Source organism: Geotrypetes seraphini, chromosome 3 (assembly GCF_902459505.1).
Source record: "Geotrypetes seraphini chromosome 3, aGeoSer1.1, whole genome shotgun sequence".
Lineage (NCBI taxonomy): Eukaryota > Metazoa > Chordata > Amphibia > Gymnophiona > Dermophiidae > Geotrypetes > Geotrypetes seraphini.
The window spans coordinates 149,696,701-149,768,789 of NC_047086.1; positions in this window are offsets into that span (position 1 = coordinate 149,696,701).

The window sequence follows — 72,089 nt, forward strand, 5'->3', positions numbered from 1 at the left end:
ATATTTCTTTATTCGTTTTATAATTTTGACAATCAAAATCAAAACACAAGAAAAAAATATCGTGAAATTAAAAATTATCATTAATTCCAAATATTTCAAGGAAAATTCTTAAATACACAATATAGTTAGTCCACAATCACTGGAGACGGTACTGCATTTGCTGAAATTTAACAAACATATTATATAATCAGGAAAATCAAAAGGAGGCTCGACTGCCATAGATTGAGAATCAGAATTAATTGTTACTTACTATCCTGAGAAGCAATAAATTTAGATAGCTGCTGCGGTTAAAAAAAAAACACATATCTGTTCTCTTTAAAAATCATTACACATTTACAGGGGTACCTCAGAACAAAGGTCGCCCCCCAACTGAACCACCTTAGGTCTCAGTATGAGAAATTGTTTCTTTCTCCTCTGTGTCGAACGAGAAACATCTGGATACATTCTTATAATATTTGACAAAAAGGGAACATCTTTATATTTGAAGAATAATTTTAACATCCATTCCCTATCTGAATCGATAGCAAACTGTACTAATAATGTGGCTGGAACCTGAGTCTCAGTTTCCGACCTCTCTAGGAAATCAGTTAAATTCAAACTATCTGCAGATAAATTCTGCTGATTAGAACTTTGAGACCTAAGTCTCACAGGTAAATAATATATTTTAGAGAGAGGTGGATGTGAGTTATCAGGTACTTTCAATACTTCACTTAGGTAACGCTTAAACATATCTTTTGCCGGTATGGAAAATAATTTTGGAAAATTGATAATCCGCAAATTGCTTCTCCCAATGGAGTTTTCCACCATTTCTTGTTTGAAATGTAAACTTGCACTATCTTTTACCCAAGTTGGTGCTTGCGCTTCCATTGTTTGTACTCTAGTGTCACAAACATTTAACTTATTTTCCAATACCGGAATTCTATTCTTCAAATCCAAATTTTCTGAAAGTATCGCACAACAATTTTGAGAGAGTTGCTGAATCTGGTTTCCCAAAACCACCTGGAGGTTAGAAATAGCCTCCCAAATTGTTTCCATATTGAAAACTTTAGGTTTAGGTAAGGGCAAAAACTCAGTTCTGGTTGCCCCTGTTAAAACCCAAAGTACTTGCGTTTGCTGCAGATATTCCTGTGACAACTTTTATCCGATCCTCTTCTCTTCGCGGCTGCTCAGATGGAACTGCACTCTCTCCCTGCTTCCACTTGGCTCCAGGAACTTCGGCCTGCCGGGCAAGCAGGAAGGCGTCCTGATTACAGCTCGACGTCAGCTGCTCCTCTCCCGCTACCCCAGCTTCTGCTTTCGATGCATTAGGTCGAACCAGAGGGCTCCATTCTTCCGGAGAGAGACTAACACCCTCAAAGGAAGGGAGAAACTCCTCAGCCAGCGCTTCCCCTCCAGCCAAGGTATTACCCTCCGAATACTGCTGCTTTCCATGGCTGTTCTGCACAAATTCGTCCATCGGGCCGACTGTAGGTAATCGTTCACCTGGCAATCCCTGGCGCTTAGACATTCTTTTAACCATTTCTGGTTAAGTAAAAAGCACTCTGTTGGCTATGATGTCGGCGTGCTGCTTCGAGCCGCCATCTTGTCAAGCTCTGCCCCTGCACCCCCAAAATATATATATATATATATATATTTTTTTTTTTAATCATCTAATTATACATCCAGCTGTTTAATCATCCAGACCGCTAAGTTGCATATCTTTATACCCCATTCCCAGCCAAAAATTAGTCCAAGTCAAAAATGACTAGAACAAGACCTTTTGGATGTGGAAGGGACCAGCAAAGTGATGGACTGGTCATCCAGATATGGCAGCAGAGTAGTGGGGCACCTTACAGGGCACTGCTGTGAACTTCACAAAAAGGGTGCCACATAAACATCTCATCACAACTCCCTTATAGGTCATGGTGAGCCCCCCAAAACCTACTAGACCCACCTGTCTACCACCCCAATAGCCCTTATGGTTGCAGGTGCCACCTATATGGCAGTACAATAGGGTTTTGGGAGGTTTGGGGAGTACACGTTTCACCATGGTTCACTAGCCCACCCCCCAGACTACATAAGCCTCCTCTGTGCAGCTCTATTAGGCTTTCCTATGCCAGGTGCTGATGTTCTGGAGGCAGGTATGTACATTTATATTCCAATTTTTATGGCGGTGTGGGGGGGTCAGTGATCACTGGGAGAATATGTGGGGGTCTGTACTTTGTCCCTGCAGTGGTTGTCTGGTCACTTTTGATACCTTTTTGCCACTTAGACCTGTTTTTAGATGGCCTAAGTCACCACGTATAAGCTCCGTCTAGGCAGTCTCGTTAAACTTTTGGTTATACTTCCAGTACAACTAAGTCTAGATCGGCCCGTGTCCTACCCAAATCCCGCCCTCACCACTCCTCTTAACACACCCCTTTCAGCTCTGGGCTGGGTAAAACAGCAATGAAAAGGCACTTGGACAACCTGTCTTTTAGATCATCCCAGTGCCGATTTAGGCGGGATTTTAGACATATTTCCATTTCAATTATGAGCCCCATAGTGTTCTCTGTTTATTAAGAGTTTGTTAAAGGAGTTAAATGTTATTAGTTTTCTTAATAAATTTATTGCACTTGAACAGTTCTGGTATTTTGAGAATTTAGGTAGACTATTTTACCTGATTTGATAAATCCAGAACTAAGCTTTATTCCACCCGGTTCAGCAATATAGGGGAGGAGTTCATTTTTGTTAACAGTTTTCACTTCCTGGAGAGGCTTTCCACTGAAAATCTATGACTAACACGACTACAAAGTTTTGAATGTGGTGAGAACTTCTCACAGCGGTGGGCCAGGTCACTACAAGATCTACCTTGCACCTCTTTGCCTTGCTCTATGTCAGGGGTATCAAAGTTCCTCTTCGAGGGCCGCAATCCAAATGGGTTTTCAGGATTTCCTCAATGAATATGCATGAGATCTATTTGCATGCACTGCTTTCATTGTATGCTAATAGATCTCATGCATATTCATTGGGGAAATTGGGATATAGGATTGCAGAGATCTCAAAGTCCGACCTGGAATGGAATTGTCAAATAATGTAAATAGCTAGACTGAAAAGAATGAAATGCTTTATGAGTTAAAGCTAATATTAAAATCGGATATGAAATGTAACTTGTAACCAATGATAGTGAAAAAAAAACAAATTTATTACTTTTGTTGGTTTTAACACCTTGTATGTGTATGCCTTCAGGTTGACCAATGAGCTATGGCTGTATGCATGGTGCAGAATTCTGGCTGTGATATTTCAAGGCAAAGTACATGGTATGGTTATTAGCCTACAGCACCTGTTATTCCCCAGTGGTTCCCCATCCAGGTGCTAGCCAGGCCTAATACTGCTTAGCTTCCAACAGCATGAGTGGGCCTACCCAGGGCAGCCAGGCTATAAGTAACACCTTACATGAACTCCTTAATATTATCTTCTGAAAGTCAAAAGAGACAAAAAGCAGATAAAAAGGCAGACCTTTCTATTTCCCAGACTCTGTTATTCCTTGTTGAAATATTGAGTGCAGCACATTAAACTGAATACTTCCATTCAAGAAGTCTGTAGTTCTCTGGCAATCCTCTCATCAGGGTTTGCCTCATCACTGTTGGAGGATACACCACAGTGATAAATACCATTCCAGACAGTGCATCTGTACTTGACAGAACAGCATGCATCCTGGAATTGATTTAATGATTATATCTCTTTGGTGTGCTTTATAATATGGTATATCACAAAATCAAGTTTTACAGATAAGCTGAGGAACACATGAGGTTCCATGTAACTTTTATATCTGTCAATCTCCCAGTTGTTGTCCCTGGAATAATTTGGGTAAAGCCCTCCTCATATCTTTCACTGCACTATTAGTGCAAAAAAAGAAATTCCGATGTTCTGAAAAACTAGCAATAGAATAAACAGAACTCTTTACTTAGCTAACTGAAATCTACTAGATAACTATGCCTGAGAAGGTCAGTAAATAGGTAGGCATTAATATATGGTAGCATTGTGCACTGGAAAAAAAAAGTTTCAGTTCATTTTTGGATCAGTTTTCATTTCATTTAGTTCATTTGTGTTCAGGGCACTGGAACGCATTTCCTTAATTAGTTTCATTCATTTCCAATAAAGTGAATGGGAAAAGCAATTTTGGACTCTGAGAGCTGTTATTTTTTAATCTACAGTTTACGAAACTTGCTTGAAATTGCTGGTAGGCATCAGCAGCAGTGGCAACATCACCCCCAACACACCAAAAGTAAACATTAGCATTCCATGCTGGCAAAAGGGACAAAGGAAACCAACACTGGCATAGGCACTGGAACGCTTTTTTCATTAGGGTGGCCCCAATGGCTCCGCCCTAGCCCCAGCAGGATCCTGTGACACGACTTCTCTCTCCAGCTCCTGATTCCCCCACTTAACTTCCCCAGTCACTGTAATTTTAAATCTTCCAGCAGCCACCGCACAGCATCAACGAGCAGACCTGCCTTGGCAATCTTCATTCTGCAGCGATGCTGCTCAGCGGCTGCCCAAAGATTTAACCCTTTATTTGGTATTGTTGCTCAGAAGCAACACGTATCTTTTATGGCTGTTATAGGAGATCTGCATCTCCAAATGTCTATTACTTGTCACTGTTGCTCTCATTCAACATAAAGAATGGATGGAAATGTTTATAGAAGAGGGGTTGAGAAGAGAGGTAATCAAGTGGAGCAGTTTTAATTTATAGAAGCACTTCTGAACCACAGAACTGAATTGTATTATCACTGCCCATCAGCATAGATTCCACCCTGATTCAGATAGATACCAAGTTTATTTCATATTTGATATACCGTTTATCATGAAATAAATATTGAGTAAAAATTTATACAGTGAAATAAAACAATAACAATTAAAATTGAATGTTGCGAGGGTTGATTAGACTGATAGGACTTACTAGACTTGAGGGTAAAGACTAAAAGGGGTTAAAAATACATTGAGATAAAATTAAATATAAATGGGAAAGAGTGGGTAAAGGGGAATACAAGAGGGAGGGGTCTGTGCTGGGATCATTGCTTGTTAACATATTTATCAGTGATCTAGAGATGGGGATAACTAGTGAGATAATTAAATTTGCTGATGACACAAAATTGTTCAAAGTTGTTAATTCGCAAGAGGATTGTGAAACATTACAAGAGGACGTTGTGAGACTAGGAGACTGGGTATCAAAATGGCAGTTGACATTTAGTGTGAGCAAGTACAAAGTGGTGCATGTGGAGAAGAGGAACCAGAACTATAGCTATGTAACATAGTTGGTTTTTGTTTTGTTTTTTTCTTCTTCTTAGCTATTTCTGGGCAAGAATCCAAAGCACTGCCTGGTACTGTTCTTAGGTTCCAGCTACTGAAGTCTCCGTCAAAGTTCACTCCAGTCCATCTACACCCTCCCAGCCATTGAAACCCTCCCCAGCCCATCCTCCAGACACAGACCATGCATGTCTGCACAGTACTGGCCTTAATTCTTCAATATTTACTGTTATTTTCTGATTCTATATTCTCTGTGTTCATCCCACGCTTTTATGAACTCCATCACCGTTTTCATCTCCACCACCTCTCTGGGAGCGCATTCTAGACATCCGCCACCCTCTCCGTAAAGAAGAATTTCCTTACATTGTTCTTGAGTCTACCACCCCTCAACCTCAAATTATGCCCTCTGGTTTTACCATTTTCCTTTCTCTGTAAAATAATTTGTTCTACATTAATACCTTTCAAGTATTTGAACGTATAAATCATATCTTCCCTGTCCCTCCTTTCCTCTAAGGTATACCTATTCAGGGCTTCCAGTCTCTCCTCATATGTCTTTTGGTGCAAACCTCCTATCATTTTCGTCACCCTCCTCTGGACCACTTCAAGCCCTTTTGTGTCCTTCGCCAGATACGGACTCGAAAACTGAACACAATACTCCAAGTGGGGTCTCACCGATGACCTGTACAAGGGCATCAACACCTTCGTTCTTCTACTGGTTATGCCTCTCTTTATATAGCCCAGCATCCTTCTGGCAGCAGCCATCGCCTTGTCACACTGGTTTTTTTCACCTTTAGATCTTCGGACACTATCACCCCCAAGGTCCCTCTCCCCATCCGTGCATATCAGCCTCTCACCTCCCAGCATATACGTCTCCTTCTGATTATTAGTCCCTAAATGCATTACTCTGAATTTCTTTGCATTGAATTTTAGTTGCCAGATATTAGACCATTTCTCTAACTTTTGTAGATGCTTTTTCATGTTTTCCACTCCCTCCTCGGCATCTACTCTGTTACAAATCTTGGTATCATCAGCAAAAAGGAAAACCTTTCCTTCTAACTCTTCAGCAATATCACTCACACACATATTGAACAGAATCGGCCCCAGCACTGAACCCTGAGGGACTCCACTACTCACCTTTCCTTCCTCCGAGCGACTTCCATTAACCACCACCCTCTGGCATCTGTCCGTCAACCAGTTTCTAATCTAGTTCTCCACCTTGGGTGCTAACTTCAGCCCTTCAAGTTTGTTCAAGAGCCTCCTATGAGAAACCGTGTCAAAGGCTTTGCTGAAATCTAAGTAAATTACATCTAGCATATGTCCTCGATCCAGCTCTCTGGTCACCCAATCAAAAACTTCAATCAGGTTCACGTGACAAGATTTACCTTTAGTAAAGCCATGTTGCCTAGGATCCTGTAACCCATTAGATTCTAAGAAATTCACTATCCTTTCTTTCAGCAACACTTCCATTATTTTTCCAACAACCGAAGTGAGGCTTACCAGCCTTTAGTTTCCCGCTTCATCTCTTGTGACTACTTTTGTGAATAGGGACCACATCTGCTCTTCTCCAATCCCCAGGAACCACTCCCATCTCCAGAGATTTGTTGAACAAGTCTTTAATAGGACCCGCCAGAACCTCTCTGAGCTCCCTCAGTATCCTGGGATGGATCCCTTCTGGGTCTATGTGATGCAGAGCTCCACATTAGGAGTCATTGCCCAGGAAAAGGATCTAGGTGTCATCATTGAGGATACATTGAAACCCTCAGCTCAATGTATAGCAGCAGCTAAGCAAATAGAATGTTAGGAATTATAAGGAAAGGAATAGAAAACAAAGATGAAAGTGTTATAATGCCCTTGTATTGCTCTATGGTACAGCTGTACCTTGAACACTGTGCAATTCTGGTCGCTGTATCTAAAAAAAGATGTAGCAGAATTAAAAAAAGGTACAGAGAAGGGTGACGAATATGATAAAAGGAATGTGATGACTTCCTAATGAGGAAAGGTTAAAGTGGCTAGGTTTCTTTATCTTGGAGAAGAGACAGCTCATAGGTGATATGAGTGGAGTTGAAAGTGTAGATATGAATTGCTTGTTTAGTCTCCAAAAATACTAGGACTAGGGGTCATACGATGAAGCTCCTAAGTAATAGATTTAAAACAAACTGGAGAAAATATTTCTTCACACAACGTGTAATCAAACTCTGCCAGATAATGTGGTAATATCAGTTAGCTTAGCAGGGTTTAAAAAAGGTTTCAATAATTTCCTAAAAGAGAAGTCCATGGCATAGACCAGGGGTGTCAAAGTCCCTCATCAAGGGCCGCAATCCAGTCGGGTTTTCAGGATTTCCCCAATGAATATGCATGAGATCTATTAGCATACCATGAAAGCTGTGCATGCAAATAGATCTCATGCATATTCATTGGGGAAATCCAACTGGATTGCGGCCCTCGAGGAGGGACTCTGACGTCCCTGGCATAGACCATTATTGAGATAGCTTGAGGAAATCCACTGCTCATTCCTAGGATAAGCAGCATAAAATCTGTTTTAGGATTTAGCTAGGGACCTGGGTTGGCTACTGTTGGAAACAGGATACTGGGCTTGATGGACCTTCGGCCTGTCCTAGTATGGCAATTCTTATGTTCTTATTCAGCTGAAAATCACATTATGTAGGTTTAGATTAGGATATACAATTGGAAAAACTGAGGCTGTCTGACAGAGATTAAAGACTAAATGACTCAATAAATTGCAGAGAGAGCAGGGGCTGCCTGATTCCAGCTCCCGTCCCCCCTCTCATTGCTGCCAAGCTCCTCCCTCCCTCCCTCCCTCCCTAAAAGCCTCGAGGCAGGGAGGGCCTGTGCAATGATGTAAGGAGTTGAACATCTACCAGCCTTCCAGCTTTCAAGTATGTTCACATCACTGAGCACATATTAATTTAATTTAATTTGTGATTTTGTTTATTTAAATTCTCTTGGATTGGGATATATTTTTTGTGAGAATTTAGTTATTCATATATTTTTTTTCTCTCATATTTACTTTTTGGATCTCTAGAATTGACACATATGTAAACTACTGTGGTTGTAATTTACAGAAAGGCAGTAACCTTTTCCCTAATTAGAATAGTAAAAACAAGTCGATTTTTAGTTCCTATACTTGACTTCTGTGCTTTCTGTACAAAACACATATGTTTGGACTTAGTTCTCGTGAATCGGTTCTTGATTTTTATTCTGCTTTAATCCTGCCTCTCCAGGCTTTTAATTGCATCTATCTTTTTCCTGATCTGCTTCTTTTCCTAATCCAGTATTCTTGACTCAGAGTTGCCAGATTACCCAATTTCAGGAGGGAGATTTTGAGCCAGTCCTGGATTTCTGACAACCCTACCATGATGTATGATCAGGCCCGAAACACTGATTGTAGTAGATAGAAACAGACTACAAAATACCACATTGCCTTAGGATGTAAATTTAAAACCAGGACAGGCCAGAAAGTCTCCCCAGTGGAACCAGGATAACTTGCCAGCCCTGTGCCCTTGGCTCAGCTTTGACTTGATGTTGTTCACAGACTGCTTTGGATCCACTGATTTCTGAGGATATCACCCATGGCTATCGTAAAGCTACAGCTGCTATCTGCTGCCTTTATCTCATTAGGATATTGCAGTCCTCAACTAATTCCTCATCTCATTTTTTACAACTTGAATTTCATTAACATTTTCCACATCTACTGCAAGGAATTATGTTGCAAAAGAGTAAAGACATTTTTAATCAACCTGTAACTATGAAAACAAAAGTAATGTGTAAACAATCAAACCAACAGAATAAAATTCTGCAGTTAATATTTATCCTGCCGACATGACATATATTGAATTTACAATAAATATTTCTAGGCTGAGCTTTTCTCCTAGGCCTTGCTTGAAGATCTTTTTCACTTCGTACCGACTGGTTTCACTTTTGTTATTATGTTGGAAACCGGTTTGGAACAAGTTCACCGAGAAGATGCAGTTCAAAACAGAGCCAGGAAGATTTCTGAGAGGATCGTAGTATTCATATACAGTGTTGCTGTTGATAGGAGAGCATGTTGTTTATAGTATTTAATTAACCCTTGTTTTTTGTCTACTGTAATCATTTGAATGTTCACAGTGCTATACTAGATTGTTGGGGTGGGGGAAAGAGAGAGGTTTCCCCCTTGAATAAATTTGGGATGCATTTAAAAAAACAAATTTTAAAAAAACCCACATTTCTCCAGAAAATGAACTAGTGCAGTCAAATAAAGAATGCTGTTAATTACTGAAGACACAGGAGACAAATGTTAAAAGTATTTCTATAATGTGAATGCAAACTGAACAGCTGAACAAATCATTCCATTCTTCCAATTTTAAGGTGTCCATGAGATTTATTATGAGTGAATTTACCCACATCTCATGGCCAGCAATTTCTCCTGTTATCTCCTGGGTGTACAGACTCTAGGTGAACTGAGACCTGAAATGTTTAATAAGAATAAAATTAGTATTTCTAAGTAATAAATATCCTGTCTCTGACAGTGGCCAGTCTAATCTGTTAGCAACACAGGGCAGTTCTAAATATGAATGTCCTATCCAGAGCTATGCAATAAAGACACCTCCATCAAGACTGATTATTGATGGATTTGTTCTTCAGAAATTCTGCATCCTTGTATCTGCAAAGGGTAGGAGGAAACCAGGAATATTAATCAGATTGATGCAAAATTTGCCCTAATTCCCAATCTCTACATGATTTCCCAAGATAAAAGGTTAGGGATAACTTCCCTATGAGGAAACACTAAAGCAGCTAGGGTTCTTCAGCTTAGAGACGGCTCAAGGGTGATATGCAAGGCAGGATTAATTCGTTGAGAGCCTCTAGGCACACAAGTACACTGGGCCCCCTGCCCCGCCCCACCCCACCATGCGCCCAGGAGGAAACAGGAAGCTGTGTCAGAGGAAAGCTTTGGGCAAGCAGCACCGCTTGCAAAATTACAGTTCCCGTTGTCTTTCTTACCCGCGTTGCTCGCTTGTCTTACTTTCTGTCGATTGGGGGGGGGCCACGTTGCCGATCGTGGGGGGGGGGCATGTTGCCAATCGATGCTGGAGGGGCCCATCGCTGTTTGGAAAAGACAACGTTGATGCCCTCCTTCATCGGGCCCCCCTGACCATTTCAGGCCCTAGGCATGTGCCTACTTGGCCTATTGGTTAATCCTGCCCTGGTGATATGATAGAGGTCTATAAAATAATGAGTGGAGTGGAGAGGGTATATGTGAATTGCTTGTTCACTCTTTCCAAAAATACTAGGACTAGGGGCATGCAATGAAGCTACTAAATAGTAGATTTAAAACTAACTGGAGAAAAATTCCTTCACACAATTTGTAATTAAATTCTGAAATTCATTTCCGGAGAATGTGGTGAAATTAGTTAGCTTAGCAGGGTTTGAAAAAGGCATTGATGATTTCCTAAAAGAGAAGTCCATAGGCCAATTCAAATTCTACTGCATATTATTTAAAACCCTACACGGAGACAGCCCATCATACTTGAACAATCGCCTCATCCAAGCACCCACTACAAGACACAGAAAAACGCACTCCCCATTCATACCCCCCCCAATCAAGGAAGTAAAAAGAACAAAACTACACGACGGCCTCCTAGCCACCCAAGCCGCAAGGCTGGACAACCAGATCTCCAACCTCTTGATGACCACCCCAGACTATAGGACGTTCAGAAAAGAAATAAAAACCACACTCTTCAAGAAATTCCTGAAGCAGCAATAACATCACGACCGTTTAGTAACTCTAAAACTGACATTTGATCTACCCATTACTGCACTAATAATAACAAAAGAACTTCCACTATGACCACCTATTAACTCTTTTACAAACCACCTCACAATCAACAACCCGCTAAATGTTTATAAGATCTACAACTTACCTCTCTTGCTAATCATTGTAACTCTGTTTTTTTTAAATTAACCTTTTGTAATCCGCCTTGAACCGCAAGGTAATGGCGGAATAGAAATCCCTAATGTAATGTAATGTAATTATTGAGATGGCTTGGGGAAATCCACTGCTTATTCCTAGGACAAGCAGCATAAAATCTGTTTTACTACTTGGGATCTAGCTAGGTACTTGGAACCTGGGTTGGCCTCAGTTGGAAACAGGATACTGGGCTTGATTAACCTTCAGTCTGACCTAGTTTGGCAATTCTTATGTTCTTATTTAAGACTAGTCTAGGGGTTCCCTCAAGTCACACTTAGGGCTTCTTTTACTAAGGTGCATTAGCGTTTTTAGCGCGTGCTAAAGATTATTGCACGCTAACCATGCACTAAATGAAAAATACTAACGCAAGCTCTATGGAGGCATTAGCGTTTAGCGCTTGCAGTATTGTAGCGCGCAGTAAAACCGCTAGTGCACCTGAGTAAAAGGAGCCCTTAACAAGTTAGATTTTCAGGATACCCATAATAAATATGCTACTACTACTCATCATTTCTATAGCACTGCTATACATACACAGCGCTGTACATTAAAAGATAATGTATGCATAAGATACATTTGCTTGCACTATCTTCAATATTCTCAATGGAGAAGGGTAAATAGTGGGGTTCACTATCAAAAAGCACCTATATAGCTAGAATTATTCTATATCTCCATCCAAAAGCTGTGACCCTATAAAAAGAAATAGAGCCGTGCAGTGCAGAGTAAAAAGTTCCAACTGCTTGAGAGTCTTGCTTTAGTTTTTGCTTATACCTCAACAGCGTGTGACAGCCACCTAACCTGTAGGCTGTCGACGCTGCCAGGCGGGATACCTGATCTGAATCAATGATTTTCGATTATCTGTGACGTCAGCACACAGCTGAGCACTCGATATTTATGCAGGAGAAAATGTCGATCACCTAGTGGAGGAACGCCCTAGTGGAGTGGTGGGCATTCCTCCACTAGGTGATCGACATTTTCTCCTGCATAAATATCGAGTGCTCAGCTGTGTGCTGACGTCACAGACAATCGAAAATCATTGATTCAGATCAGGTATCCCGCCTGGCAGCGTCGACAGCTTTGTAGTTAACCTTCATCGTTTACTTCAATATTTTAACATCAAACACATTTATGCATCATGTTGTTTTGTTTTGTATCTAGGACTGGCGTTGAAGTTTTGTTCATCTTCAGCTTGGCGGGTTCTCTGATGAAGCCAGGGCGGCGAAATGCGTCAGAACCCAGCTGAACCAACGCGGGTTGAACATTAGAACCCAGCTGAACCAACGCGGGTTGACCATTCAAGCTAAGTTTATTTATGAAGCCGTGAAGTTATTTTTTCTTGAAGTTACTTTAAGTTGCATCTATGGACTTAACATAAGCTATGAATATTCTTTACAAGTACTTTATAGTACCTTTATAACTGTACACTGGTGCAATGATAGATATCGTAAGAAGCTCTCTAGGGGTTTTTCCCCAGTTTTGAGTTCTTATATTCCACCTGGATTTCTGAGCACCACTCTAGGTTAATAAGGTATTTGCAGCAGTATTTTTGTTCCTCTATTTGTTGCATTTAGTATTTTGGACTTTTAGGAACATTTCTTTTTTGACCTATATCCCCAGTCGTTTATTTTGAATTAAAATATACATTTACATATAATTAATTTCAAAATTGCATTTACATCAGTCATAGAAATACTTTGAAAACTATTCCCCTCCCTCCCACCCCAATACAAGAACAAAAATCAAATGCATTATTTCATACATATAGTGAAAATCATATTGAACTTATTGATCAATGAAAACATCAAAATATAATACCCATCCACCCTCGCTGGATGTGTAAATCAAATAAGAAATCAGGAGAATAAACCAGCTAATCATCATTAACAAAATTTGTCAATGGACTCCATGTTAATTTAAATAACTTATTATTACACAACATTTCTGAATTCATTTTCTCATATTTGTAACATAAACATAAAGAGTCCCACCAAAAGGAGAAATTAAGTTGATCCCAATTTTTCCAGTTTTTGGTAACCATTTGCATGGTTCCTTAATCAACATATGGATTATATGTCTTAAAGAGGAATTCAGAATGAAGCTACAGTATATTTCATAAATGTTTTCCTTTCACTGAGTTAAGGGATTTGTTTATAAATCTTTCCAAGTAAGATGAATAGAGTTTAATTTTATCATTTGTTTTAGTTTAGTAATTGACATTGAATGTATGGTATTGGGAATCATGGGAGGGTTTCTCATGAGCCAGTGGAAGTGAGAGTATTAGAAGAGAGGCGGGACTTTCAGTTTTCTCTGTTTCTATTCATTTTAATCATAACGTGGTAGAGTCAATGGAAATAAGGTTAGAAACTTCAATTTAGGCATAATACTGTTGACTAAAAAAAACAAACAAACAGAAAACAGGCCAAATGGTTTGTTGTTCCAATTGGCAGAGGGGTTAAGTGCCGGTTGATGCTGTTGGAATATGAGTTTGGAACTTTTGAATTGAACGGCAGTGCGGCCTTTGAATCAGCAAGTGAGAGAGCGAGCACGTATGAGAGTTTATGTGTGGAGGATCAGGGCCAAGTTAGTGGGCAAACTTGCAGCATGGAGGCGATTTGACTGCTGCTCCTCTGCCCCTCGTCTTGCGGAGATTAACTCATTGGTGTGTGTGGGAGTAAAGCGCAGAGCTGGAAGCCACGCACTACTTTAAAAAAAAAAAAAAAACCTTACTTGTTTGATAAATTTATATCTTAATTGTTTTAACATTGTATTTATATGAATCGCTAAAGAATGACACGGGATGGATTCTTGTGCGGACGGAAACGGTGACAAATTCTGTCACCATGTCATTCTTTAGGAGAGAAAAACAGAGCTTGGCCACACCAAGCCGCCCAGTCAAAAGACATTACTGTAATGCCAGTACAGTAAAACCTTGGATTGCTAGTAACTTGGTTTGCAAGTGTTTTGCAAGACAAGCAAAACATTTTATTAAATTTTAACTTGATATACAAGCAATGTCTTGCAATACAAGTACTTACAGTATACACACATCACAACTGAGCCGATGATTCTTCTCCCTCTGACGCTGCAAGAGTATAGTGACTGTTCTAAATGAGCAAAGTCTTGCAATACAAGTACATAAAGTATACACGTGTCACATCATCACAACTGAGCCGATGGTTTTTCTCTCTCCAACGCTGCAGGAGTATAGTGACTGTTCTAAACGAGTAAAGTCTTGCAATACGAGTACATACAATATACACACGTCACATCATCACAACTGAGCCGATGGTTCTTCTCTCTCTGACGCTGCAGGAGAGTAGTGACTGTTCTATATGAGCGAGGTCTTGCAATACAAGTACGTATAGTATTTTGTATTAAAGTTTTTGGGTTGTGGAACGAATCATCTGAGTTTCCATTATTTCCTATGGGGAAATTCGCTTTGATATACAAGTGCTTTGGATTACAAGCATGCTTCTGGAACGAATTATGCTCACAAACCAAGGTTTTATTGTATTTGGTTCTCAGTCCTGAGATCCAAAAGCCAGTCTAAAATCGCAGGTCTTCTTATATGACAATAAATCCATATGAACCGGTATTGCAGAAATTTCATCCAGACAAGAGTGTTTCCAAAACACACCTGCAAACAGGGTAAATTCTGTCCTACCACACAAACCACTTATTACTAAGAAAGAAAGAAAGAAAGAAAGATTGCTGTGGATTTTGTTGAAGAAATGCTGCAGTCTTGAAGTACGCCTGACTCTAATTTGAGGTTCTGCTTAAAAGAACAATAGATAAATACAGTAATCAAATGTCCATTGTAACTACATTTATGACTGAAATAGGGATGATGACCCAAAGAGACACTAACTACAGGTTCAAAGTGGCAGACGTGTTATTAACTGGAAAGATTGTAAGTCAGCAGAACAACTAGTGGTAAAACCCATGCTGTTTTTACTTTTTTATGTGGAGGAGGCATTTTTTCCATGCGTTTGGAGAGAAGGCCAAGGACACAGCCTTTGCCAGTGGTAAAATTCTAGCACATTGGATGGATCATTATGCTAGTAGCTTGCTCCTTGCCCTTCTGAAAGAAGCTAAATTCCAAGCATTAAAAAAGTACTTTAAATTTTAGCTTCTGCTCGGGGGCCTTTATACGTAGTGCCCTAATGACTAATGAAGTCATTAGCATGTTATGTGCTTCTTTAGCAGATGCAACATTTAATATGTTGACATTAAACACTTTTCCTAAGTTGGGGTCCCTTTTACTTAGTATATAAATTAACGCTCATGCATATTTAGTACATTGATGTCGTAAATATCCAAACATTTCCCTTAAGGTTGGAAAGCCCATTATCTTGAAACAGTTTAGCACCACTGTACTCAGTAAACAAATTAATATTTTTGCTCATAACAATCCTCAGTTTGACAGGGAATACAATTTATATATCTGTTTTAATCAGAGCAAAATTTGTTGGCAGGGAAGCAAACTTCCCGTGACTATTTTGTGTGGCGCATGATATATCAGGGAAGTGATACACTCGGTTGCCTTCTGATAATAAAATACATTTTGTAGTCAATTTCAAGTCAAGTTCAAGCAAATCATTATCCAGTGCTGTTAAAAAGGTGATTATCAGTGCCCTCAGGATTCCAATTATTTTTTTACATCAGTAATATCTTTCTTAGCACTGTCAATTTCCTCAGGCTGGTAGAGCTCTGAAGTAGAGAATGACACGGTGACAAAATTCATCATCGTTCCCGTCCCCGCGGATAACCGCGGGAAACCATCTTCATGTCATTCTTTAAGGAGAGAGGGAAGAATCAGAGTATGAACGGCCACAACCACTGACCCGCAAGCTTTGCTTTGAAGAATGCTGGTGTAGAAGGACTGAGGTTGAAACAGACACTACAGAATGACAGTCTCTGGTATCCAGAGCAGATATTGTGATGTCATAATGCCACCAGTGCCTAAGAGCCAATCACATCAATAATGTCACAATGGCTTCATTATCCTTGGCTCACATAAGCACAGCCACTGACCCGCAAGCTTTGCTTTGAAGAATGCTGGTGTAGAAGGACTGAGGTTAAAATAGACACTAGAAAATGACATGGGATTATTTCCCGCGGTTATCCGCAGGGGCGGGGACAGTGATGAATTTTGTCACCGTGTCATTCTCTACTCTGAAGCCGTCACCCTGAAAGAAAGTCAGTTTTGTCAGAATAATACAAATCAATTTTCTGCAAACGAGCAGACCAATCCAAATTATGAGAAAGCAGTAATGGCATTATCTGAAGCACCTGGTTCTTTCCATTTCTGAAAGTCCAGTGATGAGAAGAGAAGACTGCGAGGGGATGTGATAGAGACTTTCAAAATACTAAAAGGACTCGACAAAATAGAGCAAGAAGCATCGTTATTCACATTGTCAAATGAGACTCGGACAAGAGGGCATGGGCTGAAATTGAGGGGCGACAGGCCCAGGACTAATATCAGGAAGTTCTGTTTCACACAGCGAGTGGTGGACGTTTGGAATGCTCTCCCGGAGGAGGTTGTGATGGAAACCTCCATTATGGGATTCAAGTGCAAATCACATTGAGGGATATGGCTAAATATGGTCATCATAAGGGAACACCTAGGTCTCCATCAAGGAACACCTAGATTGGCCTCCGCGTGTGCGGGTCACTGGACTGGATGGACCAAAGGTCTGATTCGGTGAGGGCATTTCTTATGTTCTTATTCCTGATTTTATTTATACAAGTGTCTTTTATCTAGCCAGTATTAACTGCCTTAGTTGGATCCAGTTGTTCATTAGTAGCTGCTAGTTCCAGCTTCAGTTCTACATCTTAACTTGCTTATCAAAACTTACCCTGCAGAGGGATATATTGATTTTTTATTTTTTTTTTTAGTTCAAACTTTATTAAGCTTTTAATACCATACACTAATGGTGCAGAGTAAGAAATGAAACACAATAACAATCCAACAACAAGCACCAACAACACAATAAGCAAACAATACAGTGTAAAAATCCCCCCGCCCCAAATCCAGAATCCCATCCCATCCCTACCCACCACAAGAAGGAAAAGAGAAACCCTATTTGTCAGGCAAGGTAGTTACTCACTGTAGCGCAACTCCAGTCAATATAAGAAACAATTTATCTTTGTTACCAGTCAACAAAGTCACAGAAGAAATACGTGTCCCAAATATCACCATGTCATACAAGAAGGGTATACAAACTTCCAATATACATTGTATTTTACTCCAAATTTCTTGCCAGAATGCTCAAACCAGCGGGCAATGAAACAAAAGATGATTCAAAGTTCCCACATCTGCCACACTATTTCAACAGGTATTGGACAAAGTGGCATCCAATTTTTGTAATCTCACCAGAATTCACAAAACTCTGTGTAGCACAAAATAGAGGGATTAGCACAGATTTGTAGAGGCTGTACATTTTAGTTTCTGAATCCACACCCTCTTCCAACTCTCAGGAGACAGAACATTGCAGCTCTCTAGACCAAACATAACTCCTTATCATTACCCTAATCACCAAAATAAAACAATTACTAAGCACTGGCCATCAAACAATACTACTCCAGTTTGATATTTCCGCTGCCTTTGACATCTACTCATAACCAAACTATCTGAAATCAGAATTACAGGGACTATGTTAGACTGGTTCACAGACTTTCTACAAAATAGAGAATACATGGTTAAAAAGGAAGGAGAGTTCCGCAATGCTTCCCCTAACTTTTCAACCTTTTCATGAGCTCACTTGGAAACATTAAATTAGAAGATGAAACCTTACTATCCTACGCAGACAACATTCTTTTCCTCATACCTATTACAAACAAACAACCAAACATAGATGAGAAAATTTCAAACAACATTGAAAAAATCCACATCTGGGCAACCACAAACAAACTTAAACAAAATGCCACCAAAGCCAAAGCCATCTGCTTCCACACTGCTCAGCAGAATGCCCCAACAAGCATTAATCTTCAATCCGGTACCACCCTCGCAGTGGAGAAATCCTCAAAAGTACTTGGCATCATTCTGGATGACATACTCACAATGGATCCTCAAATCTCCAGCCTCCGGAAAAAGACCATCTTCACTATGCGCTAACTACGACTTATTAAGCCATACTTCCATCAACATCATTTTGCTCTGATTGTACAGCTGATGGTACTACCCCAGCTGGACTACTGTAACTCAGCATACTTGGGGATCAACTCCAGTCTAGTTTACAAACTGCAGCTCATTCAGAACACAACTGTCAGACTTATCTTCAACCTAAAGAAATATGATTCGATCTCAGCCTTCCTCAAACAATTACACTGGCTACCAATTTCATCACGAATACTCTTCAAAATATCATGCATCATATGCCACATAATCCATGGAAACTCATCCACTTCTCTCACCCAACTATTCTCAACGATCTGGTCTACATCCAGGAGACTCATAAACAGAATACAGTTAAATCTACCTTCCACAAAAAAACTCCACGACAGGCGTTTGTTCCACTCCATACTTACATTCATAGGAGTAAAAACCTGGAATAACCTGCCAGAAATGATCAGAAAAGAAACTAAACATACAACATTCCGGAAAAAAATGAAAACCTTCCTCTTTGACAGCTGAACCTACTTGACTTCTCAGAAATAAATCTTTCCACCTCTTTCGCTAGAAGAGCTCCTAGACAACTTTGATTTGTAGCCCCCCCTCTTACCCTCCCCTCTTCAAGGACCCTTTTAGTCCCCCTCCTGATCCCCTTTCAACCCCTCTCTAAATGTCACCTAAAGCCTGAATAGGTATGTGCGACACACAAATAGAAGATTAGATTAGATTAGGTTTCTTGAGTAAATAAAGCATGAGCATAAAAGCTTATACCAGCCAGAAGCTTCATGTCCATGAGATCCCACAGTAAAACATACAATAGGTAAACTTGGCTGATCTTCCAAATCCCAGAGATGAAAAACTGGTTTTAAGAATGTGTTGGAGTTGCAACTATTTAAAACACTGCGAGAATGGCAATCCAAATTTCTGTTGCAAAGCTTGAAAAGATAAGAAGTACCCCTGAGACAACCCATCCTGCAAGGTTCTAATGCCTGCTTGTAGCCAGGTTTTCTAGAGCAGTGGTTCCCAACCCTCTCCTGGAGGACCACCAGGCCAGTCGGGTTTTCAGGATATCCCTATTGAATATGCATGAGAGAGATCTGCATATAATAGAGGTGCCAGGCATGCAAATCTTCTCCATGCATATTCATTAGGGCAATCCTGAAAACCCGACTGACCTGGTGGTCCTCCAGGAGAGGGTTGGGAACCACTGTTCTAGAGCACTTTAGAGCCACCAATGATAATTAAGGAATTCAACCATAGAGATAACTGTGTAGAACCTTTAATTGGAATAGGTAGCAGGGCATCCATAAAATATTCTGTTATAACTGTATAGACATGGAAGTCATATACCCATCAACTGAAGTAGGCACAACTGAAGTAGGTTGGAATGCGAACAGGAGAAACTGCCTTCACAACCGTGAATAGCAAAAAACAACAACAAAGGTGACCAATGGTGTCCAGTCTCTTTTTATTGTGATTGACTCAACATGATCGTGTTTCGGCCCACGAATTTCATTTCGGCACGGACAGTAGCACACATTGGTTCTTCAAGCTAGCAGTTCAGCTGCATATGCAGGTTTTACTTTCCATGTAATACTTTCCATGGTGAGTAGTATTTTCCATGATGAGTAAAAGAGCATTGTGATTTTGCCTATCACGACTTAACTACAAGACTCCTAAGGCAGGCCCGTCATGGGCCGAAACATGATTGTGTTGAGTCAATCACAATAAAAAGAGACTGAACACCATTGGTCACCTTTGTTGTTGTTTTTTGCTACAACTGAAGTAGTCCCAGTATGGAGTAGGATAGACCACATCAACCTTGTGGCAGACAATCTTTATTTTGTATTTATAAACTTAAAACTATAATACATATAACACCATATGAAAAAGTCCTATGTGTAAAATGTCCTATGTTGGAGAGATCCAATGGATGACCTGACACGGTCCATCTTTCGGCCTCCGGGTAGAGGCCTGCCTCAGGGGTGTGGTTACGGGTCCACTAGGTGTCACTCCAATGCTGGAAATACAAACTTTAAAAATGATACATCTGCACAATGCTAAAAGAAACTACAAACATCTACAAGATTTGTAGAGAGGTCAAAACCTGGGTACACAAAAGTTTCACTTTTGGATGAAATGAGATGCGAGTTTGAGAAGGGGGAGGAATATCTGCTAGGTTTTCTGGATATATCAGCTGCCTTTGATACCCTCGATCATGTGATGTTATTGGAACAACTCTGTGACATCGGACTGGGGAGAAAAGTTCATGCATGGTTCAGTTCATTTTTGCATGTTAGGAAACAGGAAGTTTTTATCAAAGGCAAATTGTTAGGTAAAAGATGAATTAAAACTAGTGTTCCCCAGGGGTCAGCTCTTTCGGTGACACTATTTAATATTTACATTCATCCATTGAGTGAATTACTACAACATTTGGATGTCTCATACAGGTTGTATGTAGACGACATACAATTGTTTTTCCCAATTGGAGGTTGGAAACTGTGCTCCTTGAAGTAAAAAGAAGGATGGAAAATAACAAGCTTATGTTAAATGTCTCCAAGACAAAAGTGATGTTTTTGTCAAAAGCCGTGAATATAAATACCCCCGAGTCTGTACAAATGTTAGGGACAACTATCAACCTTTCCGATAAGGTTAAATACCTGGGAGTCATTTTAGCAAGTCAGGAATTCTATGAGCATTGGAGCTGTTACTGCGGCGGCCGATGCTAAAAACACTAGCACAGCTTTGTAAAGGAAGGGGTTAATTTGAGCAAGTGCAAAGTGATACATGTAGGGAAGAGAAAGCCAAACTATAGCTACATGATACAAGGTTCCACATTAGGATTCACCACCCAGGAAAGGGATCCAGGAGTCATCATCAATGATATTTTGATACCTTCTGTTCAGTGTGCAGCAAGTGTCAGGAATTGTTAGGAAAGGAATGGAGAATGAAACTGTGATTATTAAAGTACCTTTGTAATAGAGAATGACACGGTGACGGTTTACCCGCGGCCACCGCATTTAAGCCGCGGGTCACCGCCGAAAACGGGGAAGAAAACTAGCAGTCGCTGCGGTGACGGGGACAAGGCCATTCACCGACCGCGGAAACGGTGAACAGGTTTGTCCCCGCGGGCCAATGTACCCCCTTCTAGGAACCGCTACTACGGCTGCAAGTCTCCCCTCCCCCCAGCGATCACGGCAGGAGGGCACCCAACCCCTCCTGTAGACCCCCCCCAACGGCCCTCCCGACAATCGCAGCAGAAGGGTACCCAACCCCTCCTGCCGGTCCTCCCAATGGCCTCCCCTAAGATCGCCGGCAGGAGGGTACCCAACCCCTCCTGCTGGACCCCCCCCCAACGAACCCTCCCACCCCGGAACCCCCTTAGTCTTACTTTCCAAGTTGGACCGGACAGCTCCTCGCTCGTCTGACCAGCAGGCCTGCCTCCGTCCAAATGAGGCGGGCCCGCCCCTCCCCTCCCCTGACTAACCCACAGGATCCTAGGGCCTGATTGGCCCAAGCACCTAAGGCCCCTCCTATAGCGGGAGTGGCTTTAGGTGCCTAGACCAATCAGGCCCTAGGATCCTGTGGGTTGGGCAGGGTAGGGGCGGGCCCGCCTCATTTGGACGGAGGCAGGCCTGCTGGTCAGATGAGCGAGGAGCTGTCCGGTCCAACTTGGAAAGTAAGACTAAGGGGGTTCCGGGGTGGGAGGGTTCGTTGGGGGGGGGGGTCCAGCAGGAGGGGTGGGGGACCCTCCTGCCGGCGATCTTAGGGGAGGCCATTGGGAGGACCGGCAGGAGGGGTTGGGTACCCTGCTGCTGCGATTGTCGGGAGGGCCGTTGGGGGGGTCTACAGGAGGGGTTGGGTGCCCTCCTGCCGTGATCGCTGGGGGGAGGGGAGACTTGCAGCCGTAGCCGCGGTCACTATGCTAATCACGGCAGGGAGATCTTTGCCGCGATTAGGTACAGCGGCCGCGTCTACTTACTATATAGGCTAACATTGTAAGCATTTAAAGTACATGTCGTGTTTGTTTTTGCATTGCTAGCCCCAGGGGTGGTGGAAGATTAGTGATTGAAAAACTGTATGAAAAATAACTATTTTAAATTTAGTGATCAAAATGTGTCAGTTTTGAGAATTTATATTAATTAATTTTTTCTCTGCGTGTTTTGTTTTTGTATAGTTATTAACTAATATTTAACTAAGTTTTAAAGTTTTAAAGTTTTAAAGAATGTTTCCTTTATACGTAAATAAAGAAAAGTTAATGGGATTGCAGTGGCGGTGACGGGGCGGTGAATGGGGTGGCAGTGGCGGTGACGGGGCGGTGAAGAGGATGGTGAGACGGGGACGGGGCGGTGACGGGGATGGTGAGACGGGGACGGGGCGGTGACGGGGATGGTGAGACGGGGACGGGGCGGTGACGGGGACCAATTTTTTCACCATGTCATTCTCTACTTTGTAACACTCTGTGGTACAACCAAACCTAGAATATTGTGTGCTATTCACAGAGGTCTATAAAATACTGAATGGAATGGAAAAAAATAGACATGAATCACTTGTTTATTCTTCCCAAATATTCAAGGACTAGAAGGCATTCAATAAAGCTACTAAGTAGTAAAATTAAATAGAAAATATTTAATTATGTTGAAAGATGTGTAATTAAACTCTGGAATTTGTTATCTGAGAATGTGATAAAAGCAGTTAGCTTTGGAGGGATTAAAATAGGTTTGAACAAGTTCCTAAAAAAAAAAAAAAAAAAGAAATCCATAAACTATTATTATGATGAACTTAGGGAAATGCTATGGCTATTCCTGAAATAAAATCTATTTTGCTCTTTTAGAATTTTGTCAGGTGCTTGTGACCTGAATTGGCTACTTGAGGCATGATGGACCTTTGTTCTGTTCCAGTATGGAGATGCTTAGGTACTGTGTACTTATAAGTCACTATACTGTATGTATAGTTGAAAATTATATGGTTAAAACGAGGCCAGATTTGGAGTTGGGTAGATCAGAAGCAAGGCTAAGCATTTATAAGGGTAATTCTATAACCTATCCCCCTCCTACACACACACTTATGTGCCCCTTGCACATGTCAATGCATTGACTATTAGCACTTACATGTGAAAGTTGTGGCGCTGCCGGTACCGGGCTTTGGATTTGGCTACTGGTCAGTGCACAAAATAATAGTCTCTAGCGTGCCTTCAAATGTTAAATGCCCTGCTGGCTACTATAATGAAGGTGACACAATAAAGCCAAAAAAACAAGTGTTTACAACGCCGAACAAAACTTTAATTTCACAACATAGCTTTGATTAGCAATGCTGGCAGAGTTCAAAATTTCAACTCAAACAAAATTGTGAACAGAAAAATAGATCTTGCAAAAGACAGACCCACACCTTTCTTCCAGGTAGGTATAAAACAGTCCTGTACTGACTTTTCTTTATAGTTCAAAACACAAAACTAAAGGCTGCAAAAACTGCAGTCTTTATATCAGTCTTTCAATAGAGTTCATCTGTTCCAGCCCAACACACTGGATTCGCCTGGCTTTTAACAGGCTTCCCACACCGGCCTTAGGAGCGGGTGGGGGAGGGGAGTAGCTGAGTCCACAATATAACAATTTGCCAAACTTGCCCCACGATCCCAACCCGAAAGATCTTCTGTGGACTCACCCCTACTACCCCTCTATCACCCTCAATGGCAGAGTCTCATACAAGCAGGAAAAATACCAAAACAATCACAATTCAAAATTCCCAAAACAAGGCGCTATTTCCTAGCAGTGAGCCAAGCAATGCTCACAAGGCCAGCACAAGTCCCATTCTTCCAGACATCAAAAAGATTCAAGGAAAAAAAAACAGTAGGGAAAACAACTTAGCTTTCTTCCATGTATATATCAGCAGGTTCCATAGAAGTGTCCATGGCCTCCACTGCTTGTGGGCTAGCTGGCTGGCTCACCTCAGGGAAAGCTTCCACCTCCACCATTTCAACCTTATCCTGCTTGCATTCAGGAGCCCTGGCTCCTGTGTCTCCTTCCTCTTGTAGCCCAGGATTGACTGACCTAGGCTTCCTGGGCTCTGTTTCCTTAGTGCTGAGCAGGCCACACCCTAACTTGTGTGGGGGAAGGGCAAACTGTTGTTTCTGCTGAGCTTTTTCCTGAGCTTTAATTAGCCTCAGCAGCTGAGCACTCCCAGAGCTGGGAGCTTGTCTTCTGGGCAGATCCTTTCTAAAGATTACCTCAGGTCCTCAAGGCTGTTCTCACAGTGTTCCCCCTCCTCTCAGAGTTCCTGCTCTTGTGCAGACATTCTAGGCTCAGAGTCTGAGTGCTTGTGGGTAACAGAGCTGTTGCATTGGTCTGATCTTTTCAGCTTTATGCCTGAGCTCTGCACCCTTCTATCTGGAGCAAGCCTAGCTCTAGGGCTGGGGTTGTGACAAAGTTTACTAAGAGTTGCACATAACTCATATAGCACTTAACTGCCTGGGCAGGGCTTCCACTTACAGGCTACTGCAAATTGTGTGCAGTCTTGGTGCATTTATGCCAGGTCAATGGCTGGTGTAACTGCGGATTCATAAATGCCAATTCCAGGTTGTACTAGTTTTCTATAATTGAATCTGGGCACTGAGATGCCATTATGGAATGGGATCCCACTGTGAATCCTTGGGGTACCTAGCTGGAGGCTCCCAGTTGTATAATTGTCCCTTATATAGAGAGTTGTCAAATTTGACCATGCAAGTCAAAATACAGATATAGCAAGAAAAATTTTCAACATATAAATAATGCATTTAAATTTAAGAATAGCCAAATAAGATAGAAGTACTAAGGCAAGGGTGGGCAACTCCGGTCCTAGAGGTCCAGAATCCAGTCGGGTTTTCAGGATTTCCCCAAAGGATATGCATGAGATTTATTTGCTTTCAGTGCATATTCATTGGGGCAAACCTGAAAACATGACAGAATTCTGGCCCTCGAGGACTGGAGTTGCCCACCCCTGTACTAAGGGTCAAAACATCTAGATATGTCATTTTAAAAAAAAGATAGATGTCTTGTAGTTTTGAAAATGAACATTTTCTCTACTGAATCTCTGGACATCTTTCTTAAAATATCTAAACTCAGACTGCGTCGAGGGCAGGAGGGCCTGGGATCCCTCCTGCCCGTATTTTAGTGGGGGGTGGGGGTTAGGGGGTGTCGCCGGGCCAGAAGGGCTTGGGCTTCCTCCTGGCCGGATCATGAGGGGGGGAGGGGGGTTGGAAATCACAAGCCAGGAGGGCTTGGGCTCCCTCCTGGCCCATCGGACTCGGCGGGGGGGGGGGGGGGGGGGGTTGGGGATTGCGGAGCAAGAGGGCTTTGGCTCCGTCTTACCCCGATCTTCATCGGGGGTTCGGGGGTGCTGCAGGGCAGTTGGGCTTGGGCTCCCTCCTGCCTCGATCTTCATCGGGGGTTCGGGGGTGCCGCAGGGCCGGAGGGCTTGGGCTCCCTCCTTCCCTGAACGTAATCGGGGGTTCGGGAGTGCCGCGAGGCAGGAGGGCCTGGGCTCCCTCCTGCCCCAATAGTGTCGGAGCGGTCGGGGGTGCCGCGGTGCAGGAGGGCTTGGGCTCCCTCGTGCCCTGATGTCGTCAGGGGAGGGAGGTGGATTCTGTAACTGGTGTTGTTTTTGACAGACCCCGTTTACAGAATCCAGCTTTTAGGCGAAGGACTGGCTCCTCCTTCGCCTAAAGGCCTTAGGCCAACAGGGGACTTAGACTTTTTTTTGATTATGCCCCTCCATGTTTTCAAAGACCATTCACACTAGAAAATAACCATAGCTAACAAAACTGAAATTTAAAAAAATCTATCACCAGCTCCAAAAGTGCTGCATTGTTTCCAAGATGCAAAGTAGCATATTAAACAGCTGGAATTCAAGCGTGAGCCATTGGGAGAATCCCAAACAGACTCAAAGGATTATCCTAAAGGGCTGATTTTCTTCTTTTCAACTTGAAAATTTTCTATTCAAAAATATGTTTATAAACATGATAATAATGAAAATGGCTGCAGGGTTTGCGGTCCTGCCGATATGTACTTCCTATGAAACCACAAGTTAATTTTAAAGAGAAGCTTCACAAGATAATCTCATAGAAAATCTGGTCTGCAGACACATTGTGGGGACAAAATATTCACATACATTAACTCTACACTGAAGCAAGCACCTTGTAAGTGACAGATACTGTCACTTATAAGGATGTGTTTACTAAAGCTATGGCAACTTGCTTTATGCTTGTTTAAGTAAATGTAATTTGAGAAGGCTACAACTTATCCAGAACACGGCAGCTAAAGTGATATACAGTAAACATAAATATGATCATGTCACACCTTTACTGAGATCCCTTCACTGGCTTCCTGTTTACTGGATGATCCAATTTAAATGTGCAACTGTAATTTTCAAAATCCTATATGGTATTTTTTTCTCCTTTGGTTCCTGTCTCATTTAATTCACAAGAAATCTCTAATTCTAGAAGCTTTCAGAAATATAAACTTGGCTTTCCCACTGCTAAAGGAATAAAAACTATGACCAATTTTTGTCGATCATTTTCTTTTTTATTCGTAAAAGTTTAGAATGACCTTCCTTCTATAATTAGAGTTCTCTCTCATCTCCCCACTTTTCGTAAAGTACTGAAGACATATTTATTTCAGAAATTTACTAATGATCCTTCTTTTTCAAATAATCAATCATAAAAGTTCTATGAGAGAACTCTAATTCTTAGAGAACTCTAATTCTTAGAGAACTCTAATTATAGAAGGAAGGTCATTCTAAACTTTTACGAATAAAAAAGAAAATGATCGACAAAAATTGGCCATAGTTTTTGAAGGTGCGGCCTCCAGAATTGTACAAAATATTCTAAATGAGGTCTCACCAAAGTCTAATATAGGGGCATCAATACCTCCTTTTTCCTACTGGCCATACCTCTCCCTATACAACCTAGCATCCTAGCTTTCACTGTCACCTTTTCAACCTGTTTGGCCACCTTAAGATCATCACATACAATCACACCCAAGTCCCGCTCTTTCATCATGCACATAAGTTCTTCACCCCCTAAACTGTACCGTTCCCTCTGTTTTTTGCAACCCAAATGCATGACCTTGCATTTCTTAACATTAAATTTTAACTGCCAAATTTCAGACATTCTTCAAGCTTTGCCAGGTCTTCACAGCATCTGCCGTGTCTACTCTATTGCAGATTTTGGTATCATCCGCAAAGAGGTAAAGAAGCAAATCTTACCCGACAACCCTTCAGTTTTCTCAGTGATGCCACTGGTCCTGTGCTCTGTTCCATGCTAATAATAACACCTGCCCCTCTTTGCTGTTCTTCCAATTATGATATCCCACAAAAAAAACCAACAGATATGTGTAAAATGTAGACAAAAGAAGAAGTCAACCAACAGTGAGAACAATCAATTTATTTAAAGTACAACATATGAGCGTGGGGAGCAGCGCGCAGCATTCAAGATGGCTCTCTATGCTAATAACCGCTATCGCGGTTTAGTAAAAGGGGGAGATAGTAAATAATATACGTCATGTGTTATTCACTTCCTGGTTATTAGAGGTAATAAACTGGAAAGTGAAAAACAAATACTATTCATCTCTTGGAAACTAGAGGTCACCAGTACCTACTATTCTCAAGCTGGAGGAAGCAAAACTGTTCACTTGGAGAAGAGCAAGAACTTCAAGGTCTCGAGTGATGGTCTCAAGCTTTTGATGATCTCCAATTCAGAGTTTCATGCTTCCCCTTGCTCAGTGGTATGATGGCCAGGGATGCAGGAGCCAAATGCACAACTTCAAACAGGGTTGCTTTTTAATACCCACTGTTTCCTTCCAAAAGAGGTCTTCTCCTACCATTTTTTCACTAGTCAACAGAGCCCTCCCTTTCGTCAGGAAAATGTAAGGTTATTTATAAGTTAAAGTCCAATATTTTAGGAGAGCAATTTGAGGTCTCTGCTATCCACTTTGAGCTGAGTTTCTATATAAGGAAGATTTAACATTTTCTCATAAGGTTATGAAACCTAGACATAGTGGCAGATATATCATCTTTTGTATTTGTTGGTTTGTTTTTCAAAATGTATTTACAAGATCTTAATATAAATATGTGAAATGTACATGCAACCCCACTTTCCAGGACAAATCATTAGATGATGCAGTACCAAGTTCTGGATTGAATTATTTTAGTGTAAGATTAGGGACTAAAATTGATTTTACCTCTTATAGCTCAGATTGAATTATCTAGTCAGCACATTTTATAGATCAGCTGGCACTAATGTACATTACGATCAATAGCAGAAGCTTTAGCTACTGAAAGAAGGCTAGTTTTGGGACATTGCCAGTGCATTTTTTTCTAGCAAAATTGGTACCGATGTTCAAATACCAGACCTTTCTTCAGAAGTGGGGTGATCGCTGAGGGACCCACCCCACAGTAGCAAGGCCCTCGGCATCCTGCCATCGAATCCATGAAAAGGCAGCACTGACTGTGCCTAACCTGAGTTCTTTTTTTTTTTTAATATAATTTTTATTAACTTTTATAAATAATACATCTTATACCTAAATTCCACATATCAATCAAAAACAAAGGAAATCGAATAACTTAATACAAATTTATACACAAAATAGAACATATACTAATAAACTAAAGTAAACATAAAATAAAACAAAAATACAAAACCTGAGTTCTTTTATTAATACAGTACTTGGGAATCATGGGTCATTTTTATCAAATAATGGAAAAGGTACTCAGTACCCCCTCAAAAATAGCCCTGGGTATTCTAAAAATGAGGTTGTTTGGATTCATGCAGGATTAAGGTTCTTAAACATGGCAGGCATTTTGAGTGGAAGAGGTGCAATGGCCAATCTGAATAAGTATATGGATCATGCTCATTGCATAAGTCAGTAGAGATTTCAGCTAAATAAGATTGTGTGCAAGCAATTAGCAAGGACAAATGATCAACTGAGACAATTATTTAAATAGTTTAGGACTTTTCAAATAATTCCTCATCTACCTTTTCTTATAAGTTAGCCTGATCTACCTTTTCTTATAAATTATTTAGAGACCCTTCTACTAATAAGACATCGAAGCATTTGATGGATAGCATTCTCAAACCCAGCATGCACCCAAAAAGAGGGAGAAAAAGCCTCAGACTACTGCAGCAGTATAGAACCAAAAGGTACAAATCAAAACTGCTTTTGATACTTGCACTGGCAAAAAAAACTCCCTCACATAACAGCTCAGGTTTAGAAAAGGGCAAAGTCCCCCGGAGGCATGTTCAAGGACTTAGCTGACAAAAGACGACTTGAGCTCCAATGTTGTCACATCTTCTCCAATCTTCATGCTGGGTTTGAAGAGAAGGGTACCTTGGTGCCACGATCACACAACATTTTGACTCATTATATGAACATATTATATGTTGTGCATCCTCATATAATTTGTTAACACATGGATAACATGTGTTAACAAATGAACCACAGCGCATGTTGCGCATGGTGACTCATGATGACCTACATATTCCGATAGTGAAACAGCTGCGGCTAGCTGTGTCTAGAGCTAGCATGTTTTCGTGTGTGGGTCCTCGGGAGTGGAATAAGCTTCTGGGATATTTATGACAGCAAACAAGTTTGAGTAGTTTTAAGAAAATGTTGACGAAACCCCTCTTCTGTAAGATGAAATATGGGACTTGATCTATAGTTTTTTAATGCAAGGCGCTGGTAGCCTCTTTATAATTTTAAGAGGCTTTACATTATCATTATTATGTTTATTGATGTTCTATCTGTTGCAATATGTGTGATTCTGTTTATGTATGTACTTTATTGTGACCCGCCTTGGGAAAGGCGGGATATAAATAAATACAAATAAGCTGCAGTACTAGCATGTGTCCACTACAGGTTAAAAAGTGCTACCATGTGGCATGTAGATTTGGGATTGGTGCACACGTTCCACTTGCTATAAAATAGAATTTATTTTTTAGCGCTGGGGTGTTTCTGGGGGCAGAAAGTAGGCATGTTCTGTGCTAATCAGTTAGCACAGCTTCATCACCGTGCACTTACCGATCAGGGCATGAGCCCTTATCACCTAGAAAACAGGTGTCAGTTAGTGCTAATGGGAAAATTAGTGTATGGCCATTAATGTAAATAATGGAAACTAGAGTCATTTTACTGCCATGCTTAAAGTGGCCTCAGCATGCAAGAAAGTCCTGATCTGGAGATAGCGCTGGCCACTGTTTAGCGCAGCTTAGTAATAGGGCTCCTTAGGCCCTCTTTTACTAAGGTGCGTTAATCGATTTAGCACATGCTTAACGCTAATGCGTGCATGTTAGTCTATGGACATGTTAGCGTTTAGCGCGCGCTAATTGGTTAGCACACCTTAGTAAAAGAAGGGGTTAGTAAATTTTTAAAAGACAAACCCCCTCTTTTACTAAGGTGCACTAACTGATTAGTGCAGGCTAATCAATTTAGCGCACGCTTAATGTTAACGAGTGCACATTAGTCTATGGATGAGTTAGCGTTTAGCGTGCACTAATTCGATTAGTGCGTGCAAATCGGTTAGTGCACCTTTTAAAAGAGGAGGAAGTGAAGACCGTAAAGGAAGACCGTAAAGGAAGCCTGGACACTGCTTAAAGGCATAGTGCTCGAGGCACAAGACCTGTGCGTCCCAAGGTTTAGGAAAGGGTGAAAAAAAAATCGAACTAGAAACCCAGCATGGATAACATCTGCGGTTAAAAAGGCGATAAGCGACAAGAAATCATCCTTCAAGAAATGGAAAAAGGATCCAACAAAGGAAAACCAGGAAGAGCACAAAAGACACCAGAAAGAATGTCATAGAGAGGTCAGGAAGGCAAAGAGAGAATATGAGGAAAGACTGGCAGGAGAAGCAAGAAACTTCAAACCCTTCTTCAGGTATGTGAAAGGGAAACAACCAGCCAGAGAGGAAGTGGGACCACTGGACGACTGAGACAGGAAAGGAGCGATAAAGGAGGAAAAAGAGATAGCTGATAGGTTAAACAAATTCTTCTCGTCGGTCTTCACCAGAGAGGACACATCCAATATCCCAGAACCCGAGGTGATTATAAACGGAGAACACGACGAAAGGCTGGTACAACTAGAGGTAAGCAAAGAGGATGTCCTCAGACAGATAGACAGACTAAAGAGCGACAAATCACCAGGCCCGGACGGCATCCACCCAAGGGTACTAAAAGAACTGAGAAACGAAATAGCAGAGACACTTCGCCAAATATGTAACCTCTCCCTAAAAACTGGGGAGATCCCAGAGGACTGGAAAATAGCAAATGTCACGCCCATCTTTAAGAAGGGATCAAGGGGTGACCCGGGAAACTACAGGCCTGTGAGCTTGACCTCGGTTCCTGGAAAGATGATGGAAGCAATGGTAAAGGACACAATCTGCGAACACATAGAAAACAATGGACAACTGAAGGCGAGCCAGCATGGCTTCTGCAAGGGAAGGTCGTGCCTCACGAACTTGCTGTACTTCTTTGAGGGAATAAACAGTCAGATGGATAAGGGTGAATCCATAGACATCATTTACCTTGACTTCCAAAAAGCCTTCGACAAGGTACCTCACGAACGGCTACTTAAAAAACTGTGGAACCACGGGGTGCAAGGGGATATCTACCGATGGATCAAACACTGGCTAGCGGGCAGGAAACAGAGGGTTGGAGTCAAAGGCCAATACTCAGATTGGCAATGGGTCACGAGCGGAGTTCCGCAGGGGTCGGTGCTGGGACCTCTACTATTCAACATATTTATTAACGATCTGGAGACGAGGACAAAATGTGAGGTTATCAAATTTGCTGATGACACCAAACTCTGCAGCAGGGTTAGAAACACGGAAGACTGCGAAGACCTACAAAGGGACCTAATGAGACTGGAAGACTGGGCAAAAAAGTGGCAAATGAGTTTTAACGTAGAGAAATGCAAGGTCATGCATGTAGGGAAAAAGAACCCGATGTTCAACTACAAAATGGGGGGAACACTGCTAGGGGTGAGTAACCTGGAAAGAGACCTGGGGGTGATGGTCGACTCATCACTGAAACCATCGGCGCAATGTGCGACAGCCTCAAAGAAAGCAAACAGAATGCTGGGCATCATCAAAAAGGGTATCACAACCCGGACGAAGGAAGTCATCATGCCGCTGTATCGCGCAATGGTGCGCCCGCACCTGGAATACTGTGTTCAATACTGGTCGCCGTACCTCAAGAAGGACATGGCGGTACTCGAGGGAGTGCAGAGGAGGGCGACTAAGCTGATAAAAGGTATGGAAAATTTTCCATACGCTGACAGGTTAAAAATGCTGGGGCTGTTCTCCCTGGAGAAGAGGAGACTTAGAGGGGACATGATAGAAACCTTCAAAATCCTTAAGGGCATAGAGAGAGTAAATAAGGACAGATTCTTCAAACTGAGAGGAGCCACAAGCACTAGGGGTCACTCGGAGAAATTGAAAGGGGACAGGTTTAGAACAAATGCTAGAAAATTATTTTTTACGCAGAGGGTGGTAGACACATGGAACGCGCTTCTGGAGGAAGTGATAGGCCAGAACTCTGTACAGGGATTCAAGAAGGGTTTGGATAGGTTCCTGGAGGATAAAGGGATAGAGGGGTACAGATAGAACTTGAGGTAGGTTATAGAAGTGGTCAGAAACCACTTCACAGGTCGCGGACCTGATGGGCCGCCGCGGGAGCGGACCGCTGGGTGAGATGGACCTCGGTCTGACCCAGTGGAGGCAACTTCTTATTTTCTTATGTTCTTATAAGTTTTAATTCAGGCTGAAATCCCACGAAATTCAGTAAGTTTTCTGCAGTGGATATAAATAGAGTGGCCTAGTTTACCGCTTTTTGCATTATTTTTTCTCTGCTATTCAAATTGTTTGTGAACTGATGTAATTTTGAAAATTAAATAAATAAATACCCCCTCCCACTTTTTACAAAAGCATGAAAAAGGTTTTTAGCACAGGCCATCACGCTGAATGCTCTGCGCTGCTCTGACGGTCATAGAGTTCCTATTAGAAAATGACACAGTGACAAAATTCATCACCATTCCCATCCCCGTGAATAACTCCAGGAAACAATCCCATGTCATTCTTTAGTGTCAATCTCAACCTCAGTCCTTCTACACCAGCATTCTTCAAAGCAAGGCATGGGGGTCAGTGGTTGTGCCTATTCATACGCTGATTCTTATGTGAACCAAGTATAGAACAATGAAGCCATTGTGACATCACTGATGAGATTGGCTCTTAGACATTGGTGGAATGAGCAGGGCACGATTAACCAATAGGCCAAGTAGGCCTAGGGCCCAAAATGGTCAGGGGGGCCCTATAAAGGAGTGCATCAACATTGTTTTTTCCAAACGGCAATGGGCCCCTCCAGCATCGATCAGCAACGCGCCCCCCCCATCAGCAACGTGGGCCCCACCCGATTGGCAATGCGGCCCCCCCCCCATCGACGGAAAGTAAGACAAGCAAGCAACGCGGGTAAGAAAGGCAATGGGAACTGTAATTGTGCAAGCGGTGCTGCTTGCCCAAAGCTTCCCTCTGACGCAGCTTCCTATTTACACCTGGGCGCATGGTGGGGTGGAGCAGGGCAGGGGGCCCCAGTGTACTTGTGTGCCTAGGGGCCCTTGATGAATTATTCCTGCCCTGGGAATGAGGCATTATGATATCACAATATCTGCTCTGAATATCAGAGACTCATTCTTTAGTGTCTATGTCAACCTCAGTCCTTGTACACTTCAATGCAAGGCATGAGGGTCAGTGGCTGTGCCTATTCATACTCTGATTCTTCTCTCTCTCCTTAAAGAATGACATGGAGATGGTTTCCCTTTGTTATCCGCAGGAACGGAAACAGTGATAAATTTTGTGACCGTGTCATTCTCTAGTTCTATAAGCATCGGAGAAGCGCAGAGCATTCAGCGCACTGACCGGCACTAAAAACCTCTTCTGCACTTTTGTAAAACAGGGGGGGGGGGGTTAAAATAGGAATTTATTGAATAAACATCAGAAAAATATGACTTTCTGAGTTTTTGTCCCTCCCCCACTTTTATGTATCTTCTTTTTTGTGTCTTTTCTGTATTGATGCTGCTCCAAAAAAGGTAGCCAGCAAAGACCCTCTAATAACCTAGAATATAAACACCCTGAATTCCTTAATTTATACCTGAATGGTATAAAAAACAAAACTTAAATGGTTGCATGTGAGTTTGATGTGTTACTTAGATGGCAACTCTAGCTGTGAAGAACTAAGACCAGTACCGGGCAGACTTGCATGGTCTGTGTCCCATATATGGCAACTCGATTTAGGATGAGCTGGAGAGAGCTTTGATGGAAACTCCAATAAATTGGAACATGAAGAGAGTGCCGGGCAGACTTTTATGGTCGGTGTTCCAACTCCAGTGGTTGAAACCTAAGGACAGTGCAGGGAAGACTTTTATGGCATGTGTCCCGCAAATTTATTTATTTAAAAAATTTCTTCCACACCTAAGCAGGTTACAGTAAAAAACATACATATTAGGACATAATCAAACATATAATATATGCATCCTATCCTATTCTTCACTAGCATAATGCTTCCACATATAATCACTAAAACAAGATGGTTTGGATGGGCTGGAGTGGGCTTCAACGGCAACTCCAGTAATGCTGATAATTTTCCAATGTTTTCCATTGCAAATGCAAGCAGTGTCTCACTTCCGGTTCACCACACAATTGTTTCCCACATACACACCTTTATAGGACCCCCAAGGACCCCTGAAGAAGACTTTTTGTCGAAATGCGGACTGTGTTGGGTCCTGTATCCCTAGCAGACTAGGTCCTTTAAGGCTCTTATGTGGATGATTTACTTTTATGTGGATGGAATTATTTTATGTGGATGATTTTAGTGTACCTTTGGAACTTTGATACTTTCAAATAAAGTCCATTTGGGAACATCGTCACTCCACAGAGTTTTTTTGGTTTTCATGCTGATAATTTGAACCTAAGTACGGTCCCAGGCAGATTTCTAGGGTCTATTTCCCAGAATTGTCAAAGATAATTTAGCCATGAATTGATAATGAGTATAACTATTGGACAGACTGAATGGACCTTTCGGGTCTTTATCTGCTATAATTTACTATGTTACTGTGTTACAATTTATAATCACATATACTGTATGTCCTATATACGACTTCAAACAAATAAGGTATTTATTTGAGAGTACTTTTTGAAACACGGCATTTAGGTGGGTTAATACTGGGTATTGTTATCGATTCTTCACTTACATTTAAGGACCAACTAAACAAGCTTATTAAAAAATTTTTTTTCAATCTCCGTGCTCTGAGAAGAGTGAGAACACTTTTTCACCAACAATACTTCTCAGTATTGGTTCAATCATTTTGTCAAGGCTGGATTACTGCAATTCAGTGTATTTGGGTCTTTCAAAGGTCAGACTGCAGAGACTTCAATTAATACAGAACACTGCAGCTAAATTTATCTTCGATAAGAGTAAATTTGATCATGTAACCCCTCTGCTCAAGGAATTACATTGGCTTCCATTGTATCTCAGAATTCAATTTAAGTGCATTTGTATTGCATTTAAGATTCTATTTGGCATTTTTGCCACTTTGATTCCTTTAGACTGGAATGTTCATAGATCTCATCTTGACAGAAGTTCTCAAAAATTAAAACTTACATTTCCCTCTCTCAGTGGTAAAAACAGAACCTTTAAGAGGTTTAGTTATTCTTTTGCTTTTAAATTAATCAAATTCTGGAATGCTTTTTGTTTGCTAACCATTTGGAAATTAACTATTTCAGTCTATTTTTTCTTGTCAAGTTTATGTATTATGCATTATGTTTTACATTATTGTAAATCGAGTCGAGCTCCTCTTGGTTGATGACTCGGTTTATAAAACTTTTAGTTTGTTTAGTTTAGGTGAAAAGTCTAAAGGGAGTTGTAGCAGGTTTCTGGGTCTTGCCGCGTCTGTGTAGTTAAAGTATCGACGTTTCAGCCATCATGCTGTGGCTTTCTTCAGGATATGCTGCAGTGTGTCTTTATATATAGTGTGTTCACGGATCTGCTTGAGATCAGGCCAGTCTGTAGGTCAAGAAATTTGACTTTTTGATGGAAAAGTTTATTGGGTTGACCTGATTAAGAACAGGGAAGGCTGTTGGTCATGAATCTGAATTTTGGCAGGAAAGTTCTTTGGAGGTCCAAGTTTGAATTTGAATTTTGACAGGAAAGGCTCAGGAAAAGGATCTAGGTGTCGTCATTGAGGATACATGGAAACCCTCAGCTCAGTGTGCTGCAGCGGCTAAAAAAAGCAAATAAAATGTTAGGAATTATCAGGAAAGGAATGGAAAACAAAGATGTCTCAATATGGCAACTCTTATGGTCTTACGACCAGCTTGCTTGCTGCTTTGTTCAAAATGGTCATAATGCCTGTTGCTAACACAGAGCCTGGTTTTCCTTCCCAGTTTCACTTTCATTGGAGAGGGAGTAGGGCAGCAACTATGGGGGGATTAAGAAGGGAGTTATGCCTTAACCCTCCAGTGGTCAGTTGCTCAATTCGAGCAACTTTTTGTAACTTGAATGTGATTTAAAAAGGACTAGATGAAACATCTTTCTTTTTAGACATGGGAAATTAGAAAAGGTTCAAAGAAGAGCAACCAAAATTATAAAGGAACTCCTCTCAAATGAGGAAAGACTAAAGAGGTTGGAGCTCTTCAGCTTGGAAAAGAAACAGTTAAGATGGGGATATGATTGAAGTCTACAAAATCCTGAGTGGTGTAGAACTGATAGGAGTGAATCAATTTTTCACCCTTTCCAAAAGTACAAAAACCAGGGGACACTCAATGAAATCTCGTACTTTTAAAACAAATAGGAGAAAATGCTTTGGTTTGTTTTTATTCAAAGAATAATTAAGCTCTGGAACTTGTGGCCAGAGGATGCAGTTACAGTGGTTAACATAGCTGAGTTTAAGAAAGGTTTGGACAAGTTCCTGGAGGAAAAGTCGATAATGTACTATAGAGACAGACATGGGATAGCCACTGCTTGCCCTGAATCAGTAGCATGGAATCTTGCTACTATTTGGGTTTCTGCCTGACAATGTGACATGGATTGGCCACTGTTGGAAATAGGAAACCAGGCTATGGCTGTTCTGAAGTTCTTTTGTTCTTAGATGTATAAAATGAAATGGGAAAGAAGCCCAAAGCTTGGATTTGCCCACTTCATTATAATTCTGTGTCTCATCTCACAATTTGAGCACTGCAATAAAAAAAAGAAACTTATATTACTGGAAAGTCAAAAGGGTTTAAGGCTCTCAGAGACTTGTGACTCTCTTTCTATCTCTATCTGACCTCAAAGTGCAGGCAAATTTGAAATCGTTGTCCTCTCTACGTAGCTCTAATTGGCTAAATCCTCCTCTGCTTTCCAATTAGAGTCATGAGATTGCACTTTGCCCAATTCCATGAGGAAATACACTGTGGGAATACACTTAGAGAGAAGGGCTGGGGGTGTCCAGAAATCATAGATCAGCAGATTAACACACAAAGGTTTGGAGGAACTGCATAAACAACAAGGCAGGCGGTTAGTACATAGTGCATTTAGAAATGTAGCTCCACTCATTAATAAAATAAAATAAGCTTTTCTGTCATTGTAATAAATTGCAAGACTGTAAAGGCAATGCTTCTATGAACCATATAGACTTTTGCTGTACAAATTAGCCTTCTATTAAGTTCACACAGTAGAGAATAGCAAGCATATAGTTAAGAGTATATCCTCACTATTTTGCTTTATCTTTATTAAAACTTTCTATACTGCCTTTTTTAGGAAATATAGCAAAGCAGTTTACAATATTAAAAGAAAGGAATCCCTAAAATTTTCACAGGATACAAACCATAAACATTCTGGATTATTCATACTAATTATTACATAGAATTCTATTTTTCTAAGAAAGACATAGTAGAGAAGTGGTTCTCAAACTGGTGTGTCTAGACACACTGCTGTGGCCCAAGAGATCTGAGGTATGTCACCCAAAATTTGGGGGTCCTTTTACTAAGGTGCACTAACCGATTTAGCGTGTGCTAACTGATTTAGCACGCGCTAGTCGATTTAGCGTGCACTAATGATTAACGCACGCTAAATGCTTAGGCGCCCATAGAATATAATGAGTGCCTTAGCATTTAACGCATGCTATTCATTAGCGCACGCTAAATCGGTTAGCGCACCTTAATAAAAGGACCCCTTGGTGTAGACAGCAATCCTGTGTTTCCTTTATAATCATCACTACCTGCAAGCTGGGAAGAGTCACATTTTTGAAATCCCCCCTAACTGATCCCTATTTCTATTCCCCAATCATAACTGCTGCCTCCAGCCCCAACTGAACATTTTGCGGGTCTGCTGTTTGCTAGATAGTTTCTGAGTTGCATATTTGTAGGTTTTTGTGTTGCTTCACAGTATCTGGCAGTAGAGGGGTTTTGTGTTGCTGTTACTGAGATGACACCAGAATTTGAATATACGTATATTTGTTTTGTGGTATGATAACTGAGAAACCTGGGATTGACATGTTGCATACAGCTTTTTGATATGGGATAGGCAAATTCATTCTCAACTTATAATTAAACAATGAAATATTTAGGCATGTTTTGTTCAGCTGTGAATTTTGGTGTCACATACATGAACATTATCTGTCAGGTATGTCACAACAGAGCAAAGTTGAAAACCACTGTAGTAGAGATACATATACCTCACTAGTGCCAACCCCTTTTCCTTTCATTAACTGTTGCTCTATTTAAATACCAGAAAAAAGTAACCTCAAAAAAATATGTCTTTAAAACAACTTTAAATTTGTTCTGAGAAGGTTCATTATGCAAAGTTCATAGCCAAGGATTTCACAATGTAAAGAAAAAAAGCCGATGAAAGAGCAGTGGCGTACCTAGCATATGTGATACCCAAGACCCATCATTTTTTGACACCCCCCCCCCACAATCTGTATGAAAAACATGATTTTTAGTAACAATCCACACGTCACACAAGAGTGTACCTAGGAAAATGCAGCATCTTACATACTGCAGTGAGCAGGCATCAATACACCCATTGTAAAACTAAACAAGCCAGACTAGTACAGATCAATCTTGCACAGTCAATCCTAACAGAAAACCATGTCTTTTCAAACACACAGAACACAGAAAAACACCTTCGCTTTGAATGTAATCACAAACTAACCCCTCCCCCTTTTACAAAACTGTAATGTGGTTTTTAGCCACGGTGGTAACAGCTCAGATGCCAACGCTAAAAAACGCTCTACAGTCTGCGGTGTGGTTTAACCGCAGAGAACCAGCATTTTGATTTGAACTGCGAGGGAGATGCCCCTGAGGTTACCCCTAATGAAAATCACGAAATGGGGCTCTGTAGGGCGATCAGCTGGCAACCCATAGAGAATGACAGCGGTTTGCTGAATGAGATAAGTTCCTTGTTTCCCAGTAGCTTCATTAGTTGTTGATAAATTGATATGACTAGGTATTGCAGGAACTTCAAATGATGCAATATTACATTATTAATTTTGAATTCTTGACATAAATTATTCAAGCACCAGGGTATTCGGGCTAACTAGTAAGCTCTTTCTAAAAAAAACAAGTAAAAGAATAAACTTTTCTAACAGGGCATGAAATCAATAAGCTTATTGATTTCATGCCCTGTTATCAATTCCTGTTTTTGTTATATATTAAAATCAATAAAATATTTGAACTAAAAAAAAGAATAAACTTTTCTAGATTTATAAATTAAAATCACATATTTGATTGGCTTAAGGTGATGGCTGTGGGTAATGTCTGCTTGGCACGCATGAGTGCTGCTGGCGGTATCGAACCCTGGTGAACTCAAGATAAATTTTTATGCGAGTTCCCATGAACTGATTTAACACCCTGAACACAACATTCAAAAACTTTATTCACTTAAATTGGTCTAGATAGCCCTCAGCCCTAAAGGTGTTTCGAGAATAAGAGAGCAGGTCTTATTTACACATTCAAAAAAGTTGTAACACATTTTATTTTAAAATGAGACAAACACCTTATGAATATGGATGGAGTATATTTCCATGCATTGCCTTATATGCAAATATAGGGTTACCATATGGCTCCAGAAAAAGGAGAACGGATTGAGACATCTGGGTTTTTCTTCCATTTGTGTCAATAGAAGTAAAGCCCAGATGTCTCTATCTGTCCTCCTTACTGTCATTGCTTTCAGTAGAAGTAAAACCCGGATGTCTTAGTCCGTCCTCCTTTTTCTGGAGCCATATGGTAACCCTATCAGATAAAACTTCTGTATAATCATTAGGTATATCTTAAAAATTAGACTGATTTGAAGCCTTTGGGACCTGAAGCTGGATATGCTTATTTTAGCTGGGCTGTGAGGAGATGCTCCCAGAAACATGTTTTGGTTTGGAAAAAATTAGCACGCATGCAATATTTTCACAAGGATGTGCACTGATGCCCTAGAATTGGTAATGAGAGACAGATATTAAGGGGCCCTTTACTAAGCTGTGGTAAACACTAATGTGTGCATACCACGGGTTAAAAAGGCACTACTGTGGGACACGGTCAAGCGTCAAAAGCACAAAATTGGAGGTGGGGGGCTCAGCCAGGTTTCCCTGCTCTTGCCTCTCCCCCCCCCTTTATCCTCCTGATAAACTGCATTCTGAGTCCATGGTAAAATTCCGCCAAGAGAAGTTTATTGTGAGGCCGCAGCATGGTTACATAACGACAAGCAATAAAGTACAGTGATTATCATAAACATGCAACTTAATTCCTACTTAGGTATACCAATGCCTAGTAGTAACAATAATTACTCATCTGTCACTAATTTCCACCCTGGCTAGTAACTGTCCTAATCTAGACCCAGGGGCTACACTATCACACAAAGTGGGGGAAACTGGGGCCGCTTCCATTTACTTTAGTCATTCTCTGAATGTTTAGCTGATTGCATAATAAAAATTATTTTTAAAAAAAGAGGAGGCATTGCCATTCAAGCCGTGCTCTACTCCCAGTTGGCCTGAGCCACCATCCAAGCTTCTCGGGCTCCACTGATTGCCCCTATCCCTAGGGTTACCATATGGCTTCAGAAAAAGGAGGACGGATTGAGACATCTGGGTTTTACTTCTGTTGCTTTCAATGGAAGTAAAGCCCAGATGCCTCTGTGTGTCCTCCTTACTTCCATTGCTTTCAGCAGAAGTAAAGCCCGGATGCCTCAATCCGGGCTCCTTTTTTTGGAGTCATATGGTAACCCTACCTGTCCTCCTTTTGCCTTTCAAGTGAGTGGTTACCGCTGGCCACTTGGGCATTTCTCATTAGCATTTCTCATTAGCCATTGAGAGGCAGGAGCCCTCACTTTAGAGTGGCACAAATCCTGCTGCGATGAGCTCGGCCGCTGCTCTGGTGGTTATGCCAGCAGTGGGCTAACTTTTAAGACAGTGGGTGGGAGGGCGGGTGTTCTTGTCCTCCCGGCGCCACTGAAAAGATGACTGCACTGGGTGAAGACCACTTTAAAGAGTCCTGCCGTTCACCTTGTCCCACCCCTTTCATCTCCCTATTGGCTCCTCTGCTCCCTTCTTCTTTCCCCTCCGTTCCTCCTCCCCTCCCGACTCAGGAGCCTCACCCCCTTTATGGCAGGCATCGCTAATCGCTCCAGCCTGTCTCTGTTCCAGGCCCAGTGCACACTACCCACACACTGAGAAATAGATTTTATTTTTTAACATGGGGGCATGTTTGCAAGTGGAGAGAAGGCATGCCCTGTGCTAATTGGTCAATGTGTGGCCATTGCCAAGTGGTAACTGATTAGCATGTGAGCCCCTGCTGCCTACCAAATAGGTGGCAATAAGAGCTAATTAGCACTTGACCATTAGTGGGAAAACAGAAATTGCAGCCATTTTGCAACTATGTTAAAAGTGGCTTCAGCATGTGAGAAACCCATACGTTAAAAATTGCACAGGCCACTTTCTAGCACAGCTTACTAAAAGGGGCCCTAAGCATGCCAGTATTTAATCATGAAGAAGTGAAACCTGTACAGAGTGCCAGATACAACTGGCCATCTTGTCGGGCAGCCTGGATAGCCATTCAGGTCTTTATCTGCTGATATGCAGGGCCGGATTAACAAATAGGCCCAGTAGGCATGTGCCTAGGGCCCGAAGTTGTCAAGGGGGCCCACTGAAGAAAGAGTACTCAAGTGTTTGTTGTTTTTTTTTTCCTTTGGCAACGTGGACCCCCCCCCAGGAAAGATTGGCAGCACTGCCCCCCCCAGGAAAGATCGGAAGCGCTGCCCCCCCCACCCGGGAGATCAACAACACCACCCTCCCCCAGCATCAAGAGCAACAAACCGAAATGTGACGTCGGAGGGAGTGGACCGGCAGATGCAAGGAGTTGCTGTAAGGTCCCGCGATGACTGCATCTGCCGGCTCTGCTCAGGGAAGAAGTAAGTGATGTTGGAGGGGTTGGACCAGCAGATGCAGTCATCGCGGGACCATGCAGCAACTCCTTGCGTCTGCCGGTCCACTCCCTCCGAGATCACATTCCAGTTTGTTGCTGTTGATGCTGGGGGGAGGGTGGTGTTGTCGATCTCCCAGGTGGGGGGGGGCTAGCGTTGCCGATCTTTCCCGGGGGGGCCAGCGCTTCCGATCTTTCCCGGGGGGGCCAGCGCTTCCGATCTTTCCCGGGGGGGTCCAGCACTGCCGATCTTTCCTGGGGGGCCCGCATTGCCAAATGAAAAAAAACAAAAAACACCTGAGTCCTCTATTTCTTCAGCGGGCCCCCTCTGACCTAGAAGGGTGGAGGAGGGAGATAAAGGGTGCAGGGTGGTATGGAAGAGTGGTGGAAGGAGAGGAAGGGGCAGATGCTGATGGAAATGGAGTGCAGGGAAAAGCGAGAGAAAGATAAGGGGGAAGGATACTGGATAGAATTGGGTTGAAGGGAAAGAAATGGGGCAGATGCTGATGGAATTGGGGTGCAGGGAAAGGGGAGAGAGAGAGAGATAAGGGGGGAAGGAAACTGGATAGAATTGGGTTGAAGGGAAAGAAAAGGGGCAGATGCTGATGGAATTGGGGTGCAGGGAAAGGGGACAGATGCTGATGGAAGTGGGAGGAAGCAAGAGGAGAGAGTGAAATGCCTGACCAAGGGAGTGTGAGAGAGGGAAGGGAAGAAGAGAAGAGAGATGCCGTACCATTGGAGGAGGGAAGGGAAGATGATGGATGCCACTCTAATGGGGGAGGGAGGAAGAGATGGAAGGGAGAGGCAGACAATTTCTGGAAGAGGCATAGAAAGAGAGCAGATGCCATATGAAAGACGCAGAAAGATGGCAGACAGTGGATAGAACGTAGAGAATGATGAGAAGATAAGGAAAGCAGAAACCAGACAACAAAGGTAGAAAAATATTTCTATTTGTTTTATTTATTTCTTTTTGCTTTAGGATAAAGTATTATTGTAGCTGTTTTGATAATCGTTTATTAATAGAAAATGGAAATAAGGTGATCCTGTTTATTGAACTAATTTTAATACATTTTTTACTAATTCAGAGACCATAACTCCTTTCCTCAGGTCAGGACAGGGATACTGTAACAGCAGTATAGTTTACTGATCTGAAGAAAGAGGTTTTAACCTCTGAAAGCTAAGTGAGAAATGTATTAGTCCAATAAAATGACGGGCTCTAAATTTTCTTCCCGCCATGCCCCATGCCTCCTACCCATACGCAAAATATAAATTGGAGGGTTTCCCAAAGACCTGCCAGCTGAAGATCTCTTCCTCTAGGAAGGGGAGATTTGTTCAGAGATGTTTGGAGGTTGCATTGAAGAAAAACTGTATTCTGGCACTGGTATGGTAATCTTTGTTGTTTGATTTGAATTTTAAAATAAAAGAAAAAAAAGAAAGTGGAAACAAAGAAGTAAGTAAATAAATGGGGGTGGGGCAGGGCAGGGGGGCCCAGTGTACTTGTGTGCCTAGGGTCCCTTGACAAATTAATCATGCCCTGCCGATATGTACTGTATTATGATCGCTGGCTTTTACAAAGCTATGGTAGAAGCTTCTAACATGGCCTGGTGAGGTAAATGCTCTGACGCTCCTATGAGCATCGGAGCATTTACCTCGACTGCAGTTTTGTAAAAGGAGCCCTATGTTAGTATGATTTATCACAGTTATCTACAGAAAAAAAAGCAAATGCAAAATAGTGGGAGGTTTGGGTGCACCTACATTATGTGAGTTTCTAAAGAGGGAGTACCAACAGTCTTCCTTCTTGAAAACTGGCATCATATATTCAGTTAAAAGCACCTGCAACCTTTATAAGTATACAGGGTATTTCAAGATTTCTCCTACACAGCCTTAACTTTTTCCAGCATTAACTTGAAGCCTGCCCTGATTTACTAATCTCTTTATGTATAGACGCAGAATAGGAAAAATGCCTTGGTAAATCAGGCCTTTAGTGCCTCAGCAATTAGTAGAGACATATATAATACATTTACAAGCCTTTAACTGCAATAACTTGGAAAAAGCAATGTCATGCATAATAGATTCTGGACAGACTTAAATCTATCCCTCTCCTTTTACTTACAAGGAGAGCAGCTTTTGTATCTTCTGTTATACAGAGGACCGAGATTACCTGCAGTATTTTGAGACGAACGTGACTAAACAAGTCATAGAAAGAACAGCCAGATGGCCATGAATTTTAGAAAGGCAGTGACATTTCCAGATTCTTTCATTGTGATTCAGTTCTATTTTTTTAAAACTCTAGTTTCAGGTTAATTCTGTAAATTCTACTGCTGTTTTAAGGATATGGTATATTTGGGTATGAAAGTGTAACAAATATTTCTGCTAAATAATATATCAATGCTTTATAAATTCTTTCTTAGTCCAGTTTCTTTACAACAGTACATCTTAGGAATTCAGATATCTACCCTTATCAATAGATACAGGTGGTGAGATTCTTCGTGATTCCAAGTACCATTTCCCAACTATTTACTTATTTCAATTATTTTATATAAATATATAAATAATAAACTTAGCTTATTCAAAGTCCATTCCCCTTCCCGACGCATTTCGCCGAACTTTCTGAAGGTCGGGGGAACTGGACATTACAGCATAACTTCTCCTAATCTATAAATAATGAGTGACGTGGAAAGAGTAGATGTGAATCACTTGTTCACTTTTTCCAAAAATACTAGGTGACATACGATGAAGCTACTAAGTAGTAGAATTAAAACAAACCAGAGAAAATATTTCTTCCCACAAGGTGCAATTAAACTCTGAAATTATTTGCTGGAGAATGTGATGAAATCAGTTAGCTTAACGGAGTTAAAAAAAGGTTTGGATAATTTCCTAAAAGAGAAGTCCAAAGGCCGTTATTGAGATGGCTTAGGGAATCCACTGCTTATTCCTAGGATAAACAACATAAAATCTGTTTTACTACTTAGGAACTAGCTACATACTTGGGACCTGGGATGGCCACTTTTGGAAACAGGATACTGGTCTATCCCAGTATGGCAATTCTTTTGTTCTTATGTCTAGCCATTGTAGAACATGTTTTGTACATGCTCCATGTCTCATATCCACTCTGATCAGTATTTCTGTAAAAGATTTGATTAGCTTCCTCATTTCTGACATCTTGACATCAATATCTCAGATTCCCTTGGTCCTTTGCTAGCCTTACATACCTAAGTGAAAGGCCTCTCATTATATTCATAGAACATAGAACATAGAAATAGACGGCAGATAAGGGCCACGGCCCATCCAGTCTGCCCACCTTAATGACCCACCCCTACCTTTCTCTGTGAAGAGAACCCACGTGACGATCCCATTTTGTCTTAAAATCGGTCACGCTGCTGGCCTCAATCACCTGAAGTGGAAGACCATTCCAGCGATCTACCACTCTCTCGGTGAAAAAGTATTTTCTGGTGTCACAGTGCAGCTTCCCTCCCCTGATTTTCCACGAATGCCCTCTTGTAGCCGTGGGACCTTTGAAAAAGAAGATATCTTCTTCCACCTTGATGCGGCCCGTGAGATATTTGAACGTCTCGATCATGTCTCCCCTCTCTCTGCGTTCCTCGAGTGAGTATAGCCGCAACTTATCCTGCCGTTCCTCGTACGGGAGGTCCTTGAGTCCTGAGACCATCCGGGTGGCCATTCGCTGGACCGACTCCAGTCTCAGCACATCTTTGCGGTAATGAGGCCTCCAGAATTGTACACAGTATTCCAGATGGGGTCTCACCATGGATCTATACAATGGCATAATGACTTCAGGCTTATGATTGACGAAACCCCTACGTATACACCCTATGATTTGCCTAGCCTTAGATGAAGCCTGCTCCACTTGATTGGCAGTCTTCATGTCTTCACTGATGATCACCCCTAAGTCCCGTTCTGCTACAGTCCTTGCTAGGATCTCGCCATTAAGGGTGTAACTTCTGCATGGGTTTTGGCTGCCAAGGTGCATGACCTTGCATTTTTTGGCATTGAAACCTAGTTGCCAGATCCTAGACCAGCGCTCCAATAGGAGTAGATCGTGCGTCATATTGTCGGATATTGAGTTTTTGACCGTTGCACTCCTTTCTACTACATTGCATAGTTTGGCGTCATCTGCGAATAACGTTATTTTACCTCGAAGCCCTTCTGCTAAGTCTCTTATAAAGATATTGAACAGGATCGGGCCCAAGACCGATCCCTGTGGCACTCCACTGATCACCTCTGTCATTTCAGAGGGGGTGCCATTCACCACCACCCGCTGAAGCCTGCCTCCAAGCCAGTTCTCAACACATTTTGTCAAAGTGTCACCCAATCCTATAGAACTCATTTTGTTCAACAGCCTGCGGTGTGGTACGCTATCGAAAGCTTTGCTGAAGTCTAAGTATACAATGTCCAGGGCTCCCCAACATCCAGCTTCCTCGTCACCCAGTCAAAGAAGCTGATCAGGTTGGATTGGCAGGATCTCCCCATAGTAAATCCATGTTGACGGGGATCCCGTAGATTCTCCTCGTTCATGATCGTATCCAATTGACGTTTGATTAGAGTTTCCATCAGCTTGCTCACTATTGATGTGAGACTCACCGGTCTATAGTTTGCAGCCTCCATTTTGCAACCTTTTTTATGGAGTGGAATGACGTTAGCCGTTTTCCAGTCCAACGGGACTATACCCGTACTAAGGGAGAGATTGAAGAGCGCGGATAGTGGTTCTGCCAAGACATCACTTAACTCCCTGAGCACCCTGGGGTGTAGGTTGTCTGGCCCCATCGCTTTGTTAACCTTGAGTTTAGACAGCTCACAGTAGACACTGCCTGGCGTAAACTCGAAGCTACTAAACGGGTCTACTGAACAATCCCTTCTCTGTAGCAGAGGGCCAGTGAAAGTCTCTGGCATCATCCCACCCCCACCCCTTTTATAATATAAAACAATTTATGACTACAGAGGAAGAAGCAGCAGGTAAAAAGTGATACTTTTGATGTCTGTTCTTGCTGACTAAAGAACAATGTATAGACTACCTTGAGATTCATTCTTTTATACTGTATATCTAACACAGGGGTAGGGTACTCCGGTCCTCGAGAGCCGTATTCCAGTCGGGTTTTCAGGATTCCCCCAATGAATATGCATGAGATCTATGTGCATGCACTGCTTTCAATGCATATTCATTGCAGAAATTCCTGAAAACCTGACTGGAATACGGCTCTCGAGGACCGGAGTTCACTACCCCTGATCTAAGAGGACCCTTCTAAACATTATTTGCTGGCCTTAATTCCTCCCTGGTCATAGCATAAGTCTTGCCCCTTCAGTTCTGATGAGGAAATCCGCATCCAGGTCCTCTACTTGTCATCCTTATGAAGATTTATACTCTGGCAACCCCGCTTATCTGTCTTCCAATATTACCCCATTCATGCCAACATGCCTTCTCCGCTCAGCCTCACACTACCATCTCTCTATTATTTCCACTCCTTATTCTATAACCTTCTGCACCTACATAAATCCCCTAGCACATTCCCAAAACTTGTTCGTGGAGTTATAGAGTAGCCCAATTTGTGCATCAAAATACCTGCAGTTGAGTTCCAACATTTATACCAAGCTTCAGTTGGCTTAAATATTGGCACCCATCATACCCCCCCCCACTCTTTTACAAAACCGCAATAGCGTTTTTTAGTGTAGGTCGGTGCGCTGAATGCTCATAGAGTTCCTATGAGTGTCGGGAGCAGTGCAGAGTATTCAGCATGCCGACCTGCGCAAAAAACTGCTATCACAATTTTGTAAAAGGGAGGGATAGTGCAGTATAGGGCTTTAAGAATTATTCTATAAACAGTGCTCAACCCAGAATGCCATTTATAGAATAGCACTCTGATGATTTTTTTTTTTTCGGTGCTGAAATCTCAGCAACCAATACAGAAACGACTTCTTTTGTAAGAAAACATACGGTAATCAAACAACACTTTTTTAAAAAACTGCCTTGATGAAAAAGAATGCTTACCTTTTTTTTATTTTCTTTCATCTTGCTCTCTCTCTTTGAGGAGTATAATCTATGAAAACATAATCATACAAAACTACTAATCTAATGAGGTATAATTACTTTAAATGCAGCCATTAATAGAGAAACTTAACCATTCTCAACTGCAAGAAATTGTTGAAGCTGTTCAGGTTGCCAAAAAAATCTACCTATTTTTGTCATATTTCAACAAACATTTTCAAAGAATGTATGGAAAAAATTGCACCCCACATAGTGGAGTCTGCAATTTCAGAACCACACGCAATTTACACTTATCATGAATGATCTGAGAAACATCTGGAAAAAAAGGAAATGTTTAAACCTAAAAATAATTCCTTTCTTTTTTTTTTTTCTAAAGATGATTTCATAACATAATCTCTATCCAGAGCAAACACAAAAGTAATACATTTTGTCTTCAAAACCTGAGAGAACGGGATGGTTTAGGACGTTGCATCACAAACTGTGTGCCACGGCAGGTTCCAGGTCAGTTAAAGGTAAAATGGCCCATCCAGTCTGCCCATCTGCAGTGACCATTATCTCTTCCTCTCTCTAAGAGATCCCACATGTCTATCCCATGCCTTCTTGAATTCAAACACAGTCTCTTTCTCCACCATCTCTTCCGGAAGACTGCTCCATGCATCTACCAGGTGCCGGGGAGGAGGAGAGGTGCTGGAGCCGGCCAACTACTTACAGGAGGTGTCTCTCAAAGCGAGGGGCATGTCCGGGAGGTTGTCAGCCAGCGCCGGCACCTCTCCTCCTCTTCCCGCGCCTCTCCTCCGACGGTAGCCCCTTCCGACGTAGAAATAGAATCAGGGCTGCGGTTGGAGAGCCTCCGTGCATGCACAGATGTTGACATCATTGCGTCGATGCCCACACACATCCAGATGCTCTTCATCCACGGCACTGAGTTGAATGTGCCACGGCGTCAAAATGTTTGCGGGTCACTGATTTAGGAGGTGAAGAACTTGGGACTTGTTGTGATCGTATGTGACAATTTTAAGGTATCAACAATATCGCAAAATAAAAAAGTCCTAAGACAAAAACTCTTAAGGTAAGATGAGAAAAAGAAGGGAATTCTTTTCAAAGTATAGACAAAAGGACTTCACGTGTTCACATCCAACTGAAAATGGAATATATCCAAACAGAAGGATTCAAAGTGAACTATCACTGGTCCAAAATGTCATCGTCCTTTTAACGCTATGGTGATCTATAAATATTTTCAATTTATTTTTTAATTTGATTTAATTGGCTGATTTAAATATGCCAAGAATTAAGCACCTTATCAAAATGCACCTGGAAAAATATATAGAGATATATGTCTCCGGATTGGTAATTCAAAATCTTATAAAGCAAAAAAGTACTTGGCTATTACTAATACCATTCCCTGTACCCTATCCATCTCCCTCCCACTCATCCCCCTTCCCTGGATGTGTAAAGTATAACCGGAAGTAAAGGGAAAACCATTTAATTAGAAGCAATAAAATTGGTCAATGGACCCCACGTGAGATGAAACCATTTAATATTACCCCTTTGTTCAGATATAATTTTCTCGTATCAATAACACAAGCATAACGAATTCCACCAAAAAGTGAAATTTAAGCGGTGACAATTCTTCCAATTTTTCATAATCATTTGGATGGCAATCCCAGTCATTATACCCAATAACCTGTTTTTATGTCTGTCTATTGGAGGAATAGGAGATAACAACATTCCACATATTACCACTCCGGAGTAATCTAAGGAAATACTTTTATACAGAAAGGGTGTTAGAAGCATGGAGCAGTCTCCCGGAAGAGGTGGTGGAGAAAGAGACTGTGTTTGAATTCAAGAAGGCATGGGATAGGTATGTGGGATCTCTTAGAGAGAGGAAGAGATAATGGTCACTGCAGATGGGCAGACTGGATGGGCCATTTTACCTTTAACTGACTGCCTATGAGTGCCTGAGAGCAATAATGTGAAACCAAAGATGGGGCATTGGCAGGAAGGAATCTCTTTGGTACATACTTAATGTCTTACTGTCTATAAAGAAAGGAGAAAGTAGTATTAACATAACATAACATTGTACTTCTTAACTGCATAACCATAAGTTCTACACGGTTTACAGAAGATTTTTTTTAAAAATTAAGAACAATTGGTTATTTTTGTCTTATTTTAATTATTTGGTTCTTAAATGGGGTTCCCATGAATAAAGTCATGTAAATTCTATTTGTATTAACTTCAATAAAAGAATCGCTTTCCTGAGAAAAAGCATCCCACAGAGATGTCTCCCCAGAACTTGGAAAATCTAAGAATAACAGGAAGGCTTTGGTTGCCTCTTAGTGTCAGCCATGCTTTTACCTGAGTGAGGCTTCCTTGAAGCCCATGAGCTCGGGGCCCAACCAGACATTGATTTCGGGTTATGAACCCTAGAGTGCTGATAATGCATATATTTTCTCTTTAATATCTGATTTATCCTTACCTATGGGGTCCTTTTACTAAGAAGTGCTAATGCATTTAACGTGCGGTATATGCTAAGGCACCCCATAGGAATAAAGGCCTGGATTCTCTAAACTGAGCCATTTTTATTTTAGGTGCCAGTAGGCGCCCAAGCCCAGTAAAAACTGCCATTTAAATTATGTTTTTAATTGAGTTTCAAGGTGCCCTATAAGATTGGCGCTGGAATCACACCTCCGTAGATCCTTTAGCCACTGTAGGCATGGATAACGCCAGAAGTGGTGTTAAGTGGCTTAAAGTGCCTAGGAGGCGCAATTCACATCAAAGGTAGGCACCAGAAAAATAGGCCTGGAAAAACATGGCCTACATTTCCGGCACCTACTTTTACCAGAGGCACCGTCGTGTGATTGACATGCGATCGGCAGCCACCGGCAACAGTGCTGGTTAGAGAATCTGGGCCATAATCTTTAGCAATTAATTTAAACTAATCGTAAGCATGGGCTAAGGCAGTTAGTTCACCTTGTCAAAGGACCCCTATATCAGAATTTTCAACTGTTCAGTCACTGGGTAAAAGTAGGGTTACCAGATTTTCCTTCAGGAAAATCCAGAACCATGGCCACACCTCCAGGACTGCCTAGTTATGCCTCTTTCCCACCTTGTTACGCCCCCCCAGCCCCACCCCCAGATGGCATATGTGCATGCACGTACATGACATAATGATGTCACGCACACATCCTATGCGCGGATGCCCCTTCCTGACGTAATTATGTTGGGAAGCTTTTCCAAAGTCATACAAAGTGCCAGGTTTTGAAAAGTCATCCGGATCTCCAGACATGTCCTCAAAAGGAGGACATGGCTGGGGAAATCCAGACATCTGGTAACCCTAGGGAAAAGGGAAAAGTTTGCGAGACTTCTAATTTTTCAGACAGAATAAACTTTTCTGCTTTTTTTGAAATCAACACTGGCACAGGCACGGATGCTGAATAAAGACCAGATTGACTAATGCAGTAAATTCTGGTTTTATAAAAACATTGTGCTACAAATTAAAAATAGGAAGAAACTGAAGAGGTGGAAAATTAGGTGAAATGCAATTTCTATTCTAATTAGGAATATTATAAACCTACATGGGCCAAATGAAGTTCTGGACAAAATTAAAGTTAATATAAAAATAATTGACTTATGAGGAGAAGGTGAAGAATCTTCCTGAGCAGATAAGAATGAAAAAAATATAGAACTTGCTAAATCAAATCTTACACAAGCAAGGAGAAAGGACCAGTGTTCCAAGAACCAACTTGTAATATGAAAACGCAAAGAGGAACACAAGTCTCTGGATGTCCAGGATAAATAATTTATTCAAGTTTCAAGTTTATTAGGATTTTATAGACCGCCTATCAAGGTTATCTAAGCGGTTTTACAATCAGGTACTCAAGCATTTTCCCTATCCGTCCCGGTGGGCTCACAATTTATCTAACATACCTGGGGCTATGGAGTAGAGAATGACATGGTGGCGGTTTACCCGCGGCTACTGCGTTTAGCCGCGGGTAACCCGCCAAAAATGGGGAATGAAAATTAGCAGCCTCTGCGGGGACGGGGACAAGGCCATCACCGCCCCGTGGAGCGGTGAATGGTCTTGTCACCGTAGTGAGGCATAAAGGATCGTGCGGTTCCCGCAGCCCCCACCTGCCCACCCGCTCGATCGTTTAACCAGCTTCCTCTCTCCACCTCACCTTAGTTTGCCGGCTTTCTTTTTCGGCGACCGGAACGCTTTCAAAAGAGCCGCACCCGCATGGCTGCTCAGTATTCAATCTTCTGCTCTGACCCAACTGGAATCAGGAAGTTAGAGCAGAAGATTGAACTTTGAGCAGCCGCGCGTGCGCGGCTCTTTGAAAGCGTGCCGGTCGCCGAAAAAGAAAACCGGCAAACTAAGGAGAGCTGGAGAGCAGTAGCGTACAAAGGGGGGGGTGGGGGGGCGAAAAGGTAATGGCGCCAGGCCTTGGAGAACCGAGGCAGACCGCTTCTCCCCCCTACCAGCCGAACCCCCGCTGACCCTCCTATCTCTCCCTCCCAAGTGAACCTTTCCGACCCTCCCAGCAAAAGCAGCAAACCTCCCTCCTGTAGCGTCGGCTTTCTCCTCCCTCTGCCGCATCACTGATGACGTCATCAGTGACGCGGCAGAGGGAGGAGAAAGCCGCGAATGAGGTTTGCTGCTCTCGCTGGGAGGGTCGGAAAGGTTCACGGAGGGGGGAGATAGGAGGGTCAGCGGGGTTCGGCTGGGAGGGGGGAGAAGCGGTCTGCCTCGTGCTCCATTACCTTTTTCGGGCAGCAGCAGCGTTTACAATTCGCTGCTGTTGCCGGCTTCAGGCCTTGTTCTCTGCCGGGTCCTGCCTACTTCCTGTTTTCATGAAGACAGGACCCGACAGAGAGGCAGGCCTGAAGCGGGCAACAGCAGAGAATTGTGAATGCTGCTGCTGTCCGATGAAGTTCAGGACATCAGGACATCGGGGAAGGAGCAGAGAGAAATCGGCTGCTGGCTTGGGGGTGAGGGTAGGGAAAGAATTGTGGAAGTGGAGAAATTGGCACGATGGCTTTGTGGGGGCTAGGGGGAGAGAGAAAGAAAGGAAAAAATAAAGAGGGGGGCCAGGGGGAGAGAGAAAGAAAGGCAGAAATAAAGAGGGGTCAGGGGGAGAGAGAAAGAAAGGCAGAAATAAAGGGGGGGTCAAGGGGGAGAGAAAGAAAGGCAGAAAGAAAGAGGAGGGCCAGGGGGAGAGAGAAATAAAGAGAGAGGCCAGGGGGAGAGAGAAAGAAAGGCAGAAATAAAGAGGGGAGCCAGGGGGAGAGAGAAAGAAAGAGGGAGGGGGGCAGGAGAAGAAAGAAGGACCAGAGACTCATGAAATCACCAGACAAAAAGGTAGGAAAAATGATTTTATTTTCAACTTAGTGATCAAAATGTGTCCGTTTTGAGAATTTATATCTGCTGTCTATATTTTGCACTATGGCCCCCTTTTACTAAAACGCAATAGTGGTTTTTAGCGCAGGGAGCCTATGAGCGTCGAGAGCAGCGTGGGGCATTCAGCGCAGCTCCCTGCGCTAAAAACCGCTATCGCAGTTTAGTAAAAAGGGAGGGGGAATATTTGTCTATTTTTGTATAGTTGTTACTGAGAAGACATTGCATAAAGTCATCTGCCTTGACCTCTTTGAAAACCCGCAGAATATAAATGATAATTAACATTTTCTCTGCGTACAGCGTGCTTTGTGTTTTTAAAATTTTATTGTTGGTAGATCATTTTGACTTGGCCACAAAGGTAAGGAGGAGGGAAGGAGGGGAGCTGCTGAAATACATCTAGTAATCCTTGCAGGCTTGACTGTGCAGGGAATTATTTTTGTAAAATCATGTTTTGTTATGTGACTGGCATTATCTAGACTTTAATTTCTATGAATGAATAGAATGAAAATGATATAAAATTACTTGCTTGCGGAGACCGCGTGTTCCGGATCACACAAGGAAGGAGAGGGTGAAAGGGAAAAAGTTTCTCTTCCTCGGAAATAGATTCTGAAGTGACCTCATCAAAGAAGACCAGCACCAAATGTACAAGAAATCCCTTAAACAATGTCAAAAGAACCCAAAATAGAAAACTGCTACTGCCTTGAGACTCCATTATTGAAGGAATCAACTTGAAATCATAGAAGAGACAGGAAAAGGTTAAATGCCTCATGGAATCCTCAGGTACAAAACACAAACCAAATTGTGAATGAAATCAGAGCAGACAGTAAGAATTATAAAATTGATGTCATTATCCATCTGGAAAAAAAGGCGTACTAGAAATAATGCCTCAGCAATACAATTTTCAGAAGTTCTATTTGCTCATGGTAAGGGAGAAGAGAGACTGCTAGTGATGGTGGGGGGACTGATAGAAGATATGAAAGAAGGGTGGTAGAAAGGAACAGATGGTAAAGGAGGAAGGGAAGGGTGGTGGTGGAAAGGAATAGAACAGACATTGAAAGAGGGTAGAGAGGAACAGACCCTGAAAGGAAATGTGGAAGGCAGAGTGGGGAGAAGACACTGGAAGGGAAGAAGACAGATGCCAGACTATGGGGGAGCGGAGGGAAGAAGATGGGTGCTAGACGGGGACGGTGACGGGGCGGTGAATGGGGTGGCAGTGGCGGTGACGGGGCGGTGAAAGGGATGGCGGTGACGGTGACGGGGCGGTGAAGGGAATGGCGGTGACGGGCCGGTGCAGAGGATGGTGGGCCAGGGACGGTGCAGTGACGGGGACAGATTTTTTCCCCATGTCATTCTCTACTATGGAGGACTGAGTGACTTGCCCAGGGTCACAAGGAGTAGCACGGGGTTTGAACCCACAACCCCAGGGTGCTGAGGCTGTAGCTTCAACCACCGCACCACACACTTTAAAATCAGGCTGTAAAGCAACCTGAATGTAAATTAGGTACAAATTATGTAACTGATGGAACATGCTCACAAGAAGTGAGACTCTGACCCTGTACAGTCTGTGTTACGGCAAGAAATATGTCTTCTTCAGGGGTCCTAATCTGATGGAAAACAATGTATGGTACCTAATGCCACAAATGAACTATGTTGATGGATTGTGACCAGAGAGAGACCATATGGGAAACAGAATCAGGTATAATGGGGGAGCAGGGTTGGCCCAACCTATGGAGCAGGTGAGGTGGGAAGGAGGGAGATACCACATTGTGGAGTAGAGGAGGGGGTGCCAGTGTAAAAGTTGGCTCAGGGCACCACAATCACTTGAGCTGGCCCTGAGTGGGAGAGGATAGAGGATGCAGCTTTAGGGTGCATTGACTTACAAGATGTGACATTGCTAAGGATAAAACCACTGGTTTTCGTAATTTTATACCCTAAAGGATGTAAACTTTCTCTCTTACGCTATGCTTACCCAAAGGTCTTATTTTTATATGCAGAGCTATTATCAAGAAACTGAACCCCCAAACACGACAGCAAAACCAGAAATGAACTTAAAATAATCAAATTGGTTTATTGAAAGAATTACCTCCTCCTTTACTAATGCATAGTGTGGGTTTTACCATCGGCAGCGGTGGTAACTGCTCTGATGCTTATAGGAATTCTACGAGTGTCAGAGCAGTTACCGCCGCTGCCGGCGCTAAAACCCACGCTACGCGTTAGTAAAGGAAAGGGTTAATTTGATAATTACAAAACAAAATTAAACTCATGCTGTGAGTTAATGTACAACTGGAGGTTTCACAAATATATTATAGCTTTTGACTACAGTTAAACTCCTCTAAGATAACAACCTCATACCTTCTATATTCCTAATCTACAACTAAACTAGTTTCTCTAAAACAACTAGAATCTTTAAATTATATCAAAGGAAACTATATATTACCCCCAATTCCTGATTCTCTCTCTCTCTGAAACACCTCATGTACCCTGTAGAGCAGCAAACTCAAACTCAAACCCTTTACAGGGCCACATTTTGGATTTGTAGGTACTTGGAGGGCTGCAGAAAAAAATAGTTAATGTCGTATTAAAGAAACTAGTGTTTAAGACCGTTATATTAATGGATGCAATAGACTTTTAACACAATGGGGCGCTGAGGCGTTTCTTTCTTTCTTTCTGTCTCTCTCCATGCCCCCTGTCTTTCTGTGTGTCTGGCTTTGTTTCTTTCTGTCTGTCTCTCTTCTTGGCCCCCTTTCTGTCTGTCTTTCTTTTTTCTTTCTGTTTCTCTTCCTGCCCACTGTTTCTCTATTTTTCTTTCTTTCTGTCTCTCTCCATGCCCCCTTTCTGTGTGTCTATCTGTCTTTCTTTCTTTGTATCTCTCCCTGCCCGCAGTCTGTCTCTATTTCTTTCTGTCTCTCCCTGCCCACTGTCTGTCTTTCTTTCTTTCTTTGTCTGTCTCTCTCCCTGCCCGCTTTCTGTCTTTCTTTCTTTCTTTCTTTCTGTCTCTCTCTCCTTGCCCGCTGTCTGTCTTTCTTTCTTTCTCTCTCTCCATGCCCTCCTGTCTTTCTGTGTGTCTGTCTTTCTTTCTTTCCGTCTCTCTCCTTGGCCCCCTTTCTGTCTGTCTTTTTTTTCTGTCTCTCTCCCTGCCTGCTGTCGGTCTTTCTTTCTTTCTGCCTCTCTCAGGCAAGATGTCCGATCGCAGCTCTCCTCCCTTTTACTTCTGGCTCCTTCCTGTATGTGTGCCTGGCAGCGGTGCCTTGACCCGTAGAGGCCTGAACATTTCCCGTTCATCAACTCGTAGGCTGGCTGGGGTGTGGGAGGGGGGAAGCCATTGCCGTGTATGCGCATGAAGACGTAGGACAGAGGCCAATGGAGAAACTGCCACAGGCTCCTACTGCGCATGTGGCAGCACAGATCACGTAGCACGGACGTATGGAGTTTCAACTGCGCATGCGTGCTAAGGGTTTTATTATAGCGGATGGCAACTTTGCATGAGGTAAGTACCTACAAATCCAAAATGTGGTCCTCGGTATTATAAAGAATGATTCTTTATGGAAAACTTGTGCCTTAAGTGTCCTGCGGTCGTGTTCTGGAACATTGCCCACCTCACTGCTGTAATCTCATGCAAACACTTTACTGCATCTGTACGCGATTGTGAGGTGGAGTGGAGAGGACAATCGCACCACAGACGCAGTAAAGTGTTTGCGTGAGATTACAGCAGTGAGGTGGGCAATATTCCAGAACACGACCGCAGGACACTTAAGGCACAAGTTTTCCATAAAGAATCATTCTTTATAATACCGAGGACCTCAAAATAGTACCTGGCGGGCCGCGAGTTTGAGACCACTGCTGTAGAGGAAGGAGATCAAAACAGGAACAGGCCCTCTGGAGCTGCCCCCTCCCTACCTCTCTGAATAGTCTTTTATCCATAAAATTTAGAGCAGATGATGAGATGGAAAATCCCAAACTCATACATACGTGGCTTTTAGGGCACATGTCTTCTTTACACAACTTCTTTAAGGAGGGGACAGAATACACAATGCCAGCCAATCTTCACTAGCCAGCTTGTGTTACACCCCTACACCTTAGCTTTCAATTGGTGCATATGTGATCATGTAAATTCCTCTGTCCCTAGAACCCCTTGCTGTTCCAGGTCATCTTGCCCCAACTGTGGGCAGGACATGTCACAGATAATTCTGCTTTCTTCTTCAGCCCTCTGGATATTCTGCTTGTCATCATATTCGAGTCCAACTCAAACACACGGTGTCTGCCAATTTATTAGTCAGCCCAGCAAAGGCCTTCTGCTGATCTGAAAACCAGCCTAATTATAAAATCAGGCTTGTCAGCCATTTCAGAGAGAGGGAAAAAAAAATCCTACTGTCTTCCATTTTACGTTAGTCATTGTCTCACTAAATCTGTCATCCTGCTGTCCCCATTCATGTTAATAAAATAATATGCTTACTTCCTTACACCCCCCCCCCCTCTATTTACATTTGTGCTGATGTAGCACTGCTATTGAAGACTTAATGTATCTCCAAATAACTCCCTAACTACTTAAGTATAACTATGGGGTCCTTTTATTAAGGTGTGCTAACCAATTTAGCGCACGCTAATCTTTAGCGTGCTCTAAATTCTAAGATGTCCATGTCTTAGCATGCTTAGCTGTCTTAGCATTTAGCATGTGCTAATCTTTAGCACGCACTAAATCAGTTAGCACACCTTAATAAAAGGACCCCTATACAGTACGTCTAACAAACCCTAAAGACTATAATGCATTGCTATAATAAGTGAATATACATATATACGTGTATCTGTAAGCATGTGTGCAGTCATAAGTGCTACTCTACTATTTCCACTGATTCTAATAGAAAACATATGCAGGTAAGATACCATTCAAATATAACATTCATTTCTGCATTATCCCTTATCAGTAACCTAAATGAACTAATTGTCCTAATAACTATAATTGTGCTTTGTTAAAAGCCTCCAACAAGGTACATTTCATAAATTTTTTTTTTTTTTAATTCTTTATTGAATTTTAAACAAGAACAGTGTTATATAAATAAAAGAACAGTATATTATTGCATTCAGTCATAACACTAATATCTATATAGATAACAGAACTATCATTCAATAATTACATTATTTTGCATATAGTAATAACATAAGAACCAAGTAAATAATATAATATGAAACCAAGTTACCTAAAATATCATTATCAATATTTCCTCCCAAACCCCCCCCCCCCCACCCTACCTGGATGTGTAAAAATAAATAAACCAAACATTTCTTAAATTTCAATTCATATCTTCTGTAAAGGACCTCTCTTCCACATCTTAAGTGTGCCCAACTGTATTTGCATCCTATTGATCTGTTTGTCCAGTTTCACTGACCAACACTTTATTACAGTCAGCAAGATGAGAATATTGATAGATACCCACTACTTGCATAATGCACAAAAATATTCATGGATGTCTCAGTGTGTTTAAGAAACTGTGCCGTGGGAGAATATGCGAAAATAGACTCCCACCCAAGATAACTGCACTGCTTCTTTAATGTGATCTATTACCTTATGCCCTGCATTTTCCAAAATGTGCATTGTAAGGTTAAACTGTGCTTTGGAAAATTGCAATCTCTTCAATGCATCCTTAATACTTGTAGTCAAGAAATGTAAATCAGGAATTTCTGTATTGATTTCAAAAGACGAAATTGAATATGATGTAATGGGACATGTCACATTCTGAATTCCCTCTATTTCAAATGTACCATTGATATGTAATAGGCACTGGGAAATACAAATGATTGCATCAGTGGCCTATATAATATTAATTGGTTCTGTAGTCTGCACTACTTAAGCACAGTTACCCAAGTAATAAACCTGGAACTTTGAAATTAGGTGCTCTAATTCAGAGTTTCTCAGCGCACAGTATGCATACCCTTAGGAGTAGGTGAGCCGCTTGTTGGGGGTGCATGGTACTATGCTCCCCTTCCTCCTTAATGGCCACCGCCGCCTCAAGTTATTCCATGCCCTCCTTCCTGTATACCCCCATCTGCCGAAGCTGACCCAGAAGGCTTCCCTCCGATGTCAGAACTGACATCGGAGGGAAGCCTTCTGGGTCAGCAGGGGATCCCAGTTACCTCCTTCCAGATAGGCTGCTCCTTCCTGCCTTCAGCTGCACAGGGACATGGGTAGTGGCTCTTGCACACTACGCCTGTCTGACCCAGAAGCCTTCTCTCTGATATCAGAGCCAATGTCAGAGGAAAGGCTTGTAGGTCAGCCATGTGCAGCATGTAAGAGCTGCTGCCCATTCCCTGTGTGGCTGAAGACAGTCCACCAATTTGAATTATGGCGGGAAAGTCAGTTGGTCAGAAATTTGAATTTTGTTGTGAAAGTCCATAGAATGGAAAAGTCTCTGGTAGGTTTAAAGATATTCTCCCTGTGGAGCTTTTTGCAAGTTTCCAGGTCTTGCTGCATCTTGTTAGGTAGAAGCTGACATTTCAGCCACCATGCTGTGGCTTTCTTCAGGGTATGCTCTGAAGGCTGCAGTTTGACTTTGTAAATAGTGGGTTCACTGATCTGATTGGGAACCGAGCAGTCCAATTTGAATTTTGGCAGGAAAGTAAGTTGGTCAGAAACTGACGCAGCGAGACCCAGAAACCTGCAACAAGCGCAATTCCAGCTGAAGAGACCCTGAGTGAACATGTAACCCAGCTCCACAGAGAGAACATCTTTAAACCTACCAGAGACTTTTCCATTCTATGGACTTTCACAACAAAATTCAAATTTCTGACCAACTGACTTTCCAGCCAAAATTCAAATTGGTGGACTGCCCTGTTCCCAATCAGGTCATTGCACCCACTATTTACCCTGAAGAAAGCCACAGCATGGTGGTTGAAACGTTGGTTTCTACCTGACAAGACGCAGCGAGACCCAGAAACCTGCAACAAGCACAATGCCAGCTGCAGAAACCCTGAGAGAACAAGCAGCCATGTGTTTACAGAGTAAAACACCATAGTAAATAAGGTTATAAATAGATTTGTTCTGAAGTCTTTGTTTCTAGACTATATTCTACATTGCGCTAGTGTGATTCATTTTCTGTACTACCCATGACTTCTAACTCAGATATTTGTTTTTCTATATTATGTATATGTTAAACTCTAAAATTTATTCATTTATATGATAACAGCTACAGTTTAAAAAACTTGAGAATCATTTTTTTAATCTTCCACTGCTATCTTGTTTGTAGAGAAAGAACATTATCAATTATTCTTAGCATTATGTTCAAATCAACTTGTCTTGCTAAGATAACTACAAAGAGCATCCAAAGTTTACCTTTGTTTGTGGCAAGGGATTGGGATATGTTTTTGAATACAGTCATGTACAAATGCCTACATCATTAAAAAGAGATTTTACAATGTTAATCACAGTCTTTATAGGTAAGCTAATTAGTAGCCTAGAGAGCATTCAAATTCTCAAGTGTCTACTTTGAACTGAAAAAGACATCTACTAATGATGTCTCTGGTGGGTGAAGTCCAGATCTGACAGGAAACACAAAACCATTGTTGAATTTTAACAATGTTTGTGTATGTACAGAATAATATGGATTCTAGGATACAATGACAAGAAACGTAAGTCACTGTTAGCATTATCATTATTATTATAAATGGTAAATTAGAGCTCAGTCTAAATATTCTATCACTATAGTTGAATTTGACATGCCTCAGGTTACTGATGTGAAAGGATATCTAATATAGGGGTCCTTTTAGTAAGGCACGCTAGCTGTTTTAGCGAGCGCTAAAATGGCTAGCGCGCCTTAATAAAAGAACCCCAGAATTATGTAAAATAAAAATATTTAATTTTTCAAAATGGTTTCTCAAATGTTATGAGAGAAGAAGTTTGTATTTTGTCTATAAGGGGTAAGAACTCTATGGAGCTCTGAAGCCCATTTTGTACAGGAGCAATGAGATGTCCAGGTTGGGACATTCACATCTCCCTGATATTTTACATAAGACTGCTAAATAAGGAGCCTTCTGTAAAATAAGGAAACTGATACTGGAAAATATCTTTATTAATTAAAAAAAAATTTAAAACACTCTTGAACATTGACACACCCAGAGAGACAGGAGGGATGCCCACACCCTCCTGCCTCAGCAACCTGGTTGTTCATTCGGGCCACTTGGTTCCCCCGACACTCACTCCAGCACTCCCCCATGCTCCCCCCAGCACCCCCACCCCACATGAAGATCTCCCTTCCCACCACCCCAACAACAAGACCCCAAAAGATAGCCCTGGTGGTCTGGTAGACTGGGGGGGATCAGCTCAGAACCCCCCCCCCCAGCTCAAGCAACCACCAAAGCCCCTCCTCCATACCTCGTTTTAGAAGCCAGCAAGAGAAATGCCCACTCTCTCTTGCCAGCAGGCCCGCCTCTTTGAAATGATGGACCTTTCCCTTCCTAATGTATCCTAGGTTGAACCGGGAAGGGGCCTAAGGCCCTGATTGGCCTGGATACCTTAATCCCCTCCTATGGGATGATGCACCGAGAAGAGGCCTAAGGCCCTGATTGGCTCTCACTATTTAAATTCCGTCATCCTGATGTGGCTCAAACTAATTGGAGAATTGTTCCTTCCAGTTTTTTAACTATAGACATCCAGTCTATTTCTTCATTTAGACCTTCCGGAGTTAAGGTATTTAGTTGGAATATTCATCGCTGTTCTTTTCTGTTCAAGGTGTGCAGACAAAGGGGGGTTACATAATACACTGTAAAGCAATGAAAGTATAATATGATATCTTTTAGCAGAAACTGCAGTCTTCAGTCTCTAGCTTGAACCTTTAAACATGGCTCCAGACAGGGAAGGAAGTGTTATGCTTTAGCTCCATCTTCTATAATGAAGTGGACCTCTTACCTAAATCCCATACTTGGACTGGATTGAATAAGAACCACTGTTTCTTGCTTCTATTGGAGGAATTAGGTGGCCTGTCTGTATGGTTCAGGTAATTTTTCTCTTTCCTATTTTTCTCCACAGGGATTGACTTTGTGGGGTTTGGAGTTAATTGTTGGGTTTCAGTTTCACTGTTACCCTTTTCCTATACCCCCTGGGTTTCTCTCAGTGACAAGGTTTAAACAACATCACTGACAGGCTGGAAAAGGCAGCATTTCCTATCTTTTTTGGCTAATGACTGCAGACTACAATTGCAATTGAGGTTCAGTTGTACAGAAAATAATGCTGGTTCTCTTAATGGCTCAGGCTTACTTTTAAACAAACAAAAAAAGTATATTTATTTAAAATGCCAATTATCCCCTTACAGGTGAGCTGACCTCAAGAAACTACCACCTAAAAAGTCGTGGCCACTCATTTTAAAACAAAATAGGAGAAAAAAAAATGAATCTTAAGAGTGCCTGCCACTAGCCACAACCACAACCACACCCCCTCCATTCCTCACCTGGATGGCCTTATTGCCCTGTATTTTGATATATTTCATTCAGGAAAAAGTTAGTCCAAATGGCGCATTTCCACACAATTTTTTTGTGAGCTTTATAAAATCATATCGCGGGCCATACTTTGGAGACCCCTGCTTTAACCCAATAACTCCCAAAGTACTACTTAGGTAAAGAAAGAAAGATGTGGCTTTTAGGACCCAGAGTATAACAGAAAAAGCAAGGCAATGGTAAGGAACCTGTAGGTAGAGGCCAACACTCCAATGGTCCTTGGGCAATAAGGCCTATATTCTTTAAAACAGTGCCTGTATCGACAGCTGTCTAAAAAACAGCTGCCGATCACACGTCAATCACGCACCAGCACCGTTTGTAGAATCGCAGCTATCTAACACAAGCACCTTAAATGTAGGCCAGCATTTTAAAGGCCTAAAGTTAAAGTGCCAGTCTTGTGCCTAAGGAGGTGCATAGGGATGCCTAAGGCCACTTCCAGCTTAAAACATGCCCCTGCCAGCCTTAGGCATATGTATGCATCCCTATGAGACTCCATAGGCATGAGACTGGTGCCTTCAATTATTATTATCATTTTTTTTTTTTAGAAACTTGCCCTCTAATTGGTTGGTTAGGCAGCAGTAGGGTGCCTACCACCACCTAATTGCAGCATGTCCTGTACAGAATTTCGGCTAAGTGCATTCATACTATCTCTCCCTGCAATTAAAAACATAAGAATAGCCTTACTGGGTCAGACCAATGGGCCATTAAGCCCAGTTGCTCATTCTCACAGAAGCCAATCCAGGTCATAAGTACCTGACAAAAACCCAAATAGTAGCAGCATTCCATGCCACCGATTCAGGGTAAGCAGTGGCTTCTCCCATGTCTGTCTTAATAGCAGTGTATGGATTTTTCCTCCAGGAACTTGTCCAAACCTTTTTTTAAAACCAGCTACATTAACCGCTCTTACAACGCATTCCAGAGTTTAACTAGTCTCTGAATGAAAAACGATTTCCTCCTATTCGTTTTAATAGTATTACTCTGTAACTTCGTACGTCCCCTAGCTTTTGTAAATCCTGATGCAGTAAAAAAAAAAAAATCCACTTGTACCCATTCAACACTACTCAGATAACAATGTTTTTTTCCTGTGCAGTAAGTATGTGAAGATGCAAAGAATGCTCCCAATGCTTGCAGCACAGGCTTTGCACAGCAATCTGAGTCAGTGGCAGAGCGAAGGTGAGAGGCGCTCAGGGTGGTGGTGCCTCTCCCCCACCCTCTTCTCCACCCCTTCACCTCCGCATGCTCCTTCCCCGCCCCCTCCTGCTGCGCACGCTCCGGTTCCCTTCCCCCGTACTTCTGCAACATTCCTGGCATGAGCAGCAACCCCGAAGCTGCTGTCGCGCCAGCTCTTCTTCTGATGTGTCTTCCTAGGTGCGGTTCCAGGAAGTGGCGGCAGAGGAAGAGCTGATGCTGGCACGACCGCAGGTTGGGGGGTTCCTGTTCGCGGCAGGAATGTTACAGAGGTACGGGGGAAGGGAAGCACCAAGGTGGGGGGTGGGGAAGGAGCGGGGGCCAGGGAGGAGGATGGGTAACTGCACCCTCACCAAGACAGCACCCAGGGCAGACCACGACCCCCCACACTCCACTTATTACGTCACTGATCTGAATACTTACTGCATGGTAAGTGTAAAGGTATAACACTTCTGAGATATCTTGCCCATTCTGCACTAGATTATTGTACATTATTTACCACAGATTTAAAACAAACCAGAAAAAATATTTATTCACGTGGAGGGGCATAATAAAAAAAATGTCTAAGTCCCCTTTTGGCCTAAGGCCTTAAACGTTGAAAGTAGAAGCAGGGAAAATGTCCATAATCAAATAAACATCCAAATGGAGTTGTTTTTTTTTATAATGGCCTGCCTCTACATTCAGCTGTTTAAACGCCCAGACCCCCACAACGACTACACTTATACCCCCACGACGTCTACACTTATACCCCATAATGAACCAAAAAACGCTTAAGCCCCAAACGTCCAAAACAAGAGCTTTTAGGTGAAGGAGGAGCCAGTCCTTCGCCTAAAAGCTGGATTCTGTAACCGATGTCTGTCAAAAACAACACCGGTTACAGAAACCCCCCCCCCCCTCACGACATCAGGGCAAGAGGGAGTCCAAGCCCTCTTGCCCCACGGCACCCCCAACCTCATTACCCGATGCCATCGGGGAGGTCGGGAGTGCTGCGGGGCAAGAAGGCTTGGACTCCCTCTTGCCCCGATGTCGTCAGGGAGGTCGGGGGTGCCGCGGGGCAAGAAGGCTTGGGCTCCCTCTTGCCCCAATGTTGTGTTGAGGGGGGATGATGTATCGCAGCAGGAGAGATGCCTCATCTCCCCTACCGCGATGCCATCACTCCTGTACCCGAACTGCCGTGACCCGCGGCAGGAGAGATAGGGTATCTCTCCTGCCGCGGGTCGCAGCAGTTCGGGTAGAGGAGTGAAGGCATCGCGATAGGGGAGATGAGGCATCTCTCCTGCCGCGATCATTGCTGTAGGAGGCAGTGTTCCCGCTAAGGTGCGCTGGCCTGCGCGCGCGCACAAAATATTACATCGCAGCGCAAAGTTTCTCTTCACAGCGCACACACGCGTCGCAAAGGTAAGGGGAGGTAAGGTAAGGGGACGCATTGGGGGGATTGCACTTCCCCACAATTGCCATGCTTCGGTTCCTCTTCTTCCTTCCTTCCTCCCCCCCCCCCGCGGGACCCTGCGGCACCATCAACTCTTACTCCCTCTAATGTCGGCCCTGCAGCTCCAGACTTCCTCGCACCTTCTCCCCTCCCCCTTCGGATCGCTATTATTTTAAATGTTATAGCCGCGGAGCTGTATCCATCAGTGGAGATGTCTAACCTCGGCCTGCCCCGGAACTCTTACTGCAACAGTGACTTCCTGTTCCTGCCTAGACGGGCGGCTGCTGCAGTAAGAGTTCCGGGGCAGGCCGAGGTTAGACATCTCCACTGATGGATACAGCTCCGCGGCTATAACATTTAAAATAATAGCGATCCAAAGGGGGAGGGGAGAAGGTGCGAGGAAGTCTGGAGCTGCAGGGCCGACATTAGAGGGAGTAAGAGTTGATGGTGCCGCAGGGTCCCGCGGGGGGGGGGGGGGAGGAAGGAAGGAAGAAGAGGAACCGAAGCATGGCAATTGTGGGGAAGTGCAGAGCTGCAGGGAAGAGTGTTGCGGTACCCAGCTGGAGGGAGAAGGAAGATGAGGGAGGGAATTAAAGGAGATGCCAGGGCTTGGAGCATAGGAGGAAGGTATGCCAGTCTAAGGGAAAAGGAAGGGGGAGATGTGAGAGCATGGAGGGGGAACGAAAGATGGAAGAAAAGGAAAGGAGAGAGATGCCAGAGAATCAGGGAAGGGGAGATACCAGACTATGAGGAGAGGTGTGGGAGAGGGAAGGCGAGGAGAGAGATGCCAGACCAATGGGGTGAAAGGAGAGATGGAAGGGGGAGGCATACAGTTTCTGGAAGGGGCATAGAAGGAGAGAAGATGCCATATAGGGGAAGAGAGACGGCAGACAGTGAATGGAAGGAAGAGAGTTACAAGAAGATGAGGAAAGGAGAAACCACAGAAGACAAAGGTAGAAAAAAATTTCTATTTATTTATTGCTTTAGGAGACATGTGTCACTGTTTCTGTGAAGCATTGTATGCAGAGTCCAGCTTCTTGCTGGTTCAATTTAACCTTTGTCTATGTATTTTTATTTTATCCCCCCTTTTACAAAACTGTGAAGCGTTTTTAGCACCAGCCTTGGTGGTAGCAGCTCTGATGCTCAGAATTTTATGAGCATCAGAGCTGTTACCTCCGTAGCTAAAATCCACACTACAGTTTTGTAAAAGAGGGAGGGGTTAGTTTGTGATTACATATTCCTTACTAGGCGAAGGTGTTTTCTGTGTTCTGTGTGTTCGAAAGACATGGTTTTCTGTTAGGATTGACGGTGTAGGATTGATCTGTGCTGGTCTGGCTTGTTTAGTTTTACAATGGGTGTATTGATGTACTGCTCACTGCAATATGTAAGATGCTGCCTTTTCCTAGGTACTCATGTGTGACGTGTGGTTTGTTACTAAAAATCATGTTTTTCTTACAGATGGGGGGGGGTGCCAAAAAATGATGGGCCCCGGATGTTACATATGCTAGGTACGCCACTGTATGTAAAGATACCAGAAAGCTGGCGTAGCAAAAACTTCTAAGTTTTGAGTATTTAACCCTCCCACAATCTCACGGGCACTCGTTTCAAGTTTATTGAGATTTTGATTTAAACGCAATATCAAATATTTTCAATGCGTATAACAAAAATAAATTTGGGGAAATAAATAAAACCATTTGAACCAGTGTTCCCGCTAAGCTGCGCTGGCGTGCGCTGGCGCACAAAATATTACATCGCAGCGCACACGTTTCTCGTCACAGCGCACGATCGGAAGAGGCGTACGGCAGATGGCAGGGCGGCGAGAGGAGAATCGGGCGAGTTGGCTCATAACTTGCTGGCGCCCGATATTTTTGGCTCACGGTGAAAAAAGTTTGCTCACAACACCCGCCCGCTTAGAGGGAACACTGGTAGGAGGTAGGCAGGTTGCTGGGGCCGCTGAGCTGATTGCAGCAGCCACGATCAGCTCAGTGGCCCCTTTTTCGGCACTTAGACCTGTTTTGACTTCGTCTAAGTCAAAACGTATAAGTGCCTAAGGTTTTGGTTATACCTGCTGCACGCCTAGGTGTAGGTCGGCCCACCTCCCGCCCACCACCCGCCCTTTCCCCTCTTCTAAACACGCCTCTTTTCTCTCTGTGCGTTTAGTAGCAGGGGAAAGGCCTAAGCTGGTTTTAGATACGTCTAAAACCAGCTTTGATTATGAGTACTTGGACGATCAGGTTTTTTGATCATCCAAGTAGCCATTTAGGACACTTTTTAGACATTTGGTTTTTTTTGATTATGAACCCGTTAATGTGTACCATAATTAAACTCTGTAATGTTATGAAAGCAATTAGCTTAGCAGGGTTTAAAAAGATGTGGATACTTTCCTAAAAACAAAAGGCCATAAGTCATTGTTAAGATGGATTTGGGGAGATTTGCCGCTTACTCCTAGGATGAGCAGCATAAAATTTGTGTTACTTCTTGGGATCATGCCAGGTTCTTGTGTCCTGGATTGGCCACTGTTGGAAACAGGACACTGGGCTTGATCCTAGTATGGGCTGTCCTAGTATGGCAACTCTTATGTTCTTATGTTTAAGCAATGGGGCATGTTAATTGCATTAGCACATATTACCGCAGTAGCACAATTCAATTTAGTCCTGCCCTCTATGCCTAAAGGGGCTGGGAGGGGGGGGGGACGACTTAGCAAATCATGGAGTTGTGGACTGTGAAGAACCACTCACTTCAAGTATTGAATCCTTAATAATTTTTCCTTTCAAGACTAATATTTGTTTCCTCTTAATAATAGCTGAACCAATGCTCACAGCTGGAGCCAAATGCATGTTTATGTTTATTAAAATTTGATATTCCGCTATACCTTTCACAAGTTCTCATTACAGAAGCACTATATGACTAGAATTGAAACTGTTTAGCATACAATATCAAACTTTACGACTTGATACAAATCTGAATTTGAAATCTAATAAAAGCAGAAAGAAGAGACACTAAACCTGGAGTAAATATTTCATTTGGCATGGGGTACAGGACTCATAGTTGTCATAATCCGGCAAGAGATGAAGAATTGTATCTTAAAATATGTTGTATGCCATTTGTTATAATGACGTGATTTACTGCTTTACATCCAGGCACAGTTTGATCTATGATCTGTTATACTGTGTTATCCAATAAACACCAGATTTTCATATGGAGTCCTAACTGTTCGTTTTTTTCTGCATGCTTCCTGTAGATTTGACTTTGGGGGACAATTTGCAAGAAAATCAGAGCTACTAAAGAGGACTGTAAACCGTCTGTTAGAGCTTCTGTCGCAATGTGCTCTGACAGAAAACCAGATAAAGATGCTGCCAGTCAAAGCCAGGAGAAAGAAGGTGGTCAGGGAAGCTTGTCAGAGGGAGAATGAAATGCAAATAGCTACTTGAGCAGCTGCACCAGGGTGTTTGCCAAACAGTAGAAGAGAATAAAATGAGTGACAAGAGATACATTGGGCTAGATTCACTAAGCCCACCGATCGTGTTTCCGATCGTGTACTGACCTGATTTTCCTCCGACCCGATTCACTAACCTCTGTGCCGATCATCCTCTGATCCGATCTGCGCATGCAAATGAGGTGGAACGGTATGCAAAGTAGGAAGGACGCGATTCACAAAACAATTTCAGGAACACCGACTGGGCTGCCCGATCAAAAAAACAAGCGACTGCTGAGGACCAGTCGCTTGCTTAAAAAACCCTGCTCTCTGCCGTCCCGCTCTCTGTCCCGACTCTCCTGCTCTCGGCCACTCTGCTCTCTGCCCTGATTATCCTGCTCTCAGCCACCTCGCTCTCTGCCCTGACTCTCCTGCTCTCTGCTGCCCCATTCTCTGCCCCAATTATCCTGCTCTCGGCCACCTCCCTCTCTGCTCTGACTCTTCTGCTCTCTGCCGCCCCACTCTCCACCCCAATTATCCTGCTCTCTGCTGTCCCGCTCTCTGGCTCAATTCTCCAGCTCTCAGCCGCCCTGCTCTCTGCCCCGATTATCCTGCTCTCGGCCGCCTCGCTTTCTGCCCTGACTTTCCTGCTCTCGGTCACCCCACTCTCTGCCCCAACTCTCCTACTCTCGGTCACCCTGCTCTCTGCCCCAACTCTCCTGCTCTCTTCCCCAACTCTTCTGCTCTCGGCCGCCCTGCTCTCTACCCCAATTATCCTGCTCTCGGCCGCCTCGCTCTCTGCCCCGACTCTCCTACTCTCGGTCGCCCTACTCTCTGCCCCAACTCTCCTGCTCTCTTCCCCAACTCTTCTGCTCTCGGCCGCCCTGCTCTCTGCCCCGATTATCCTGCTCTCGGCCGCCTCGCCCTCTGCCCCAACTCTCCTGCTCTCGGTCACCCCGCTATCTGCCCCGACTGTCCTGCTCTCGGCCGCCCTGTTCTCTGCCCCAACTCTCCTGTTTTCAGCTGCCTTGCTCTCTGCCCCGATTCTCCTGCTCGTCCCGTGGTTTTAACCTGTGGGTTTAAAGTGTGTTAAAGCCACAGGCTCGCGAAGTAAAAGAAAATGTTTCCAGCTTTGCTGGGCACGGAGGGCCAGTGCATGCGCAGACAATCTACAGGCAAAGAAGATGGTCTGCGCATGCGTCAGGATCATTCTCCAGCGATCTGTGTGGTCGAGGGGGGAGGGGGGGCATTCTTCCGATCGCCTTCATTTGAATAAGGACCCGTTGTGGATAATTCGGCCTGCCACAGATTGCACATGGATCGGACACGATCGGGCAGGTTAGTGAATTTAGCCATTTTTCTAAGCTACATAATGAGACATGGGCATCGGAATGGGGTGGCCACAAGGGCCATAGCCTCCCCCCCAAGAATTGCAGTCAGATGTCAGAGGAGATGGCTCTCCTACCTCGCCTTACCCACCCACCTCCTCTCCAGCCGCTCTCATTTTAAATCTTTGGGCGTCGGCAATGAGTGAGCCAGCTGCCATTGGCGTGCCCCAGAAGTCTTCATTCTAAAGCATCCAATTGCTGCAGAATGAAGACTTTTGGGACAAACCAATGACAGAAGGCTCACTCATTGCCACTGCCTGAAGATTTAAAATGAGATCATTTGGGGAGGAAGTAGATGGGGGGAACTGGTAGCTTGAGAGAGAGGCAGAGCTTTTGCCCCCCCCCCCCAACAAAAAGTGTTTTGCTGCCTATGTAACAAGAGGTTCATGAAGAGATTCACCCAAAGTGGTTTACAATAAACAGTATTTAAAATTAATCTGGTACTCTTAGACATTTTCCCTATTTGTCCCAGCAGACTTACAATCTAACTGTGGTGCCTGGGGCAATAGTGAGTTAAGTGACTTGCCCAGAGTCCCAAGGAGCAGGCTGGGATTGAGCTCATAACCTCAGGCAGCAGCTCTAACCATTAGGCCACACTTCCCGCCTACGCATGAGATGTACAGTAGTTGCAAATCTACCTCATGCATACTCACTGTGCTCATTCCAGAAACCTGACTGATTGGTGTGTAACAAGGACTGGGTTGAGAATTCCTGATCTAACATGAGCCCTTTTTAATACTTTAAAAACTCATATGCTTCCAGATGATGAAGAAAGCAAAACAGCAAGCCTCTATCCCCTACCCTTGCTCATAGATTTCTTCTTGCTCCCAAAGCAGGCAAGCAGCAGCAGTTAATACAAGGCCCTGTGGGCCAAATTCTGTAAGGACGTCTAAAATTGAGGCGTGGATTAGACGTCCAGCTGAGCGCGATTCTACAATGCATAGATGCACTATAGAGAATCACGCTCAGCACCGCTCAGCGTGTCTAAAACAT